Below are 53,517 nucleotides of genomic sequence, written 5' to 3' on the forward strand. Positions count from 1 at the left end.
TAGATATTTCGGATTTTGAAAATACCAAAGTTCTTCTAGTTCCCAGGGCATAACAGTGTCAGCTGGTGTGCTATAAGAACATAAAGAAATTTAGATTTTTAAGAATCCGAAATTATGGAAATTTCATATTTTGAAAATTCTAAACTTCATATAGGCACTCTAAATTCTGGAAATTTCAGACTTTTTAAATTTCATATCTCAAATATTTGAAAATTTACAAATTCCTGCCTTATTAAATTTCAGATATTGAAAATCTAAAATATGGGTAGTTTGGCCATTCAAAAGAACATAAAAAATAGATATGAATGTAATAACATAATTTTTTTGGGTAACTATTAAATAACTGTAAAATTCACGAATATTCATCGAAGTTTCTCTATAAAACTTTTACTATACAGTGTGATGGCGGTGGTGACAGTGATTGTTTGATGGTGGTGGTGTAGCATGACACCAGTAGTAGCGGCAATGGAGGTGGCGCAACGGTTGCGGAAGTGGTTGTAGGTAGGCATTGGTGGTGGTGGCTACGGCTAGGCAGTGATGGTGGTGGTGACAATGGGTGTGGCTCAGTGGCCTAGCGGTGGTGTTGGGGTGGGTGGTGGAACAGTAGCGACTAGTTGGTAGTTGTGTGAAGTAATAATGGTGCGATAATGGTGGTGGTAGTAATACAAAGCAACATAATTCAACTTTTTAATAAACAACTTGGAGTAATGTTGTAAAATCTTAAATTCAAGGGTCCACTTAAAAAAAAAAAATTATTTCATGCAGGATGGACGGTATTTCTACATATGCGGTCCAGAAAGTGTAAAGCATTCATCTTAAAGATGAATGAAAGTAGTTGCTCCATCTAAAAACAATGGAAACTAACGGTCCAAATGCTTTCTTACTAGAATTATTATTTATAGTTTTTAAAATTTATTTATTTTTAATATTCATGATATCCATGTTAGATATTACATATCTTTAAAAATTAAATCTGAAAATCCATCTCAAAATATATTTATTTAGAGGCCCGCATTTCTACATATGTGGGCTTGGCCACATAGAAACTGGGTCCATTAAAAAATACATAAATAGTTAAGAAAAGGCAACATAAATATTCAATTATAACAAGTTAAATTTTTCTGATAAATTTTTTGATAAATAACTATAATGTCAAACAAGATGACATGACCCTCATCTTTTAAAGTGGGAAAGAGTTTATATAAGGTTGTAACTTTAAACTCTATAATTAAGGTATATTTTAAAAATTCATTCAAAAAATCCTTAAATGTTGAAAAACCCTCTAATTAATTATATCGACATTGAGATGTATGAATATGGAAAAAAAAATCGAGTCCAAAAATAGTGCATCGTGCAACACATTATCTAGATCGTCCATTTTCAAGATATTCATGTGTTGATAGATCTACTTGATGTAAACTATTTTTGAGGTTTAAAATTTTTTAATTAAAAATTAAAATATATTTTCAAACCATCTTGAGAAATTTTGACATCAAAACTATACCTTATTATAAATTAAGGAGGTGCACCTTACTTTGGTCATTTAAGGTTACAACCTTATTCAACCATACCCTTTAAAGAGTGCTATATGAGTTAGGGATTGTATGCCATCCCCTCACCATCCAATGTATATCTCAAGTTAGATGCCAAGAAAAAGACACACAAAATAGGTGGCGGCAAAAAATTAGAAGAATAATACTTTTGAAATTTAAATTTCTTTTTTCTATATTCAAGATCATCATGGAGTTGAACATGAATCAATTAACATAAAACGCCACATGGATTGGATGCCATGTGGCATGCAAGAAATGCATTAACAGCTTTAGTGGAGTAATATTTATAAATCTCTCCAAAATATTGTGTATATTATATAATAATAATTATTATTATCATGTGTGTAACAAGTTAATGGAAACGTTTTCGCCCGTGTATACTATTTTGGTAAAACCATTACTTAAGATATATTAAAGAACTACAATTTTGAGGAACTAACATCTCAGCTTACAATTACGGATGCACCTACAAAATCCACCAGTAAAAGTTGTTTTAATGTTGAAAAATCCTCTAATTGATCATCACGACATCGAGATGTATGACTATAAAAAAAATTGGAATTTTGAGTCCCCGAAATGATGCATCTTACAACACATTATCTAGGCCGTCCATTTTCAAGAGTGTCATATGTTTATAGATCTACTTGATTTTAATCATTTTTGGAATTTAAAATTTTATAATTAGATTTGAAATTAGATTTTGAGATAATCATAATAATATTTTACATCAAAATTATATGTTATGATGAAATTTGAAAGTGCGCCTTAAATTAATTATTTAAGGTTGTAACCTTATGGAAACCACACCCTTTAAATTAAATGGCTATATAATCTTTTGATCCTATAAAATTCATATTATGAACAAGATATTCCATTAATTTTATAAATTATTTGAAAGAAGTAAATTATAGAATATAAATTTGAATTGAACTATGAAGCATCAAATCTATTTTAAAGGTATATCAATATTTTATTTAAAGGTGAAAATTTTCATAACAGGCTATATTTTTTGAAAAAATCATAACGATCATAATTTCATTTTATGAGGACATTTTTAAAATATCAACTTCTTAAAATATTCAATTGATGAATCTAATTTAATTCCATTAATTACAAGGTAAAATTTATAATAGAGCAATTTATTTAATTAAATAATTAGAATCATCGGAAATGAATGTTAATGTCCTTTTATTTTAGCATTCTTTAAAGGAAAAAGTTTATATAAGATTGCAATCTTAAAATGTAGAAGTAAATATGCACCTAAAAAATCTATTAGAAAAGGTTGTTTTAATATTGAAAAACCCCGTAATTGATCATTGAGATGTATAAATATGGAAAAAAAAAAAAAATTGAGTCCCAAAAATAGTGCATATTGCAACACATTATCTAGATTGTCCATTTTCAAGATTTTCATACGTTTATAGATCTACTTGATTTTAACCATTTTTTAAGTTTAAAATTTTATAATTAGAGATGAAAATAGATTTTAAGATAATCCTAAGAACTTTTTACACCAAAATTACATGTTATGATAAATTTTGGAGGTGCGCCTTAATTGCATTGTTTAAGGTTGCAACCTTATGGAAACTAAGCGAAAAGTTTATATAGAACCGAGCTTCTAAACAATCAAATTTGAACCTACCTCAAAACTTTCACTAGAAGAGGTTGTTTTGATGCCCAAATATCTTCAAATCAATCATCTCGACATCAAGATGCATGGACATCAGAAAAAAAAATAGATTTCAAGTTTCGAAAATAGTGTATTTTGTAACATGTTTTTGGACCGTCAATTTTTAAGGTTTTCAAGTTTTCATAGATCTGTCGATCTGTACTATTTTTTGAAGATTTAAAATTTATAAAAATATATTTTATGGATATTACAAAGATTTACAATATTAAAACCACATTTTTCGACACTATTTGAAGGTAGGCTCTAATTTGATTGTTTAGAGCCTAGGCTCTATACAAACCGCACCTTTTAAAAAATGTCCATTCAATTTTTCTATTTTTATCCATAGTTCCCTTTCTTAAATGCATCAAAATTGTATATATAAGAGAGAGATACTTTATCTTTTTTTTTAAAAAAAAAAAGATAAAGATAAATACTTGACAGATAGGGTATTTCTTAGATACATTTAAGAGAGATTGAGATCATTTTTTTAAAAGAAAAAGAGACGCGTGCCTCTTGAATGTATTTAAGAGAGAGAGAAATAGACTATTTAGCTATTGAATGCATCAATAAGAGAGAGAGATGTATTATAATTATTTTTTGAGATAAAGAGATAGATTGCATAAAGAGCGTACGAATTTTCTAAAGATAAACACCTGAGAGAAAGAGAGATTGTGTGCCTCTTAAATACATCTAAAAGAAAGAGAGACATTCTCTGTGAACATAAAAGGGAGAGGAAAGAAGCAAAACAAAGAAAGAGGGAGGGGGGAGAGAAATAGTCTAAAACAAAAGAGGTTCATTAGAAAATCCCAACGACACGAGCTATAAAAGTGAGATGAATAGAAAATATCAATCACATTGAAGGAGATTGAAAATAAGATTGAAAAGAGAAAATTGAGACAATCAGATATTTTTTAATATTAATTTATCATTTACAATTTTCTTATTATAAGATGCAGTAGTTTTATGGAAGAACTACAACTTGGGATTTGTCTTTTATTAGGGATTCCGACTATAGATATTATTTTATTAGATGTAGTCTTTTTGTGATTATTAAGTAATTTTTTTCTCATTTACATATTGTTTATTTATACCTTAAGAAGTAGTTTTTTAATGGAAAATAATCAACAGCAGGATGTTCAATTTAAGGTTTTTATATGGGATAGGGGTTCTTAAAGCTTTTAAACCACATCATAATCTTATGAAAATTACAACTTATGAGATATTTATAATATAGAAAGTATACAATGAGACTATTTACGTTTGGTATAAGGTGGTCACAATTAATCTTGACCATTGGATTCAAAACTTGGGTGGCTACATTTATTGCATTAATTAAGCTCAAAGTTCCAAAGAAATTTTCTCAAACTTTGTGACAACATCCAAGCTATCAAATTTCACATATAATGGTTATAAGTAGTTGTGACCTATTTGTACTAAAGGTAAATGGTCTCATTATATACAATCCCTTACAATATTTAGGTTTAAATCTTAATTATCTAGTTGCAACGAAAAAATAGGTTTATATAGGAATTTAGCATTTATTTTGAAATATAATTTTTAAAATAGGCTTTTCTCTTAAATTAGAGTAGGGTATGTTTTTGAAATTAACAAATTTTACTAGAAATTATGGTTTTTGGCTTTTCACTCTCACACTCACTCACTATCTCTATGTGAATGTTTTTATACATACGTGTCGAAATTAATAGGTTTTACTTTTCGACTCTTAATTTCATTATGACTTATTACTTATTGTGCTATCTAATGTGGATTTTCTCCAAAGTTTTGAAATAACGTTTTGGAAGGTAATCACTAAATTAAGAATAAGTTATTTAATGGAAGATAATCATCCAATTAATAGAGCTGTCCAATTTAAGGTTTTAAGATAGAAGCTTTACTGAAGCTTTAAAATGAAATCACAATCTTGCAAAAATTGCAGTTTATAAGAGATTTATAATATTTAGGTTTATCTTGGAATTTAGCATTTATTGTAGAAAAAGATTTTAGACATAGACTTTTCTCTTAAATTAGAGTTTTTGAGTTTGAGGTATATTTTTTAAATAACAATAGGAAAAATATACAAAGAGACTATTCACATTTAATACAAGGTGGTTACAATCACTCTTGGCCCTAACATTTCAAATCAGGAGATATTGAGTGTGTTATTGAATACAGTCAAAGTTAAAAAAAAAGATTTCTTAAACTTTGTGACATATCCCAAGCTATCCAATTTGATATCTAATACCAGATGAGATTTATGAACTTCTCGTAACAAAGGTAAATGGTCTCGTAGTATACAATATCATAATAATAATGCATTCTGCTTATAAAATACATGCACAATCCACTTGCATTTTGCTAGTCTCTTAAAAATTTAAATTCAAGAAGATCATTTTATTAGCCTCTCTTTTTGAAGCGATGAGAAGTATCCACATTTCTCATAGTTCTATTTGAAGCCAATTCATTAATTGGACAACAAACTCGTTAATGAAATATTGCTAGATTCTATTATCCTAATGCCTTTGGTATTGCTCTGTCTTTAGAACTATAAAGAATAGAGAATGGATAGAAATCACCTTAACTAAGTAAATAGTAATAGTTTGTGTAGTGATTTTTTTATAATAATTAAATGAGTAATTTGTAACTCTAATGATTAAATCCTATGACCAATTGTAACTCCTTGGTTTGAGTTTGAAATACATCGAAAAACAATAGAACGAGCAAGAATAAAAATAGAATAAAATAAAATAGATAAAAATAGAATAAAACATAAGTCTTGTAGACGTAGCTTTTTTTTTTTTTTGTCTCGATTATTACTCACTCCGAAAAAAAGGAACAATAGTCGGGGAATTGGGAATATTTGATAAGAACAAAAAAAGTGAGGTTGAGTACTCATAGAAAGCCATTCTTATTTAATTGAGTTTTTAAAAAAGAGTGGGAATACAATGGAACCATTCACTTTTGATATAAGGTCACAATCAATTACAACTATCTACCGAGTGTGTAAACAAAGTTCGATAAAATTCCTGTCTTTGATACAACGAGGTCATAATCATTTACATCCATCCGATGTAAAATCTTATAGCTTGAATGTGTTACAAAATTTTTAAAAAAATTATTTTAAAAGATTGAGCTTGGTCAATTGAATAAATATAACTATTGATTAATTATGACCAAGTTGCACAAGTCTCCTTTTATACTTTTCATTAAAAAACATATTACAGCAAGTACCCACTGGTGCAAATCATTGTTTTTTATTTTAACCATCAATAATAAGTTGATAAGTAGAAGGCATATTCGTGTACAAAAGGGTTTTCCGAAGTTTTGCCCTAACTGCCGTAGTGTATCGCTGCAAAGGTTTAAGCTGAGGTTTATCAGAAATGGTTCTCAACCTATCGTGCTCATGCCCTCAACACTCTCTCTCTGTTAGTAATCCACCTCTCTCTCTCTCTCTCTCTCTCTCTCTCTCTCTCTCTCTTCAATGGTATTAGGTTGTTAGGCCTCATGATACTTTTCATTTGCAGAGATGGTGGGGGAGACCAAAATTAGCTTCAAATTCTTTAGTCACAGCTCTGGGTGCTAAGCATTCAGTGACGCTCACTAGGTTTTGCATAAGAGCAGGACCCAAGAGGATATCTTTTGGCAATGACTGCAGAAGAGCCTTGCAGGCTGGAGTTGATAAGCTCGCTGATGCTGTCGCTGTAACCTTAGGACCCAGAGGTCCGCAAATATAGTCTCTCTCTATATCTCTCTTATTTGTTCATCTCTCCTCAATTTAGTGATAATTTCATTGTATAAATATAATACTTTCTCTCTCCTATTCACTTAGTTTTTATTGCCTCATATTGAATATGGTAAATTTCCATCAGTCTTTTTCATTCAGCCATTAATGCATGATTGCAACTTGTGAGGCCTTATTTGGTGGATGATGCATTTGTACACCTCCATTAGAGGAGGATTCGTTCCTTAATTTTTGCTTATGGCACCAGCAAAAGTGCATTACAGTTGTGTACACAGCAAGGCAGCAAATACAAAACCATCTTTTCTATTTCACTTTCCCCGTCGTAATTAACAAAAGTGGATTTCTTGATATTGTGATTGTGCATTTTGTTTAGCCATATCCATATGTATTGAGTATGGGCTGCACAAAGTGCTTAGCTGTTGAGTTTCAATGTCCTATAATCACTGTAAGTTTGGTTCCCTGTCTGATTGGTGCGTGATGACGGTGTTTTCTTGTACATATAAGAAAGAGCTTATAAAATGTGCTTGAACAATTGCTTTGTGAAGCTGATCACATGTTCTCCTAACAGTTGCAATTCAGTTTTCTTACCCCTTTTTTCATAGAGAAATGCATGTAAACGGTTTCTTCACTATGGCTAGTTTTTGAGCTGGTTGCTTTGTAGGGAGCTGCTCTTTTGGTTGATTTATTTGTGTTTTTCTCTAAGGAACTCATGTGTGGAGAGTCTCACAGCTCTTTCACTATGCTGCTCTGTTTTGAATTGATCATGGATTACCTATTGAAACTTGGCATGATATAGGTAAAAGGTAAAACTGAATGACATTGTCAAAGCTCCTGTTTGTAGTATGGATCCTAACTACCAAGAGGTGCTCTTACGATACTTTCCACTGTGGAACTCTATTATGAAGAGATGGTTATAGGGGCTTCTCTTTTGCATGGTATGAGGTTGGATTGCCCTTTTGAAAATGGAGTCCTATGTTTGTGAGGAGGATCCACTAATCAAGGCTACACTGGCTACTTCAATACCTAAAACCATTTTTTTTATTATTGAATATATTAGAGGGTGCAAATATTCTCCTTGATATGATCTATTCTTGTGCCTAGCTACTCAATTTTTCCACTTATCATAAATAAATAAATAAATAAATAGAAAACTATTCCACTTAGCTAACTATAAAAACAAAAAAAACAAAAAAATCTTTTTGTTGATTGTGCAGTTTGGGTCATCCGTGAATCATGAATTTGGATTGAGGGAGATTCTCAAGGCGAATTGATATGGATTCATCACCATTGTTATGATTGAAATATTTTTTAATATTCTTACTACACCGAGCAGTGTTCAAAAACTCAACTTAGCCAAGGTACTAGGCCTTTGGCCGCATTGAGTGACCCGGGCGAGTCTGAATGGACTTACTCAAGTCCATTACAGGGCAAAAAAGACTTAGAATTTTTTAAAAAATATAATGAAGGTAGTAAAAGTAAAATAAAACTAAAAGCAACCTTAAAAAAAGTACAAATAAGATTAAAACAAGTATACAAAAAATGATAAAGAAAAAGCTGATTTAAGGATGGGAAGATTTTAAATTAAAAAAATCCAAAAAGAATGGAAACTATAGAAATGGGGATTATGGAAAAACCATTCACCAATGATTTCTAAAAACATCTTAATCATATAAAATCTTTCCCTTAAACTTTAAAGGGTGGGGGCCTTAAACTTTTCGTAACCTGTCCCAAGTCCGGGTAAAGAAGGTGGGTTGCGTTAGGTAGGCAACCAACGTAAAACTTTGCCACATCTTTATCATGAATCTTGAACTTATGGAGAAGAATCGAGGAACATGATTCATGTAGCTGACCCCAAATAATTGGGATGAGGCTTGGGTGATGATAAAGATGATGATCTAAATCATATAAAAAAATTATGCACCGTTAAATATATTTTTTACAATTTTTTATTGTTTTAAATTTTTTATGTGAAATGAAGTGTAAACACAGATTGGGGCTACCCGAGTCCAAGTGGACTCCGTTGAGTCACAGAACACTGCTATTGAGTTGCAGCTACACGTGGAAGGAGCAAATAGAATCATATAACTAAGGGGTACTGCTCTAAAAAGTAACCAAGTATACATATATGGTCAATATATACAATGGCAGGTCCTGCTTTAGAGACACAAGGGCAGGGAATCCAGAACCCCAAATGTCATAATGAACTAACTCAAAAACACTTTGACTTTCCAATGTCAATAATATGTTAGGCAAGAGAAATTGTTTTGTCAACTTGTAACTCTTTGAAACTCAATCGCCATCTTGACAACAACAAGATAAAGGGACTAACTCTATTAAACCTAAACAAGGTAGCTAAAATAAGCCATTGAGAGATTGGGTACCCCAAATGTCAAAGGCACTGGTCCCAATGATGATTGGTTTATTGTAGTTTTTACATTATGGAGCAATTTTACGTCTAATTTAAGCCAATCAAAGCATCAACCTTGTTCAGAAACCATATCAATTTCCCATTGTCAAGGAACCATTCATTCTTTCAGCTTTTGAAAATTTGGATATGAGGGAATTGGTTCAACAATCAAATGATTCTTAAATTAAAAACCAAATATCACTTGAATGAAATCATAGTTAACAAAGTCCAAACTGCAACATAGTCTGTATATTTTGAGAATGTTAACTTGTATTAAGTATATTGATCTTTACAAAAACATTACAAGAGTAGCAAAAAACAAAAAAGCTGGACTGATGCGTCTAGGTTAGGTTGGACTGAGCCCCCTCCTTAGCCAGTGCATCAGCCGAGAAATTTGATTCCCTAAAAATGTGGTTCCAGGAAATGATGAGGTTTTTGGAAATTTGGCCAATCTCCTTGAAAATGTGGTCTAGTCTCCACGGGCAAGACGGGGGATTGGAGGCCCATGATATGACATTTCTTGAATCTCTTTCCACCGAAAGCCTAGATCTCCAAAGAGGGTTAAACTTGCAAAGGCCCTCTAAAAGAGGTAGAGCGTCAGCAAGATCGAGTCGTCTACGCCAATCCAGCGGGAGAAAGAGAAAAGAGTGCTGCCATCGTGTGATCTCAAAATGCCTCCTATACCACAAGGTCCTGCATTGCCTAAGGAGCAACCATCAAAGATTAACTTCGGAATCAATGGAAGATGATTCACTTCGGAAAATTCTGTTGTTCCTTTTGATCCACAGTACCCAAATAATGGCAGCAACAGAAGCTTTCCACAGAATGCAGCCTCTCTTAGAGCATGGTGGGGAAAGGAAAGCCGTGAAGAGCTGAGGGATGGACTGAGGAAGCTCCCAGAACCAACTGAAAAGATGGAGAATAAACTTCCACAATGCACTTGCCACATCGTAGTGGAGAAAAAGGTGATCATTAGATTCTTCAGCTGCTCTGCACATAGTACATCTAATAGGCATAGGTAATCCCTTGTTTTGAATCTGGTCAATGGTTAGGACTCTCTCGTAGAAGGCCACCCAGCAGTGCAGTTGGATTCGAGGAGGGATAAAGGGAATCCAAGCTTTGGAAGCAATAGGGTTGGGAAGGAGAGAAGGGCTAGAGTGCGAGCTAAGAGCACAATAGAAGAAGATATCAAGAACATGCCTGAAGGAGCTGGAGTTCAGATGATCTTGTCTTTGCTAGCTTCTGGGAGGAACACTGAGTGCATTAGTTCCGCCATATTCCCAAATTCTTGGAGTTCCTGGTCTAATAGGGGCCTCCTAAAGATGGGTGTCCAAGAGCTAGAAGATCCTGCCGAGGTAAAGTTCTCAGCCACCAGAGATAGAGGGTCAGACGCCAGAGAAAAGAGATTAGGAGAGATCCTTAAGAGGGCAGTGGCCCTTTTGAGCCAAAATTTAACTTTAATCCCTATCCTTGGCCGAAAGCAAATGTTATGCAGGAAGAGCTCTCTGGTGTGGAGTAAAGACCTCCAGAAACCAGAATGTGGCTGCTAAGCCTGCATCTTGGAGTCCAACTGTTGCTGCCAAAACAGTACTCGTGAATAAGTTCCCTCCAAAGGTGGTTTGGCTGAGTAGCATAACACCACTACCATTTTCCCGAAAGGGTAGCATTATGAACTCGTAACCTGCGGATTCCAAGTCCAAGTCCTCCAAGGGCTTTCGATCTACAAAGCTTGGGCCAAGAGATGAGATGGCATTTATTGTCGTTGTCCCTGGACCAAAAGAAAACTCGTCGCATTAATTTTTCCAATCGGGTTGCGACAGAAGCCGGGATATGAAAAGGGACATTTGATAAATAGGGGTGTTGGCAAGGGTTGCCTTGATAAGGGTGAGCCTACCCGCCTTAGAAAGGAAACACCATTCCAACTCGCAAACCTTCTATTGAATTTGTCCAATAATTGACTCCAAAGGAATTGGCGAGGCATCCCTAAACACAGGAGGAGACCGACGTATGAAGAGGGAAGAGACTCAACCGAGCAACCCCATTTTGCTGCCATGGCTTGGACAAAGGATGGGTCAGTGTTAACACCCATCAATTTAGATTTACCAAAGTTAACCTTGAATCGAGTGGCCAACTGAAAGCATCTCAAGAAAAGAAGAAGAGCATCAACCTGTTGGCAGGTAGCATAACAGAAAACTAAGGTGTCATCTGCATATTGAAGATGCGAGATGATGGGACTAGAGGAGCTGGATTGTAACCCCCTCAAAATCCCAAGATGGTATAGTCTAGAGATGGATTGACTGAAGACTTCGGCAGCAAAGCAAAGGGGAAGGGTGAGAGTGGATCCCCTTGGTTCTGGAGGCAGGTAAGAAGCCCTTCGGTGATCCATTGTTCAAAACTGAAAACATAGAAATGGAAATACAGCCGTACACCCATTTAAAATATTGTGTTTCGGGGACATAGTCTATATATTTAAAATATTGTGTTTCAGGGACTGATTTCTGGAATCTAGACAAAATCTAGGAACCTGCTTTGAATTTCAGAAACAGTTCACTGTTTATACTATTGACAAAAATTGTCTGACCTTTCCTATTCAACACCAAAAGATTTCTCCAATTTTGGAGGGTGTAGTATACTCTAAAACATCCTTTCATGTCACATATGCTATGGAGGACATGTGGCAGTTTTGGTCCTATTTGGATTCTCTACATAATCCTTAAATTTGGATAGAAGTTGAGACTAATGATAGCTGATAGGACAAAGACCATGGTGGATGGAGGTTTTCTCATTTCGAGGGGTGCTCTAAATGCGGCAGCTCCCAAATGTTTTTCTCTCCTTGTTTTTTTCTTCTTTTTTTTTTCTTTTCCCCCTTGGCATTGAATTTCACAAACAAAAAAGGGAAAAACAACGCCCTTTGATCCCTCTCCATTGTAATCCCGTCAATAAATTCGATTTTACCAGATGCATAGTGGACATGAGCTATATGGACCTGGCTGAAAATATTTGGTCCTAGTTGTTTGATTCTGAGGTTCATTCCCCTAAGATTTGTACAATTTTTAATGATTTGGTTATATAGCACTTCTTATGGTAACTTAATTTTGGTATGATGTTAGATATGGCATAAAACTACCATACTAGATTTTGCATGCATTTAGGGACGTTTTAATCCATGCGAAATCTCTTTACAGGAGGGAGATCTGTTGAACGAACCACTATCCCATGTTTGTTTCATGGGAAAGTGGTACCTAGGAAAGCGCAAATTCACTCCACTTTTAAAAATTGGCAGCATTTCATGGGAAAGCAGCTTCATTCCTTGCAAGTTATTTAGTCAGTTTCACGTATATCCCCCTCCTTGAGAAAGATTTCCCACAAACCAAACATGCCTCTAAGGTTATGAAATCCTTTATGGTATCATGGGAAGCATGCATCCGTTTTTTCTTTTTTTGTTTTTTGGTCAAGGTATGCCCTTGTGCTTCTCTGTGCCAGTGTATATTTCCTGTTGACAATTTTTGAGCTATTTATTGTTGAAATGTTTAGGCAATGCTCCGCCAGTCAGCTATAAGGTCATTTTTTTGTTTTACATAAATGGTGGGCCTTGGAATGTTCAGATTTCACAAGAAAAATGGACATTTGGCTTTAAGGCCGTCCATAGTAGTTTGTTAATCTTTGAAATTTATATGGTTTTTGTTTGCAAACTGTCATCTTCATGAGTACACCCTAAAATTTAAATGTATGTGCAAATTTAGTCAGCAATTGTGACTGGAAGTTGTTTTTTAACTTTATTGGAAGGCACGTTGTTTTCTGAGGAACTTTTGAATCTTAATTGAACCTTGTAGAATTGTTAATCAGAGATACTTAAGTATTATTGCATTTCAAGGTACAAGTTGTAATTATGTGATTCCGTAGAATTTTTTCTCTGGTTAACTTTGTTTACTGTCAACATTGTCCTATTTGCATTGTATGCTGCTTGGACAGAACCTTTCTGTTTTTTTTTTTTTTTCTTTTTCCTTTCGAAGTTTGATAGGTTAAAACTTGAAGAGCAAATTCTGCAGCAGGTTGTACATTTTCAGTTTCTCTCACAAAAATGATTAACTCCTATGTGATTCAATAAACTTCCATGCAAATGATTGAAAAGACTTAAAAGTGTGCCTGTTCAAAGATTTATTTAGACTGGTTATATTTTGGAACATTGTTACTTTCCTTTTAATCTGCTTCTTCATTTGGTTGGTGAACCATTTAAGTTATTGATTCTACAGGGCGCAATGTTGTTCTTGATGAGGCTGGAATTCCGAAAGTTATCAATGATGGTGTAACAATTGCCCGTGCTATCGAGCTTCAAGATTCCATTGAAAATATGGGAGCATTGTTGATTCAAGAGGTCATATATGCCACTCACTATTCCAACCTTCAGAGTGCTTGATTCCTTAGTGAAAGTGTAATATAATCCTTTGGACTATGGAATATTTGAATCCATTGATTGACCACCAACAAATGAAATGGTGGATGGTGATGGAGAGAGTGAGATCCAACAATGGTGTCCTATCCTGTTGCATTGGATCCCACTCTCTCTCCATTACCATCCATTTCATTGGATGGTCATGATCCTGATGGATTTTGAGTATGCTATAATCCATTAGATTGTACTGAGCTTCCTTTTCCTTTTACTCAAAGTTTTGAGTCGCAGGTTGCTAGCAAGACAAATGATGCAGCAGGTGATGGAACAACCACTGCCATTATTCTTGGAAGAGAGATGATCAGACTGGGACTTCTGGCTCTTGCTTTGGGGGCAAATCCAGTTGCTTTGAAGAAAGGAATTGATAGGACTGTGCATGAGCTGGTCAAAGTGTTGAGGAGTAAGTGTAGATCTATAAAAGGAAGGGAAGATATAAAAGGTATCCTCCCATATGCCCAAAACAATTCCCTTAAGTTACTCATTTCTGATGCAGCAACTGTTTTAAAGTTGGGTTCCTAATTAGATAAATAATTTGCTCTATTTGCAGCTGTGGCATCGATCTCTGCTGGAAATGATGACGTCATTGGAAACATGATTGCTGAAGCTATCGATAAGATTGGTGCTAATGGAATCATCTCCATTGAATCGTCATCCTCTTTCGAAACCTGTCTTCAAATCGAAGAAGGAATGAAGGTGACCAAAAATCTTCCACTCTAATTGTGGTGAAACTGGGATTTTCCCTTTCTTTTGTGCCATTGAATATCTTATAAACTGTTGTTTCTTATGCAGATTGACAAAGGATACATTTCTCCTCAATTTATTACGAATCAGGAAAAATCTACTGTTGAGTTTGAGGATGCTAGAGTTTTGGTGACTGATCAGAAAATTTCAAATGTTAAGGATATCATTCCACTTTTAGAAAAAACGAGTCAGTTGAGTGTCCCACTACTGATAATTGCTGAGGATATTTCACATGGAGTATTGGCAACATTGATCACAAACAAAGTGCGTGGTGTTCTTAATGTTGCAGTCATCAAGGCACCTGGATTTGGGGAAGGAAAAAAGGCTCTTCTACAAGACATTGCTCTTATGACAGGTGTGGATTGTCTGGATTTCTTCTCACTCTAGTATAAGTTGGTCATTGAAAGTGTAGATCTAGGAATAAGTTCTTGCATCGGCAGGTTGTATCACCATCTCTCTAGCATATACATATAAGAATAGGTTATACAAAACAATGGAAGTCTCCCTTCTTTGTTTGTATTCACTATCAAAATTAATTTGGAGAGTCTGCAGATCATGGATATCTGGCTTTGACTCAAATTAGAGGACTTCTGATAGGATTAAGAAATTCTACAATCTCTAATATGGTTATGTTGACTTTTGCTGTTATCTCATGGTTTACATTCTCAACTCCTGCCACTCTTGTCTGATTGTGACATTTGGTTAACAACCTTAAAACAGGTGCAGATTTTCTTGCTGGTGACTTGGGCATGGCACTTGCAGATGCAACCTCAGATCAACTTGGCATTGCTCAAAAAATTACTATTACAAACAATTCTACAACAATTATTGCCGATCCAATCATGAAAGCGGAAATCCAAGCAAGGGTTGCTCAAATAAAGAAAGATTTAGCTGAGACAGACAGTGCCTACTTGTCGAGAAAGCTCTCTGAGAGAATTGCAAAGCTAAGCGGTGGAGTAGCTGTTATTAAGGTGAGCACATTCAATAAAGTTCCTCCTTTTGTTCCTTCACATGTATGAAATCGTGTGTCTAAAATGGAGTCTGAGATATTTAACATCCTGAAAGTTATCATAAGCCATTTGGGATCACTACGTAATGAAAAGAGATTATGTTGATGACACTTATTTGCTGGTTACTTTTCTGGATAAGTCAGTTTTCATTGCTTGTTTTGTGGCTTTTCTGAACTACATCCAACAATATGTATACGCTTTACTTTTGCCTGTGTTTCCTTTCCTAGATAAAAGACAAAATCATTGTTGCTTGCTGTATGTCTATGTATTATGTGTTTTAATGAAACTGATTTAACGTTTTGCTGTGAATTCTGAAGCAATGCACATGACATTTAGGTAGGGGCTCACACCGAATCCGAATTAGAGGAAAAGAAGCTGAGAATCGAGGATGCAAAGAATGCAACTTTTGCTGCCATAGATGAAGGCATAGCCCCAGGTGGTGGGGCTGTGTATGTTCACTTGTCCAAGCACATTTCTGATATAAAAGATGACATAAAGGATCCTGAAGAGAAACTCGGTGCTGACATAGTCCAAAAGGTCTCTCTCTCTCTCTCTCTCTCTCTCTCTCTATATATATATATATATATATATATATATATCTGCATTATAGAAAATGGAAAGATATTCCATACATCAGTCATCATGGATATGTGTTGCATGTGCATCATTAACGACGGATGGTGATTTACCATAGTCGCTGATGATGGATTCTCCCAGGCATATCACCGGGAATGTATTTTTGTGTCCCAGGGTCTCCCATATATCCACCAGTGGTATTTGATGTATTTTACTGTCAGAAAATCATTCTATGAGATTATTCTTGAATGCGACTATGGGCAAAAAAGTACAGTAGCCCAATAAACTATGGAAAACCTATAGTCCATTGGGTTATCATCGTCCAATAAAATGGACACTGCAGAGTAGGACTCACCAGAACAGGTTTTGACCCCCATGGTCCCACTTTCTGAGTTTCATTGGATGGCGATGGCCTAATGGATCGTTGTTCGTTCATAGTCCATTAGGTTGTGTTACACTTTCCTATAACCGAGGTTTAGAAGCTTCATTACCATTCTAACAGCCTGTTCTTATTACCATGGCTGTTGTATGTAACCATGATTTTAAAAACTCTGCGGGTCAACTTGGAACTCCCATCAGTTGACCCCACTCGCCATCTCGCTTGGTGGACCTTCCCTTTTCCTTGGATCTCAAAATTTGGGTCTATATTTTAGGTATATGAACCTGGACTTGTTTCCTTTCTTAATAAAAGTTTTACTCTACATAAGATATGTTGCTAGAGCAGCGTAGGCCTAGCAAATCGGTTTGGAGTAAGGGGCGATTTAATTCAAGTGGAAGGCTCTAAAAGGGCAAAAGGAGATTTCAAAAGGACATGGACGGAAGCAGTAAGAAGAGATATGGTGACTGATAGTCTGAGTAACATGATTCATGTGGGTGATTCCAAATAGTTTGAATAAAGCTCAGATGATGAGGATAATGATCAGATATTTTACTAACAGTGTTCCTATTGTATAAGAAGTGCATTACCTGTATTTTCCTGCTTTCTTTATTTATGATTTAGAACATTATCTTCAACAACCATTTTATGTTGGTCTTCAAATATCATTAAAATATAATTGAGGATAATGATCAGATATTTTACTAACAGTGTTCCTATTGTATAGGAAGTGCATTACCTGTATTTTCCTGCTTTCTTTATTTATGATTTAGAACATTATCTTCAACAACCATTTTATGTTGGTCTTCAAATATCATTAAAATATAATTGCCATTTTGGCTATATCTATATATATCTCTATATATATAACTGGACTAGAACAGAGTTTTGTCACGTGGCTCCATTTTCGTCTTTAAACTTGTTCCTGAAGGCTACCCTCTCTTCTGTTGTCGATTTCTTTCAAGAGTTTTTCTTTTCCCTAAATTTTTGTCATTTTCTCGTAATTTAGGTAAACATAATATTCTAGAGAACTTAAACTTATGGTTCAAGTAAGAAATTTTTTGACAAAAATGCTTGAAATGTTTCATATAAAAGAAATATTTTCCATCATTCAAATGTCCAAACATCATGTAACTTTTGGTGGTGGTTGGGGGGGGTGGGGTCGCACATTTTTTAAGGTCTATTATCTGTATCTATTAATTTATATAGTACTCAACAATAGAATGATATGCAAAGTCATTTAGACCAGGTGGAGTCCAGGTGATTGAGCTGGGTGGACTAATATGTAGACCAAGCCCAGTTCAAGGGCTGAATTTTTTGAACCATGGTCATAATCGGTATTGCAGTCAAAATTTTCAAACATCACCCATTATTTTGTGATATTTGTAATTACAGCCAAAGCCCATTCACATTATGACAGTGTGAACGTATTTCAGAAGCTTGCCTAAATCTTTTACTGTATTTTGATGAGCAATAATTTTCTTTGCAACTAAATTTCAAAAAAATAATTTTACTTGTAACAAAAGTATGTTGCTCGAGTTTTCAGGCACTTCTTGTACCAGCAGCTTTGATTGCTGAGAATGCAGGCTCTGAAGGATCAATTGTGATAGAGAGGATTTTGGGTAGCGATTGGGAGATGGGTTACAATGCAATGACATACAAATATGAAAATCTTTTCATTGAGGGTGTGATAGACCCTTGTCGAGTTTCACGGTGCGGGCTTCAGAATGCAGCTTCAATTGCTGGAGTGGTTCTTTTGACTCAGGCTGCCCTTTTTGAGAAGATAAAGAGTCCTAAACCTACTGTTCCTCATATCCCTGGGATTTCTCCTTGATGTTTGCTTAGCAGTTGGTCCTTCCAGTTTATCATGAGAAATAATTGCTGGTCAATATGAGAGGTAAAAAGGTGAGAATTATTCAGCTCCTCTTTCTTGGTATTAGTTCTTTGAGTGCTTTTTTTGTGATATACTTGTCTGATCTTCCGTCTGCACTTGTAGCAACTAGATGTTTGCTTTCTGTCAAATTGAATAATATGTGCTCTTTCCCTTTTACCTTCAGGTGGGAACTTAAGTTGCTCTCTGTTACTGTGTTAAAATCGGTTTTATGATGTGGACAGATGCTGACAAATATGGACTGCCTCCTTTCTTGCACATTGGTGATCTCGTGTAATAATCTTCTTAAAGCAATATCCAGTTTTGGTTATACTCGTGGTCAACTTGAGGTTTACCTCACACCAAGCTACTCCACTTTCTGTATGAATTCCCATTTGTATGCACCTTCAGTAACTTGATGCGTATACTAATATCTGGGCTGTATACAACACAGAAAAGGAAGTAAAAAATATAACTTGGTGGTTATCTGTTCTATTTCCCTGGATGAGTGTTTAAAATTGGACGATCTGTGTGCATTGCAGGCTCTCTTGAAACTCACTGTTTAAAATTCGACGGTCTGTGTGCATTGCAGACTCTCTTTCTGAGTGAGTATGCTATGCTGTAGGGGGGAGCAAAATGGCAAAATTTACACTTGATCCCATGTAAAAATGACTTCTTAGGACGGTTTTCATATCTGAGAATCACTAAATGCTTTCTCTCTCTCTCTCTCTTTCTCTCTCTCCTTTTAGGTAAATTGTTTTCCAAGATACTTAGATCTGTACGTCCAAAAGCGGACGGTCAAGTAATCTCGAGGTGCTTGTTTAAGATTTACAATTATTATTATTATTGGCTTTGATGCGATAGTTGGGTTTCCAAAACTATACGCGATACTTGGGTTTCCAAAACTAGTTCTTACTTGGGTTTTGCTTGAGGAAGTAAATGTAAAGTTTGGCATGTGGGAAATCGGTCAATGGGCTTCGAAAGGACTCATTTGAATAGAGATTTGAGGACATTACGCGGCTGTGTTAATTTATTTATCTATTTATTGAGTTATTATTACTATTAACATTATTATCATTTTTAAATTTAATTAATAATAATATTATTGTTTTCAGGAGACCCACAATTTTCGATTACTCTTATAAATAAGAAGACCCCTGATCCACCGCAAGCTTGATACCAGATCATAAACCTAAAATTAGACGTGAATAATGGTATTTTACCTTGCTATATTTGCCACTCTTTAAAGGTGAGGTTTGTATAAGATGACAACCTTATACTATTGAGGTAAGGTAAGGTGTGCCTCAAAAATATGTAAAAAAATGCAGTTTTGGTGCTTGTCAAGGATATTGGGCACGCCACTGAATGAGAACCTTCAAAGCATTGTCAAGATATTGGGCACGCCACTAAATGAGAAAATTTGTGGCCAAATTACTTAAGGATGGTACATGAAGCCGTAATTACCACAAATAAGCAAAGAAGTCCAATGCATACATGAAGGAGAGAACAGTTCAAGTCGTATGAAATGGTAATGGGCATCATATAGGGGAAAAAGGTAAAATATGGGGGAAAAAGAGGTAAAAAGGAAATATTGGAATGATGAAAATAACCCAAGAAAGTAAAAAAAAAAACCAAGTATTGGAGGAATATTTGAAAAAATACATTCCAAAACAATGGTGTTTGAAAACAACAGCTATTTTCACCTTTTTTGACATTATTTTATGTATAAAATTGGAAACCCTATATAACGGGTGTTAAGACGTAGGTGTTAAGACGTTATATAACGCCTGTTTCGACAGAAACAGCAGCAGTCACCATGGATGGGGGAAATTAACATCACAAAACACATTATTTCTGTTAAAACAACTGTTCTGTAAACCATCCAATGCATGATAACCTCCCTGCCCTTTCAGGATCCCCTTCATAATGCACACAGTAAATTAAAGGCCATGGTTTGCATAAGGTCGCAAGCTTAAACAATCAGATTAAGGTGCGCCTCCAAATGTTCTTAGGATAGCTTGAGAATTTATTTTCATCTCTAATTATAAAATTTTAAACTCCAAAAATATGTTAAATCTAATAGATATGTAAACACACGAAAATCTTGAAAATGAAAAGTTGAAATAATATATTGCAAGATACACTATTTTTAGGACCCAAAATCTTTTTTGTTTTTCATTTTATTTATTTATTTATTTATTTATTTGTACATCTTGATATTGAGATAATCAATTAGGGGACTTTCCAAAACCAAAACTAACCTTTTATAATGAATTTTTGAGATGCCGCTTAATTCTATGTTTTATAAATTTTTTCTTAAGTTAAAACATGGGAAGTTTACGTACGTACCGGGTTATTTTACCATTATAACAATATGGCTCAAAGATAGCCGTTATTATCTGAAAGGACGGATCCACGGTTTTTTTTTTGGCCAAGTTTACTCCAAATCTAAATATCAGACCGCTTTATTTACCCCTCCGAAAACTTTGACTTCATTTCTTTCTTTTTTTTAATATTGCTCTCTTATTTCTCTCTTATGCCTTGCATGCCCTCGGTCCTCTCTTTCTTCCTGGTTTAATATCTCTCTCTGCCCTATTCCCATGACCAGCAGATCTTACTCTCTTACGGATTTGGGTTTTTTTTTTTTTTCTCGGAGGAAAACTATATGCTGCTCAAAAAAGGGGTAATTTTCTTAATGTATTCAAATTGCACGTATATGTTATATTAAACCATTTGATTTTTTTTTTTTTTTTTCAACTCGAGACGGTTTGATGGTTCAAATGTTTAACGACTTGGTTCAATTAAAAAAATACAATAGAAGATGGCCTGATGCCTGATGTTTCTGACATTAGACCACAAGGGTTCTTAGACCACATGGTTCAATCGAAAATTCAACAAAAGGTGATCTAATGTTAAAACCATCGGATCATTTAATTTCGATAAAAAAATTACAATAAAATACAATCCGATGGTTCAAACATCAGACCACATCGTTCACTTAAAAAATAAAAAACCATCGGACCACATCATTCACTTAAAAAATAAAAATTAAACAAAATGCAATCCAATGTTAGAAAAACTGTACCGCTTGATTTCCACAAAAAATTACAATATTATACAATCTGATGGTTCTAACATCAGACCGCTTCGTTCACTCAAATTTTTCAAAAAAATATTTGTTGTTTTAACCATCAGACTGCTTTTCTCATAAAAAGTTGCAGCGGATTACGATATGAAGACCAAGGGCAACCTTGACAAAAAATAAAAAGTATTGGGGTAAGCAAGTCGTAAGATTTTTAAAAAATCGGACCGAAGGCAAACTTGACAAAATTAAAAAAAATCAAAGATCCGTTATGCCAAGTAATAACGGGCTATTTTTGGGCCTTACCCGATCTGTTAAATTTCCCTAAAAATATCCTGAGCATTGCACGTTACAGAAATTGGAAGTTTAATTTCCTTATAAAAGGATATATACAACTTTCTAGTCATCCCAGTTCCTTCACAATTTGCCAGCTTTGTGACCCTATCCAGTCGGCTAATTTCTGTTGCATCTTTACAAGCATTTTCGATATACAATGGCTCTTTCCTGTCATCCCTCACATTTTGCCGGCTTTGTTCCCCTATCCAGTCAGCCAAATTTCTGTTGCATCTTTACAAGCATTTTCGATATACAATGGCTCCTTCCTGTCATCCCAGTTTCTCTATCTGCACGTTCAACCCATGGTTATATTTGATACGTTGCACAGGTCAAACTGAAACCAGTGGTCTACCAATGTTACCAGTCTTCTGCGAAACACAGGAACACACAGAAAAAACAAGGTAATAATGATTGACCGTACTTGCATGCATGACATAATTCACATAGAAAATCCACCCCCAATATCAATTTCCCTCGTGTAATGGCCAACAACCACCACCTACACCGTCCAATTGTCATTTATATCAGAAGCATGACCAAGAGAAGTTCCGAACCTTCGAGCCCAAAGCTGATAGTCTTCTTCATTCTCTTTTACCCTGCCAAGGCAGGAAACAAATATTCATCTCTCTCTATATGTGTGTGTGGAATGATTTCATGTCCCTATTTCATATTGGTATAATGAAACTCATATTTTAAAAGACTGGCATTAATATAATCTCAAATTTTGCACACTAATCCATAAAAAAGAAAATTGAATTTGTACCCTAGAAAAGGTCAAAAATTCAAAATAATACCCTTCCAACAATGAATTTATACCATTCATAAGATAGACAATGAGATCTAGGCCTCAAAATCAACTTTTCTTTTTTCAAATTGCTCATCTAATGATGATAAGGCCATATACAAATCTGGGTTAAAAAAAGTTCCCTGTAAGGCCATGGATCAATCGTCCATGTTCATTGGGTTAAAAAGTACACCTTTTTATGGTATGTTTTCAAACTTTCTCTTGAGATTGTTCCTCTAGTGAAAGGAGTATATGTATAAAAACTGAGGTTAAACAAATGCCTCAATTGAAGGCGCGACGGGAGAATTTATAGCACACCCACTAAACAATGGTGATCCAGGGATTAAATAATGGAATAAAGGGACAGTAATCCAGGGATGCCCTCCAGCATCTAAGACAACTCAAAACATGAATTTGAAACTCAAGGGGATGTCTAAGAAGAATACCTTGGACATATGTGAAAATGCCAGCACCAATAAGGTAATATGTTTCCCAGGTTGTTTTTCTTTCTGATTGGTATATCTATTTCGCGGTTCATTGATCTTGAGACATGGCTTCCTCAACACGCCTAATGATTGTGCCAAGACCTTTGCCGTTTTCGATAGCTTTAACAGCAGCCCTATGTGCACCTTTGTGCATCTTCAAAAGTTTGTATGATTGCTGTACAGCCCATCGTGCCTGATTTGACATCTGGTATGTGGACATGATTTCATTTGCAGTTATAACAAATCTACAAAGCTAAAAGCTGACAGATAAGATCTAATTGGGGGAAGAAACGCACCATAAAAAAGAAAGAGGATGGATAATGAGGGTAAGAACCTGTGAGGTGGAGAGAGGAGGTTGGAGGAGCACACAAATGCTCCTGAATAGGTTTTCATCATTTTCGCCACCCTCGGCCTCTCCATAGACAAGTGCTTCAGCTGCAATACCAGCAAAAAGAACCATGCAGTACCTGCACGTTCGCCAGGGCACATCAAGAGAGCCACTATCTTCATAATGCATCATATAGGGCTTTTTCTCTTTTTTAGTGAGGTACTAAAAATGCTTAACATGCCTGTCAAACGCAGTACTGCTAAGTCGGCCATCTGCAAGCTCTTTTTCCAACTTTTCATCCCAGAATTGAGTGCCTGCCTGCATGCGAAGATGGTAAAATAAGAGCTGTTAGAAACCTAACAACAAGGGTTTATGGATCATGGCAGAAGAGAAAGCTGTGCAATTGCATTAGCCAATAAAAGAAAAAGAAGAAAAAAAAATACAAGAGAAATTTCCAGGCAAAAATAGTTTTGGCATTTGGCATAAGACAGCCATATATGAGTGGATCAGTGTTGTATGGCACAAAATGTAAAAAAAAGACTAAGATGTTATTATCTTCCCACAAAGTATGCAAAACAATAAATACTTATTGTATATTAAAATTTCCATTTGTTTCCCTTTCTTCCATTATGTTCAACTAGTTTTTACATGTTGACATGTGTCTATTTGTCTTGGTCTTCCATCTATCTCTGGTCTGGAAAATAATGCTTTGGTCATTTGGCATAAGACAACCATTCGTGTTCGGACCACCATGAGATCTTATTCCACTAGATCGCCCAAATGACCAAAACATTATTATCTTCCTAGAAAGTATGCAAGACAATAAATACTAATCCGATATTGACTGTTCCTCTATATGTTCAAGCTGTATTTTTGGTCATTTTATGTGAGCATATATGCCTTTTTGTCTTTGGTCTGGGTTATTGCGATCTATTACTCATCTCTCTCTTCTGGTGTGCTTGTAAACCCTTACCCTGAATCAGTATTTAGGTTTTAACGTGGTATCAAAGCAGCTATTGGTCCTCTTGTCACTAGTAAGTATCACTGGGTAAAAGAAACAAGACCTGCAACTCAACATCTAGGACTGATGTTGATTTTACAACTGTCATACAGACTGATGACATCACTGTACGGGCAGCTGGCATTGTCGTACAAGAGCAATTGGAAATACAAATTAAAAGCAGAAAACAAAGGTGGAACAACATAGTTAGCTAAGTACATAATCAGGAGGGTTGAGCACTTATATACCTGTCCCTGGATACCCATTTGGACTGCCACCAATGGATCTAAAATGACACCACGGATAGGACAACCCATCAAATATGCTGCACAAATATCAAAGTGACCCATCAGCAGAGCTGTACATATCACACACACATGCATTAAAGAAAAACACACACACACAAGGAGGATCATTAACAAATACATAAATCATGGTCACAATTGAAATTTCTTCAACATATGCCCCATATCTCACATGAGAATAAACATATTTGCTTTTAATAAATTAAGGATATCATTTTATTTAAAATTAAAAAAGTCGAATAGAAGTTTCGGATTATCAAGCTGCTGAGCTGTAGGCTAACTTGCCAAAATGTACCACACAGCAAGATGGAGAGAAAAATAACACAGAGATATCGAATCATTATAAATGTCTTGACAAAATATTGTGTGTTTTAGGAAGTAAATGAAGATGAAAATAAGAGCTAGTGATCTCTAGAAATCAACACGTATTTTCCTCCTGTCAAATTGTTAACTGCTGAAAATTTGATATCACTAAAAGATCATTTCTGTTGCAATCATCAGAAAACTATAACATTACAAGATGAGGTTGAATCTTGATATCCACGTTATCTTAGATTTTTTAAATGAACAATATGGATGCACTAAGTACATGCAATTAGCCAACAGTGACTTATATTTACTATCAGGACATGCAACGGATCTTGTGCTTTTCATAGAGGTAGATGACATTGTTATTACTGGTACTCAAAAGAAGAAATATTTTGTGTCAAAATAAGAAAATATATTGCATTTCTCAAGGTTATTGGAAGGAATGGAAAAATTCTGAACAATATAGATGCACTAAGTACATGCAATTAGCCAACAGTGACTTATTTAGTATTAGGACATGAAACAGATCTTGTGCTTTTCATAGAGGTAGATGACATTGTTATTACTGGTACTCAAAAGAAGAAAATATATTGAATCAAAAGAAGAAAATATTTTGTATTTCTCAACGTTATGGGAAGGAATGGACAAATTCTTCTCTCTTTCATTTCACCTCTATGACGATACATAAAGATACCTCATTATGGCTAATTTACAATAATATGCTTGAAAAATTGTCCTCTGTTTCAGTGCTTTTTTTGCCAGAATTTCTGCTTTTGAGACATATAGAAGACCGGTGTTTAATATTCCCTTGACATACCTCAATTATTTTTTATTTATTAGCATTTCTGTTTTAAATATTATAGACACTCCCTGCTATATAGAATTTGAACCTGAACCCCTTTCTAATACATTATTTTTGTCTCTTGGTCATGGTTTGCTATTCTCTTTGCAGCCTCAAGGTATGGATTTCTTGGATTTTGTACATGTGGGCACACTGCATTAATTGCGTGAACAATGTTTGGCCTTATGAAGGTCGAGTAAGCCTTCCAACAAACTTCTATGTTGAGCAGTATTTGAAATCAATTCCCCTTCATTAGCTAGGAGTTTTAGATTTACTTGAGCTTTTGCAATCCAACATGCCAAATTTCTCAAGCAATGCCATTGCATATTTTTATTGAAGTACAACCAAACCTCCTGAGAATCTATACACTTTTCTGGCAACGAAATATTTTAAGCTCCCAAGGTCCTTCATTTAAAATATGTGCGCAACTTCGTTTCTTTAGTTTCGCAATATCCAACTTGTTGCTCCTAGTAATGACTGCATCATGTACATATAAGAGAATGAGGGTTATACTTCCCTTTGTTAATCAAGAAAAAATTGCTTGCTGCAGTTCACTTATGGCTTTTCTCAATTGACATACAAGGTGAGGGAATTTGTTGTAGATAAAGCCCATAAGTTGTGCAATATAGAGTTCCTCCTTCAATGTTCCATGGACAATTTGGTTGAGCTCCCATACATGTATGACCATCACAGCAACCCTTGTAATTGCAGCTTTGACCACTGGGACTGAAAGTCTCTTCGTATTGTACCACATACTCTTGGTTGTAGCCTTTGGCCACTAGGTGCACTTTCAATATTTCTAGGCTTCCATCATGTTTAGTTTACTTCAAAAATTCATTTGGAACCCACCATATTTTTATTTTGAAGTAAATGAACTAGCTCCCATGTTTCATTTGGACTTGAGGCACAAACTTCTTTCCTCCATAGCTTTTCTCCATCACTGATCTAGTATGGCTTCTCTGAATGACATTGGCTCTTTTATTTTCAATGGCTGCCATACAAACCCCATGCTCAATAGAGATAGCAAAAGAGACATATTGATCCACAAGATAACGTAAGCTTGGGTATCAAATGCATCCTAACCTCCTAGATGGACAGGTGAAGGAGGCACTAGGGCGTAGACATGAGAAAATGCTGTAGTGTTGCCAAAGACAGGTTCTTTGTTTGACATATTGACTCCCTTCCATGTGTCTTCTTTGATATGTAAATCGAATAGAAGAAAGACTAGAAATTTCTTTGGCGGCGCATGATTTGCACTGGGAGAAGCTGTTGACGCATCATGATCAAGCCTCTGGGATGGAGATGTACTTGCCCCATTGGGTTGCTGTGCATAATTTTCACAATAGGAATTGGTGGAAGAGGTTGTGGTGCACTCATCTTTATGTGTTCCCCCCCCTTGCACAGATGCCTATTATCTTTCAAAGATCCTATGAAAGAAAGGAGTGAAGGCCATTATAAGAAGAAGAATAGTATGGATTAGCCTCATTAAAGGTAACATGGCGAGAAGGAATCACTCTCCATGTTGAGGGAATATAGCATCTGTAAGCCTCATGGTTTGGACTCTGACCAATGGATAGTCATTGATATGCTTTGAGCTGAAGTTAATTGCGGAAGGAAGAATTTATATGCATAATATATTTGCAATCAAATACAATCAAGAGTAATCAGCAGTGACTCCATAAAGTTTACAACGCACAGTGGTTCCTAAAAGTACTGATGTAGGGAGGCAATTAATTAGGTAGATTGCCACTAGGAAAGTGCCTCGCCACAAGGAAGGACTATGAGAATCAAGCATCATAGGGAACATAGTCTCCACAATCTGTCAATTGTTCATTCTGTAAACCTATTTTATTATGGGGTGTTCATACACGAAAACTAATGTTGGATTTCATTATTATTCAAGAAATATTGAAAATCATTTGATGTACATTCGCCCCCATGATCAAAACTCACAACTTTAATGTGTTGCGTGAAATAGTTCGTAACAATGGCCTGAAGTAGTTCAAAGAAATCCAAACTACAGATTTATCTTAACAAGAAAGATCCAAGTATATCATGGCGAGGATTTGAAAAAGAAACAAAATAACGATATCCATAGACAGACTTCATAGCTGAAGGGCCCCAAACATCAAAATGTATTGAGTCAAAAGGTTCATAAGCAATATTTTCTTTGTGAACATCACAAAAGAAGAGCAGATGTGCATGCTTGTCCCATTGACAACTAGTACATAATGAATGTAGACCAAGTTTGCTAGATGAAATTAACCCATCATTTACAAGTCTTCATAAGTTCTTCAAACCAAGATGCCTAACTCACCTATAACAGGATTCCAAAGAAGTCTAGTTGCTAAATTACATGCAGTGTCTACTATAAGAGCAAAAGTATGTCATCCTCCAAAACATAAAGTTTGTTATCCTGCACCCTTTTAGCAATCAACTTCCTCATATCTTGGTCCTTAAAAACAAAAGTTCTGGAAAGAATTCCAATTTGCCTTTAAGATCAGATGTAAGTTGGCATACAAAAATTAAATTCTTCTTGATTTTAGGAACCACAAGAACACATATTTGAAATTTCCAAAAGCAAATGATATAAGGATTGTGCCAATTTGAGATATTGGAAGAGATGAGATGACCTATCACCAATTATAACAAGTTTATACCTTTCTAGGGGAACTATATTATTGCAAGAAGACATGTAGCAGCCAAATCCTCGACCCTCCCATTCTCTATAATCAAACATCTATTAAGAAGATCAAAATTTCCGTCTCTATCCATAGCTATTAAATCTCAAGAAGGTTGAAAAGATGGAATCCTCTACAAAGAAGAACTCAAAGCCCAAAATAATATGGGTGCGGTTTGTTTAGAGCCGAGGCTCTAAACAATGAAATTAGAGCCCACCTTTAGATAGTATCAAAAAATATAGTTTCAACATTGGATAGCCTTCAGAATTATATTTTCATCTTTAATTATAAAATTTAAAGCATAAAAAAGTGTAAATCAAGCAGATCTATGAAAAACTTGAAAATCTTGAAAATTGACGGTCGAAAAATGCGTCGCAAGATGCTCTATTTCCAAAACTTGAAATCCATTTTTTTCTAATGTCCATGCATCTTGATGTCGAGATGATCAATTTGGGGATATTTGGGCATCAAAACAACCTCTTCTAGTGAAAGTTTTGGGGTAGGCTCTAATTTGATTGTTTAGAGCCTATATAAACTTTTCCCAAATACTAGTATGTTGAAGAGTCATCTCCAAAAAATCTGGTCTAAGAAGGTTGATGACCTCAAATTTTCCCTCAACCCATCCCATGTCTAGGTAAAAGGGTTGGGTTGGGTTGTGTTAAGTAGACAACCAATGTAAAATTTTGCCAAAACTTATCATGAATCTTGAATATACGATATCTGCTTGTATTAGGGTGTTCCCCATAAGCGACACGCTGTATTGGAACCCAGGTACAGTGAGAAATGAGCAAGGGGTAGCTAGGGCAACCCTCAAAAGTGACGCATTGTACCGGACCCCGGGTACAGTGAGAAATGAGCAAAGCTTAGCCAAGGCATTCCCCGGAAGCGAAGCGCCACTCGGTTGCGATGAAAGATAAACAAGGGTTCCTGCGATATCCTGGACGAACGCTGGTAAACAAGCTAGTCCAAGAGAATAGGATTTGTCTAGCCACATGGAATGTAGGTATGTTTATAGATAAGAGCATGGAGTTAGTGGATACAAAGAGATATAGGAGAATAAACATAGTCTGTCTACAAGAAACTAAATTGAAAGGAGAAAAAACCAAAGAAATAGATGGGTATAAACTTCGGTATACAGGAAAGGATAATAATAGAAATGGCATAGGCATATTAGTCGATAAATATTTAAAAAATAAAGTAGTTAATATCAAAAGAATAAGTGATAGGCTCCTATTAATTAAACTTGTATTAAGAAGAGATAATTAATATAATTAATGCTTATGCACCACAAGTAGGATTAGATGATAGAATTAAGAGACAATTTTGGAAGGACATAGGTGGAATAGTCCAAGACATACCAACTAGAGAGAGACCTTTTTAGGAAGGGACTTAAATGGTCATGTAGGGAAGGATAGTACAGGATATTAACGGAGTACATGGGGGATATAGGTTTGGGAAAAGATATGAGATTGGTGAGGCTATTCTAGATTTCGCTATGACCTATGACCTAGCAATAGCAAACACTTTAAAACGAGATGAACATTTAATAACCTATAAAAGTGGATCACATAAAAGCCAAATAGACTTCTTCCTAGTTAAGAAGGTAGATCAACCATCATGTAAACACTGCAAGGTTATCCCAGAAGAGTGTTTGACTGCCCAACATAGGCTTGTGGTTATTGACATCTGCATAAAGACATGGAAGAGAAGGGGTGAAAGAAATGGATGTCCAAGAACTAGGTGGTGGAATTTAAAAAATGAGAAAATAGACTTATTTAGGGATAAATTAGTTGCAGAAAAAAATGGAGCTCTAAAAATGATGTCAATATAATATGGAATGAGATGGTTGACTGTCTCAAAAAAGTGACAAAAGAAGTTTCAGGAGAATCTACAGGGAAAAGAAATTCCCATAAGGAAACTTGGAGGTAGAGTTATGAGGTTCAAAAGGCCATTAGCGAGAAACGATCATGTTATAAAACTTGGTAGTGTAATAGAAATGATCAAAATTTAGAAGAATATAAAAATATTAAGAAAGACGCTAAACAAATAGTAAATAAAGCTAAACTTAAGACGTGATAATCTATACAACAAACTGGGAACAAGAGAAGGTGAAAAAGATGTCTTCAAATCAGCAAAAATAAGAGAGAAAAAAAAATGTAGGGATATAAACTATATTAAATGCATTACGAGTGAGGATCAAAGGGTCTTGGTGAAGGATTACAAGGTCAACTAAAGGTGGAGAGTTAATTTTCTAAAACTTTTAAATGACGAACACAATGGGAACATAGTTGTAGAAGGAACTATTGGCATAAATGATGGCGGAGGTCATAGATACATTTGTAGGATAAGGATGTCGGAAGTGAAAGAAGCTTTGAAAAGGATGAAGATGGGAAAGGCTTTAGGACCAGATGGTATCCCGATAGAGGTTTATAAGTGCATGTGGGAGATTGGCATTGATTGGCTGACAAAGTTGTTCAACAAGGTGTTAAGAACTACAAAAATGCCAGACAAATGTAGGACAAATATTGCAATACCTATTTTCAAAAACAAAGGAGACATACAGAATTGTGTGAACTATCGAGGGATCAAGCTTATGAGACATACTATGAAGCTCTAGGAGCAAGTGATTGAGCAACGACTAAGACATGAAACAATTGTATCTTAAAACCAATTTGGTTTTATGCTAGGAAGATCAACAACCGAGGATATTTTCCTAATTAGGCAATTGATTGAGAAGTTTAGGGCGAAGGGAAAAGACCTCCATATGGTCTTTATTGATTTAGAGAAAGCTTTTTGATAGAATACCTCAAGATTTGATTTGGCGAGTGCTGAAAAAAAAAAGAGGCTCCAGATACTACATCGACTTGGTGAGAGATATGTTCAATGGAGTGCTAACTAGTGTACGAACAACTAATGGAGAGACGAGTGAGTTTTCAGTGACAATAGATCTACATCAAGGGTCAACATTGAACCCGTATCTCTTTGTTTTAGTTATGGACGACTTAACTAGGCACCTATAAGATGAGGTACCATGGTGTATGTTGTTTGCAGATGACATAGTTTTGATCGATGAGACAAAAACAATGACAACACAAAGAACTTTGGAGGGATGCACTAGAATCCAAAGGTTTTAAAATTAACCGGATTAAGACAAAATATATGGAATGCAAATTTAGTAATAATAGGAGTAGAGACGAGGAAGTAGTTAAGATTGACGGCGAAGAAGTATAAAAAAGACCGTACTTTTCGATACCTTGGGTCGATAATCCAGAAAAATGGAGAGATTGAGGAAGATATCGCACATAGAATTAGAGCTGGGTGGGCGAAGTGGAGATGTGCAACTGGAATTTTATGTGATCGCCACATACCAATAAAGCTGAAGGGCAAGTTCTATAAGACAGTTGTGAGACCAGCTTTGCTTTATGGGCCGGAATGTTGGGCAGACAAAAAACAGTATACCCATAAAATAAGTGTAGCAGAGATGAAGATGTTGAGATGGACGAGTGGCAAGACAAGAAGGGATAGAATTCGAAATGAATCCATTTGGGAAAATTTAGGTGTGGCACTAATTGGAGATGAGATGAGAGAGAGTAGATTTCGATGGGCTGGTCATGTGTGGCACCAACCCAATACAACACTTGTTAGGAGGTACGGGTTATTTCAAGTGGAGGGATTGAAAAGAGCAAGTAGTAGGTGTAAAAGGATGCGATTGGAAGTAGTTTGAAAAGATATGGGGACATATGGCCTCATTGAGGGTATGACATTTAATATAGCAGACTGGTGGACCATGAATCATGTAGCCAACCCAAATAATTGGGAAAAGGCTATGATGATGATGAAGAGTCATCTCCAGAAATCAAAGATTCGACAATATTGATGAGCAAAATTTCATATCAAAATAAAAAATGTAAGAAGATTCCCCAAACCAATATATTTGTATGGGTATCAACAGGGATCACAAGAGCTGGTTTGGGTCCATGGAACCTTGGATGGCCAGAAAGTGTGGAGAATGATCCCTGCTAACAAGAATCTCGATCCCTTGTTGTAAGAATCGTAGTTTATGGATGTAAGGAATCACCAACTATATTACTAAGAACCGAAGATTACCTATATTTTTTTTGAGAACTACAGAAGATTACCTATATTAATGACCTCGATCCTTGTCGAAGTGAATCTGGATTCCATGTTATAAGATTTGCAAGAAGTGAATTAAAGGAATCTCAAACTATAATAATGGGAACCAAATATTTCCAAATCAATGAACCTCTGTCATTGTCGAAGGGAATCTCGATTCCATGTGGTAGGAATCACGAACTCCATTGCCAAGAACGGATATGTTGTTTCTTAGTACTGCGGTTCATCTAGAGTGGCAATTAGGATCTCATCCAGGTTAATCCAATGCAGCCAAATCGAGTTCTTTGATTTGCAATTCCCTCATCTGTATGAGTTCATCATTTCTATGAATGTTTGAAGTGGACTTTGAAGACAACCGTGCTCTCAATCCCATTCCTACAATCCTACCTCACCCATTTCAACTCAAAGGCTAATGGATGAATTAGAGCTCCAAAAAATGGCACCACTATTGGGATTTGCGTAAAATGCCAAAAACCATTTGTTTCTCCTTCCAATGTTAAAGTTCGGGTTTTTTCATCTACATCCCCACTAAACCTTGAGATTGTGTATTGTCCTCGCCCATTACTCTCTTCCTTCCTTGAGAAGTTCAATATCTGAGTTGTATGTATCAACTATTAAGTTATTTTGCAAGATATTCTAGGTCGTAAGGTATTCTAGGTCATATGGGATCTAGAGTTTCTAGACTATAGAATCTAGTTTCTATTGTTCAGAGTCGCCAGACTCAAGTATAGAGTCTCTAGACTTAAAGAGTTCTTGACCAACAAAGAGGCCCAACACCTAGGAACAAAAGATGTGAGTAGGATTTTCCTTACAACCCAAGTTCAATTTGTAGAGCAAAGATTATAGGATAATTAGAATTAATCTATCTATTTTGGATATCTGTTAGAAGAATGATGGGAGGTGATCATAATGTGTAACTTGTAATACACCTATATTATGGATACTGCCAATATGCCTTTCCATCCCCGAAATCCAAATAATGTATTATATAATTATTAAATCCCCTATCTACTACAGCGTATTAGAGGTCCCCTGGCACCAAAATCTAGTCAAGGTCCTAAGATTTTAATACTCATGTCATTTTATGGGAATGACATGGTATGGAAAATCTTATGAATCCTATGCTTACTAATTTAGTACTCAACAAACAACATATAGTAAAAGATAAACATTTCAGTCCCTTTACACAATTAGTTTGTTACTTTGTTATGATATAGAGATTAGTCTAGTAATATAGAGATTAGTCTAGTACTGAACATTCGCATATAAGCGATCTAAAGTAATATATTAATATGATTTTTTTTATCATGTGATTTGTTTATTTATAATAATTAATTAAGCATACTACATATCTATTAAGATTTTGTAGATGATTAAAACAATTTGCTCCTTTTTAATAATTAGTTGTAATAGAATGTAATATCCTATAGTTAATTAGGATGTAACATTCAACAATTAGTTAGTTAATTATACTAGGAGTATTATGATTATATGAATACGATATATACTGTATTTACTATATTATAAATTTACAATTGTGATAATCTAGGCAATAAGTGGATAAATTTGATAGACTTATTGATAAAGTTAGTATCTAGGAGAGAGAAAGATCTCGTAAAATAAATAGAAATTTAATATCATACAAATGTTTTTGATTACTGTTAACAATTGTATTGATTAAAAGGATAGATAAAAGAGATGAAGGTTCATCCAAGAGTACCTTAAAACTGTGACTCTTGGTAAAAAAGAATAGGTCATCTGACCCGATACAAAATGGGGTTATAAGATTATCCCCTTACACAGTAATCTGAAAATGTACAAAACAGATACCAAAAATGAAGGAACGAGTAAAACAAAAAAGGACCCCGTCCGAGAGGAGATCGAGTAGAGTGCGTGCTTAGTGCCCAACCCAAAACGAGCTGCAGTAGGGCCTATTCTTCAGCATGGGCCATGGCTCCGTCCTTGGCTAGCCGATCGACGTCCTCGAGGTATGCACCCATAAGATTGGCGTATCCCTACAAAGATGCTCAATCTCATCATAAATAGGCACGAGATACCAAGGGGGAGACACTGTCTTGGAAGCCCAAGAGATAATGTCTCTAACCTCACCCTCCACTAAAAGAGACTATCCCCAAGACTGACCAAAAACTCTGTATGCCTCTAAGTAGGGCCATAGATTCGACAAACTGCAAATCTTAGATGCCGAGAAGTAAATTAATAATTTGGATGATACCCGATAATGTTTCTCCAAAGGGAAACCTTTTTTTTATCAAGAAGTAAAAATTTAAGCCCACATAGCCTGATTTCTTTTCAGACAGCGAAACATAACATGCTGACATATTTTCCCGACCTTACTAAATTCTTGTACACATCCTCTCCAAGGAATCGTTGTCGGATGATTGTGCATTGGTAAATGTGCAGGACTCAGAAAAGTAAACAACTACGTGTCAACAAACTTTCTTGGAAGTTGAAGGATATTAGAGACGTCGGCAGAATTCGAAGAGCTATCTACAATCTTATACTTTTCTCCACATGTAAACATACTACATACCTCTCTCCCCTTTTGATTGTATAATACGCAGTATAATTGCACCTTTAGTATAAGTGGCGAGACAAACGTCCATCTTTAAGATCGACGAAGAATACTGACAGGTTTCCCAAGTTTCAATGCCAGAGGTAGAAGAAAATTCATAAATAATAGGATTCTTAAATTCATCAAAATAATAATACAATATTTTTTAAGAAATATACACTAATCAAGAAACATTATGCAAAACCTACAGTAGAAGATCACATAATCTTCGGAAATAACAATTCTAAGATATTTGTACTACCCAAGGGATTCACATTAAATAAATTTAAAATGTATATAAATAATAGTCACATTGGAATCCTCTATAATCATCGCTTTCTATACTTAATTTAATTTTGCAAAAAATTTCTTTTCTAAAATTTTTAAGAGTAAGCCGTGCATCAAAGGGCAATGAAGCCATTAACATTTCATGGCCCACCACGACCTTGATCACCATGTGGCCAGGCTAACAACACCTGACGCATGCAATGACCTTGATCACAACATGGCTGGCTGATAACATTGACATGTGAGCAAAAGGAATAAGACGATTCTATTGTATTAAGTGAATCCAAATTTTTAATCGGACCCCGAAATTCTGTACATGGATAGGACCATAGAATTTGCATCATTTGTGGCAAGTGTTAACTTGAAAAGAAAAAGGAATGTTGCTACCTTTTACAAAAAAAGGATTGTATACAATGACGCATCTTGTGTATGTTTTGATTTGACGCAACATCTGTTTTTGGGAGTTCGGTGTTTTTTTAATGTTGTTAAATTGTTTGACCTTGACATCTCTCTTCTTTTTCCTATGTCAACCTATGTGTTTTAGGGGTTGATAGAGCCTATTACCATATATGGAGATGGTGTTTTGTGAATGTTGTAACATGCTTTGACTTTGACATCTCTCTTCTTTTTCTTATACATGGCATGCAAAATTTAAGATGTTTCTTCACGAAGGTTTTAGCGGATGTCAATTCTATTTATGAAATTTAGACATGTCATTACAAATCAAGATAATAGACTGACTTGAATAATATCCATACTCTGTAAGGCATATGGCAAACAAGTCTGATGTCCCAAAGGACATTTTTATAAACGACACTGTCACTCCAATTGAGGACATCGAAGACATCATAACAATCCCATTATGGAGATATGGCACTAGAAACGAGGTAGCAAAGTTCGGTGGTGGTAACAGGATGTGGACTTGCAACTTTAATTGCCAAGCGCCATATACAGGTTCATAGGTATGCCCGGACCCACCTGTTGGGGTTGTCCCCTGGTCAAGGAGCACAAGGCATTTCAAAGTACCCCAATGCATCAGGAGAAGAATGCGAGGCCTTGAAAAAGGAAGAGGCAGAAGTTGTTAGGCTATTCGGGGATATTCCAAAAAGAGGCAAAAGGCTCCTCGGCAGATCCATCTTTGTTCTAGTTGGAAGCGAAGATGACACGTAATGAAATTAAAGGGAAGGGAAAGATTCCTTCGATGTTCAATGCACAAGTGAGGGAGGAACTTGATGCTACAGTGGCCCATTTTTTTTATTCCAATGGCATCCCATTGAATGTAACCAAAAGCACAAGATTTCATGAAATGACACATGCCATTAACCAAGTGCCAAAGGGCCATTTGCCTCTAAAACATGACAAGATTAGGACAACCTTGCTTGATAGGGAGAGAAGTAGGATCGATCCTGCATTAGCTTCTTTGAGGATTGAGTGGAGAACATATGGGGTCTTTGTAGTTTCGTATGGTTGGAGCAATGTTAAGAATGAGTCTTTAGTCAATGTTTGGAGCAATGTTGACAAGGGCTATTTGCTTCTAAAACATGACAAGATTAGGACAACCTTGCTTGATAGGGAGAGAAGTAGGATTGATCTTGCATTAGCTTCTTTGAGGACCGAGTGGAGAACATATGGAGTTTTTGTAGTTTCGAATGGTTGGAGCAATGTTAAGAATGAGTTTTTAGTCAACGTGGGAAAGCAATGTTCCTCAACGGTTATGATTGCTCATCTATTGAAAAAACTAGCCAAAACACTGCTCACATTCTTCTTAAAGCCATAGATTCGATTGGTCCCTATAATGTTGTCCAAGCTGTAACTAACAATGCTACAAACTGTCAGGGGTGCCGGAAACATAATTCAGCGCCATCATCCCCACATTTTTTGGTCTGGATCTTTAGCTCACACATTGAGCCTCTTAATGAAAAACAATTATGTTTTTGATAATGTTAACTGTTCTTAATGAAAGACATTATTGATAAAGATCAGAAGAATGCATCTTTGGCTTTCCTCACACATTATTCCGAGGTGAAGAGAGTAGTGAAATATATAAGAAATCACACAAGGTGTTTGGACATATTCAAGGCCTTTTCGAAGCTTGAGAAACTAAAAATTAAGAAAACAAGATTCGGTTACCACTATATAATGTTGAGACGGCTTTGGAAGTAAGATCTGCCTCGACTACATTGGTGTTGAGTGATGCCTTGGACAGTCTCCAATGAGGCCCATCAGATACCAAACGTGGCAATGTTCGACAAGTGATTACGCATGAGAATATTTGGACTACGAATAAGTTTTTTTTGAGGTTTGCACAGCCAATATAGAAGATGTTGAAGTTTGCAGATACCGATAGAGTTGTGGTGGGAAATGCATACGAGCGCATGGATACAATGCTAGAAGAAATTGATTTGGTGCCGTACATTGAACCTCTATTGTATCAAAGACTCAAAAAGTTGGTAGCCGATAGGTGGAACTGGACTAATCTCCCTTTGCTTTATATGTTGACTCCGAAATATTAATCTCGAGAATGGCTGGCTACTTGAACTCCTACAGGGGATAAGAGGCTTAAGCCCCACCACCCACCATGATAATGAGGTTTCAGCATGTTACCTTGCTACGCTTGATTTGTCATATCTAGATGAGAGTGAGAAAGGGAGGATTCGACAACATATCGGTGATTTTGATAGAAATAAAGGCATTTTTTCCCTTCCAGCATCCGTTTCTAATTGAGGGACAATGTCAGCTGTTTCTTGGTAAGCTGTATATCGCGGTGGGATTCCTGAGTTATATTCTCTAGCAGTCAAAGTGTTATCACAAAGTGTGAATTCTTCGTGTGCAAGAAGATATTGGAGCATATACAGCTATATTCATAGTGTTAAGTGCAATCATCTAAATTCTGATCGCTCTGAATCATTGGACTATGTTCACCACAGTGATTGGTTACTGAGTACATTGCACACAAATTATCAAGAGAAATACATGAACTGGGATTCTCACCCTGAGGATGACCATCTCGAGGATGATGTTGAGTCATTACGGGAGTTAGATGCTCACCTCGACGCTGATGATGATGCCCGGTCCCCTAATCCATCACTAGGACCTCTCCTCCCCCTTGCATCTACCGAGACTGATGATGTGGTAGATGATACTTTGTCACGGCATGTGATCCAACCTTCAACCACTCGGGGATAATTGGCTTCAGTTGTTTCACAAAACTGCAATCCATTCGTAAGGGCAAGGAAACTACAAGATGATATATATCACACCTTAAAGTCTCTCTCTCTCTCTCTCGCAGGAGAGCTATGTTACCATATCATGCTTACTTTATAATCTGAAATGTGTGCGCAAACAACATCAAATAAAGTTGGCTCATTTTATTTCTATATATATATAATTTCTTTTTTTTGGGATGTCACTTGCATCAAGTCTTGACTCTTGAACTGTTTTTTTTAAGCTTTAATTAGATAAATTGCAGAAATCAGCTACTTATTACCCAATGTAAAGAAAGAACTTAACGTGAGAAAGCACTGGGCATGCCAGCAAATCCAATGAAATCGTAATTTGATTTGAGTGATCAAAATTCACGTCCAAAAGAAAACAATTTCTACATTCAAAAGAACAATAATTTATGACAAGGACCGGTGAGGAGGTTATAGATAAGAACAAAGTAACGGACGCTGTCTTCCTTTCTCTCTATTAAGTCTTAAGTCTTGACATCTACCTCTTTATGTCTTCCATTTATTGCGTGTTAAGATCTTATGCACCACGTGTCCCCACTCTACACTGTACACTATATTTTTTTTATTGTTACACTCTACAGTCTACACATTCTATAGTGCAAGGTCAAAGTCAATCGCATGAATGTCTCGTGTTGATCACATGACTGACTTAAATATCTCATAATTGCATGACTCCCACTTCTTTGAGTCCAATATATCATGTTTATCCCCATTCTAAATTTTTTCCCCCTTTTTTTTAAAGTCTTTTTTTTCCCCATTGTTTGAACAATGATAAATGATCAAGATACATATCTTCGAAGTTTGAGACCTGAGATCTAAATGAACTTTCAAGTTTTGTAACTATGCTTATGCATATGAAGTTCGACTATTACAATGAGTGTATGCAACATGCATGACTAAGAAGGACCAAAATCAAGTGGGGTTTCTGAGTTTCGAGTTTCGACTATTCACTCCTTGAGAATCAGGATTCACATTCACGATCCCTCACCTTCATTTAAAGGAGGCCTATCCATGATTCCATCTTGGCTCATGTCGAACAAATGGAAACAATGTTAAATGTAGGACGGAACCATGATTCCAATTGGCAAAAATGTCCCAGATCAGATGTGCGTTGATCGTTTCAATCCTTCAGCGTTCGCAGACTGTAAGAGAAAGGATGAATAATTTTTGGGGATCGCGGTTAAGAATCCTATTTATGCAACTCACGGTTTAACATACTAAAAATGCAGATCCTAATTATGGTAACCACAGTTATAACCTACTTGAAATCAGAATCCTATCCATGTGGGCCGTGATTAAAACCTACTTGTAAACAATGATCTTGTTTATAGGAATCAAGGTTAATATCTACTGGAAACACAGTTTCCATTTTCGGGGACCGCGGTTGAGAACTACAAGATTCAAGGGTCATAAAATGAGAAACTGTGAGGCAAACACCTACTTGAAACAAGGTACCCAACTTGGGCAATCGCAGATTAAAACTAGAGGAAACGAGGGCCATAAAATGAAAACCCGTAAACCAATCAAGATTCCCATATGGAACCATGGGACGAGGTTATGAACCGGAACTGTGGCCTTATCCACATGGTTGCCGCAACTATGCCTGAAATAACTAGAACATTGAGAGGATGGCACTGAACCAGTGGAAGCAATTGCTGGATTATTATGTTTCGGAAGCATCTGACAGATTTCAGGAAAGTTAACAATCCTGTAGAGCTGAACATGAAGCTCTCAAAAAATGATGTTCCGATTCTCCCTTTTCCAACAACTTAAATGAGGCTGGCACACTTTTCTGTTTGACCATCACTACCCAAAATACTAATCGTGCAGTTTGAGTGGTGAGCAAAATATTTCAGGCTCCCAGGACTTCTCATCTCAAATGTGTTGATTGTGTTGTTTGATTTGTTAATTCAATTACAACCCTTGGTGGCATTTTATCATCAACATGAGAATTTGCTTGGTTGCCTATGGAGAGTCAACTGGGCTGCAAATCTGGATACAAGGAGATCTACCACTGGAAATTCGGGGAATAGGTTTATCTGGATTAGGCTTGTACGGAAAAGAATCTAAATTTCTGGCACTCAGTAAATAATAACTTTGAATTTCACAAGAACATCAGAAATTATTGGACTTACCCCCAAATTACAAACTCCAGGTTGAACATAATATGCAAATGGCAAAATATTAAAGAACTTCCGAGCATCTTTCTTGGTTTGGAGCAGCTCCCAGCCACAGCAATGAGGTTTGGCTACAGATATCCAGCAAACAAAAGAAAAGAGAAATCCTAGAGTGAGAGATGACTAATAGGGAGCCTAAACTAGGGGGGTCTTTGAAGATGGAAGGTGGCATAAGCATGGGAAAGGAAACATGGGGTACCTAGTTGGACGCAGTACCGTTCCGAAGAGAAGGTTTTCTCATCATCAAAATGGTTGCAGAGTACGCAGCGCCTGCCTGGAGATTGCGAGGCATAACATGCCGAGAAATTTGAGCTACCGGGCATCTAACATGATGCTATCCTTAGCTGCCAGGACTCTGGAATATAATAGGGATGTTACCATACCTATGCTACGGATGATAAGGACATTTTGGTAGAATTTGCATCAAAATGAAGCTGTTTGCAACTAGAGACCCTAGATTTGGTGGAAATCAATTATGAAACTCGTATCTGCAAAGATTATTTTCCATGAAAAAAGAAGAGAGAAGGTGTGCCCCATTTCAAAAAGCGTGAAACAGGTCCAGCCTTGGGTAAAGAAGCGATGTGATTCACAAAGGTTGGGCAAGGGAACAAATAAATGGAGCACTGGGATTGATGTAAGAAAGCATTGGTGGATTTAGAGGGTATGAGCAAATTTATCAGGTTGGCAGAGTTCTGGCTTTATTTCCTCCAGAACTTTTTCCAGCAAAAGGTGACAATACATTGGGCTCTCAAATTTGAAGCAAATTATAGTAGAATGGCATTTTTTACAAGGCCACTCCATTTTAGAGGGCATTCTACAGTGTATTTAAAATGGAGCTTTATGAGGTAAATAGTAGAATTATGAGGACAACAACAGAGATAATAATGATAACGGAAACAATATTAATCTCTATAAATGTGTGAAGTTGGAAGCAGATTTTGCAATCCATGAGATATATAAATATAAAAAAGAGCATACCAATTAGAAGATGGCCTGCTTCATGAACAAGGACCCGACGCCGGTAAGGTGGCCAAAGAAACGAGATTTGAGCAATGCAACAACCACCTAGAAATATTGAGTCTAGCCAAGCTAGACCCAATACAGCAGCTAGGTTGGGTCTTATATCTATTCCTTTTGACAACAGGAAAGAGACTCCACCAAGAAAAGTAACTAACACGGCCCCAGAGCTTCCAGAAAGTCCCCACTTCTTGGGTGAAAGCTTCGAAGCTACAATGATATAATGTAACATTAAAAATCAAGTCATGTATAAACATATAAAGATAACAAGTTCACAATGAAAAGTAAAACAGAAAATTACCATCCAAGCCAGTTGAGGACTTTAAAATAGTTGGTGTCACATTTCTTGATCCCACAGAAACTGCAAACATAACAGAACATGAGAGGCACAGCCACACCCCAAATTCAAATTCCAATACAATAGGAAACTTTGTCCCTCGACTTGAAGCATTCACAAACTTGATCAATACAAGGAATGCAGCAAGACACCCTAAAAAGTTAAAACTTTTCATTTAAATGGTGATAAAATTATCCATTGAGCAATCTCAATTACAACATAACAAAACAAAAAGGACAATGTTACAATTTAACATAAATAAAGATTTGATAAGGCGCTATCTCAAAAAAGAAAGAAAAGGACCAGAACCTCTAACCCAAGCCCATCCCAAACTCAATAATCCTATATTACATGGCAAAGGGAAACCATAATAGCCCAAAAAATCTCACGCTCTTATGAAAATAAATCTAACAGTGATTCATGCCATCTCCACATCATATACCTTGGCCACCTCACCGTCCAATAGCAGAGGGCTCAAAAGAAACTAGGAGGAGAATCTAAATTCAGTAAACAGTGAGCAGGAATCCACCTCCAGAGAATCACATACCCTCAAGAGACCAAATAGGCTGAGAACACTTAATTCTCAACATGGCATACAGTGGAATGGTTCACAAAGGATCGACCTTAGCTTCGTTACCCACCTAGAAACACCAAAGATAATTTTGATTATGTTCTTATAATGGAAAACCTCATTAAGAGCCAACTCCCAACATTGTTCCTCTGAATACATCTTTATGGAAAATTATAGGAAAAACTCAAAAAAATGGCCAATTATGAGACCATCTTTCTTACTCATCTATTGACTTCACAGAACTCCAATAGTCTTTTATAGGTTTTATTAAGATTTACTTCAGTTAGGAAGAAATATACCCTTTGAAACCTTTTCTTTTTAAGAAGGCAATGACCATTGTTTATCTTCCCCAAAGTGTTTCAATCCCTAAAGAAATATTTTAAAAAACCAAACATTGAAGTTTTCAGAACACCTAAGGATAATATTAGTTTTGCCCTCACAAGTTTGTGGATCTCCATTTTAATAAATTTGCTCCTGCTTTTCAAAATTACCCGATCCATAATATTTTTGCATCCATTGGGTGCAACTCTTGTTTACTTGCCAGTTTGGGGAAGAGGATAAGATGGACAGTACAGCGCTCCTCCAGGACAGATGAAAACCACACTTTTTGCAGGTTTGCAGCAGCCCTTGATAGCCCCTGTTTTCGGCTTAAATCCCTTGAAAACCCTTTGTGGCTCCAAACTGCATGCTACTGCCCACGCGTTGCATACCATCCTGTCCGGGACATATCTGGATGGAAAAACAGGCCGTACGCCTTTGCAAACACCTTACATTCATTTCTATATGTTTTTCACTTGGTGCAAATGCGAAGGCATATCCACAGGCTTACGACTCTCATTATATGCCAATGAACTTTGACTTTACAAAACAGAGAAAGGGGGGAGGAGGGCATGATAGATGCGTTAGAAATAAAATTTCCGGAAAACAAAAGCAGTTGAGCTTTGATTTTTAGGGAACCCTTCCAAAACACCACAAGGATACAACCTATTATTTTTACAGAATTAGGAGCTGACTTACAAGCAAATTTGTCATAATGATGCCAATTCCTTGAGCTAAGGACCAGTTTCTAACGAGGCTGCTAAGATATATATTTCCATTCTTGTGCCGCAAGGGTGATATCTCAGTCATATTATAAGTCTGAAGACGTGAATATTTTGGACCTCGGCCACAAGGGTACAAATCTCACTCCTCGAGTAATACTCAAGCCATTTAGTGTGAGCCTGAGTCATACATCTGTCAACATGGACCTTGAGGTCCAAATCTGACTCATGGTGTAGGCTTTGACACATGAATCATATGCTTGAGGCCTGTGTCTTTGGGCTTTAGGCCTCAAATGTGCGCTTTAATCATTTCTTGAGTAGAAGTATTCAAGCACACCTTGAGGAGGGGTACACACTGCCTTTTATTCAGCAAACAAAAGGTAAGCCACTTTTTTTCTTTTTGAAAACCTGGTGGTGAGGATGCAATTAAGTGGAGCACCACTAACTTCAAAACCAAATTCTTTGTGACAAACCGTTTGCTTCAAGGAATAGACAGCTCTTTTAAGTCTCACATAAATGATTTTTGTTGTGCGCGATAAAAAACAATGTAAAGGAGGATACATAGGACATGAAAGCTGCTATAACTCCAGGACCTTGAGGATAATACTATTCATTATGATAACTTATTTTCTCTTTTTCTCAATAATTTAGGTTTGACATTTAAAGCACCTGCAAAGAACTCTCATAAAAGAGATTTATGCACAGTCGACTGACGAACATTTGACTCAAAACAACTTCAATATCAGGAACCGTAATCCCAAACCAAGAAAATAAGGAGTGATTTATCGATCATAAAAGTACTTAAAAAGATGCATAAATAGTATCCCTTGTAGGGTTCTCGAGATCCCTTCTCTTGCGGGCAAATCGATATAACACAAATCCCTACCTAATGTGGTGAGCACCCCACAACAATGAATCCAACAACCCAAATAAAATACCCCAAGAACAATATTGTGTGCAATATATTTGGGAAAATTATAGAATCAAGAAACAAGTAATATGGAAAATCATTATAACCACAATACAATCAAAAAGTTGAAGACGCACGGATTAACATGGTTCACCCAATAGAAATTTCCTACCATAATCCCACCATCAATCAAATCATTACTTTGTCTTCATCGACTAACACCATCGCCACAATGAAACTCCGATCAAATCCTGCCCAATACAAGAGCCACAATGGTGCTAGGGTTTACACAAGAAACCCCCAATCTCTACCTCCCAAAGCTTTTCTACACCTTTCTTTTCTTTTCTCTTCTTTCCTTATGTTTTCTCTCTCTAAAAATGTCTTTTATAAACCTCCACAAAGGGCCCATTTTCTACGACAAAAATGACATTTAACAAAAAAGAAATACCATAAGGAGTAATATTTACACCATATCCCAATAATCTCCACCTTGATGCAAAATCGCACTTTTGCCTTGCCAAACCATATCTGGTCATTTCTTTTTTGAAGAACCTAGAGAACTTAGCCAATTCCACAAGCTCTCTGGCCTAATAACTGACATGAGCATGCTTTGCTCATCTTCCTTCGTGCTTGTTCTTATGCAAACTCCACATTCTTCAGTACTCTCATTCTTGAGTTCTTGAGGCCACCTTGCCTTCACACATGCTCTAGGTGAATCCACACACCTACAAGCACAACCGGTGCTTGATCTCATATCACCGAGATTCCTTGCATAAGTATCTCACACGAAGCCTTCTTTATGTTCATAACATTAGCAATGCTTGCCCATACTTCTCAAATTTTGAAGTACCCATTTCACTTCATTCCAACATTTTCTTCCTAGGCTAAACACAAGCCAATCAAGAAAACTAAAAAGAAGTGAAATAACAAATCTTATACAAACCATGGCGATAATCAAAATCAACATTAGAGTAGCATGCAACACTCTAGTCACATCGGTCATTCCTTCACCAAATTTTGACCATTGGCCTAAAGGAAATTCATGAGGTGTTTCCAGCTTCACATTCCCTTGCGAGAGTCTCATATCTTCAATTTCTCCACCTTGCCGAATGACTTCATTAAGACCTTACTTTATTTTACCAAAATCTTCAATTGCCAAATCATGTATCTCCTCTTGAGCTTCATCTTTCTCTACAACCAAATTTACTCTTTCACTTATAATTGTGGTCCCTAACAATTTATACAAGTTTCCTTCCCGGACTCTCTTATCATAACTAGAGCCCCCTTTGAAAATTTGAGCACTCCACATTGCCCGGGAAATTTGTAGCCTTCCATATCTAGAGAAGATAGTGAAATGAAGCTCTTCTTCAAATCTAGTACATGCCTCACATTTTCAAATGTCCGAACCATCTCATCATACATCCTTATGAGAATCGAGCCCATACCAATCGTGTTACTCATTGAATTGTTTCCCATTGATGCCAAACCACCTTAACATGGCTCATATGCATCAAACCACGATCTATGTGGGCACATATGAAGTGTGACACCACTATCAAAAACCCATCTTTGATAGTACATGGGATTGCATCCCACCATCAACACCTCATCTTCAACATAACTAGATGTTGATTCTTCAACTTGGTGAGCCTCATTCTTGGCCTCACCTTTCCCTTCCATTCCCAAACCAAAACAGTTTGAGGAATTTTGTCTTTTTCTTTGCCAACACTTTTTTTTTATGTGGCCAAGCTTGCCACAAAACCAACAACCTTTGTCATAAGACCCCCTCGACTTTGATCGGCTACTTGAGGAATCTCTTGATGAACAAACTTGTTCATCCAACAGGCCTCTTGGCACGAGGACATCCATCCTTGAACCCATTGAATTATCCATCAATGCTTTCTTTCGAATTTCATTGGCAAGAAGTTGACTACAAACTGAGCTCAAATCAAGAGAATCTTGTTTGCTGCAACTCGATGTAGTAATGACAAGGTTATCATAGGATTCCAGCAATGTACAAAGTAAGGTGACCGCCTTATCTTCATCTTCCATTCTCACACCTATACTTTCAAGTTGACAAATGATAGTATTGAATTCATTCAAGTGTTCCGACACTTTGGCACCCTCTTTCATTCTCAAGGAATACAATTTTCCTTTTAAGAAAATTCGGTTTGTGTGGGAATTTGTTTGATACAAACTTTCCAATTTTTCCCACAAATCTTTTGTCGTCTTTTCGCCAACAATAGTAAACAATACTTCATTCGCTAAACACAAGCGAATAGTGGCCTGTGCCTTCATATCAAGTTCGTCCCAATCATCATCGGTCATATTTACCAGTTTCTTATCTTTTCTAAGTAGTGTCTTGTGTTGCCTTTGATGTACTGATACATCTTGCATTTTTAATTTCCAAATTTCAAATTTATCTTTCCCATGAAACTTATCCCCCTCAACTTGTGAAATGCCATTTTTCCAAATTACAACACACTTCCCTAGAGCTCTGATACCATTGTTGGGATGTGATGCAAATATCACCCCCTATGGTATTTTTCTTTTGTTAAAAGGCATTTTTGTCATAAAAATAGGTCATTTGTGGAGGTCTATAAAAGACATTTTTAGCGAGAGAAAACATAAGAAAAGAAGAGAAAAAAAAAAGAAAAGTGGAGAGAAGCTTTAGGAGGTAGATATTGGTGGTTTCTTGCGTAAACCCTAGCACCATTGTGGCTCTACTACTGGGGCGAATTTGATCGGGGTTTCTTTGTGGCGACGGTGTTAGTCGATGGAGACAAAGCAATGATTCAATTGATGGTGGGATTATGGTAGGAAATTTCTATTGAGTTTTCTTTCTATGTATAACGCCATATCTACAAAACTCTAAACTTGTAAATTTCTTCTTTGAGATAGTGAATGCATCCTTGCCCTCTTGCCTTTGGATGTAGCTGATTTTGGGTGAACCACATTAATCCGTGCGTCTTCAACTTTTTGCTTGTGTTGTGGTTATAATAATTTCCCATATTACTTGTTTCTTGATTATATAATTTTCCCAAATATAATGCACACACAATATTGTTCTTGGGGTATTTTATTTGGGTTGTTGGATTCATTATTGTGGGGTGCTCACCACATCAGGTAGGGATTTATGTTATCCCGATTTGCTCGAAAAAGAGGGGTTCTCGAGAACCCTACAATTGGTATCAAAGCACAAGGTGTGTACGGGGCTAAAGCTTACATTAAGAAAAAGATGAATGGTAGAGTTTGATGGATACATGATTTGAGGTAGAGAAATATGAAAACAAAGTGTTTGTGAAAATCCCACAATGGAAGCAAGTGAGAAGAAATCAAGAAATCTATTCAATGAAGGTTGCCAAGGCAATTATGATGATTTTGCTATTAAAGTGGAGATTGTTGGGTTTGGTGATAGCCAAATCACCATATGTATATTTTCTTATAAAAATTAGGGCATTATTGTAAAAAGAAAATGGACTGTATAGAGAAATAAGAAAGTGATATCTATAAAATAGAGTTAATAAAGACATAATACCTCCGAGAGAGCGGTATTCCCATGAGTTTTGGTTGGTTAAAGTTCCACTTCTAGAGAGAAAAAGTTTCTCCGTTGCTCTTGAAGTTATCTTTCAGGTAGCGGTATTGCGGTGAAAAAGAAGATATTGATTGACGGTCTTGCTCAATCGGGAGAGTGAGTTTAGAAGGGAAGATCGGTGATAGTCTTTTACCGATGTTTACAGATAATACCTATCTTTTGGGTTACAAGAGATAGGTATTATCTCTCGTAACCCAAAACTGTTTCATTGAGATAGTGGATTTCTACTTGCCGAAGCCGTGGATGTAGCCCTATGAGGTGAACCACGTAACTCGTGTGTTGTGGTGGTGTGCTTTTTATGTTTGTTTTATTTCTTGCACTTGATTTATAGTTGTATTCATCCACTTCATATTTAACCAATCATGTACATGATCTTGGTTGGGACCCCGATATTTGGGATTCCCGGTTCCGCAAGCTAGGGGTTCTCAAGAACCCTACAATCCTTCCACGTCCGGACTAAGATCTAGGCCTCAATGGTAACTCCTGATTCATCCACAATAAGCATGCCCAAACATAGAAATATTTGAAGAGTAACACAGCATCAACAGCAGAACAACTCACATTAAAAGATCTAAGAAAGTTGATCATATTACAAAAAATTAACATAGAAGCCAAGCTTTTATGGGTATCACCACATCAAACAATGCTCAAAGCAAAGCAGTAGTAACTCACAATGCAGTTGGAATATATAATCAGTAGCTCTCTAAACCTGTCTCAAAGCATAAATTGCTCCCATAAAAGGTTCATTCACCACTGATGCACTTGATTAGCATAAAAAATCCCGGACAATGTAAAGACCAATGCAAATTCTTTCTCTATCTATCTTTAACTTAGAAGTATTAAAAAAAATTTGTCAACGCAAAATCGAAAAATCAGATGGAAAAGAAAAAATTCTCAATAGGCACATACCCATTTACAAAACCAAAAAAAATAAAGAGCAAGCAATCAAGCTACTTCAGTGCAAGAGTATTATGATCGAAAATTTTAAAGAGAGAGAAGAATAATATCCCAACTGAAAAAAAAAAAAAAAAAAAATTGCAGAGAAAACATACCCCTGTTCTTATATTTCCCGAAATTGGGCAAGAAGCCCCTCAATTGAAGAAATTCATAAGCACTCCCCACCATCTTCATATCATCTGCATTTAAGCAAGCATCGAGCACTTCCCAATCTCTCACTAGCCCACCTCCAGTTGTTATTTGAACATCTGAAGGAAGGGGCTCAAGAGATTCCAGAAACTTCAGGGCTCGACCGAGGTCCCTTTCTCTCACTGCTTCTTCATATTCCTGCCATTCCTTCAAAGCTTTCATTGCTCTTTTGCTTTGAGTTTTTTTCTCTGAAATTGGGTCTTGGCTGCAGAAGGTGCCATTAAAATGGAGGGAGGTGGATGAGGATGCTCTTCTTATGAAACAGAAATGGTGAGATGGGGCTGGTGACGGAGAGAGAAAGAGAGTAGAGAGAGAGTGGGTGCTGAGAGAGTGCACCATTAGAACGCGAAGACGATGACAGTCCGCTCAGAGAGAGAGAGAGGAGGCCATTCAACTTCAAATCCAAAAAGCAAAACCCTTTTAATACCAAATCACACCTCCAAGGATATTTACGTGGAAATGTAGATGTCCGACCGGTGCCTAAGAAATCGGATAGACTCGCCGAACGATCAGCCGCCCATTCCAGTTGACCGAGTGTTAAAAAAACGCCAAGTCGAATCGAACTCGTCCGGTTCGGGAATCGCCATGGACGGATCGAATCGGTGAAAAAAACAAGAATCGTCCGGTTTTAGAGAGAATCGGACGATTCTGCACAGTGACTCGCCGATTCACTGTACGGAATCGGCGAGTCGTTTTTTTTTTTTTTTTGTAATCCATGATAGATTTTTTTGTAATACTTGATCAATTTTTTTGTAATCCATGATCGAATTGTTTTTTTTTTTTTTTTGTAATCCATGATCGAATTTTTTGTTGTTTTTTTTTTTTTGTAACCTATGATAGAATTTTTTGTAATCCATGATCGAATTTTTTGTAATCCATGATCGAAATGTTTGTTTTTTTTTTCTTGTAATCCATGATCGAATTTTTTGTTTTTTTGTTTTTTTTGTAACCCATGATAGAATTTTTTGTAATCCATGATCGAATGTTTTGTAATCCATGATTGAAATGTTTGTTTTTTTTTTGTAATCCATGATCAAAATGTTTGTTTTTTTTTTTGTAATCTATGATCGAATTTTTTGTTTTTTGTTTTTTTTGTAACCCATGATAGAGTTTTTTGTAATCCATGATTGAATTTTTTGTAATCCATGATCGAATTGTTTTTTTCTTTTTTTATAATCCACGATCGAATTTTTTGTTTTTTTTTGTTTGTTTTTTTTTGTAATCCATGATCAAATTTTATGTAATCCATGATCGAATTTTATGTAATCCATGATCGAATTTTTTGTAATCCATGATAGAATTTTTTGTAATCCATGATCGAATTTTTTGTAATCCATGATCGAAATGTTTGTTTTTTTTTCTTGTAATCCATGATCGAATTTTTTGATTTTTTTTTTTTTTTGTAACCCATGATAGAATTTTTTGTAATCCATGATTGAATTTTTTGTAATCCAAGATCGAATTATTTTTTTCTTTTTTTGTAATCCACGATGGATTTTTTTGTTTTTTTATGTTTTTTTTTTTTTGTAATCCATGATCGAATTTTATGTAATCCATGATCGAATTTTTTGTAATCTATGATCGAATTTTTTTTTGTAATCCATGATAGAATTTTTTGAAAATTTGTGGTTTTTTTTTTTTAATCCATGATTGATTTTTTTGAAAATTTGTTAATTTTTGTTTTTAATCCATATTATTCAAAGAGAAAATGAGAGAGATGATGATTCTGAGGCCACCCTATCCCAGCCATATTATTCACATAGGATGAACAAACTTTGGGGATTTTGGATTGGGAACACAACAAAACACTAACACTCAGGGATTTGGGAATAGTCAGACGCCTGCTAATATCGATAATTCGTTTTTAAATCGAATCAATGAATTGTTAAACGAATTCAATCAATGGCACCAGCGTGACCAAGAAGAACAATAACGTCGTCTATCATTTTATTTTTAGATCATATGTTACTAATTTTATGCTTTATTGTAATTCATGTATGTTGATATACTTATTCCATGATAATTCTATGTTTATCCTTTTGTGTGATGTAAATTAAATGCTGAATGGTGGTTCATGCAGGGAAAGAACATATCATTATTCATATATTCATTCAAAAACATGAAAATTCTTAATGGAGTACCCTCATTTCTTATTGAATTCCTAAAAAACAATATTTATAATGAATTTTAATAATTTTTTCTATTTTTTTTAAGCTTTATTCTGACCGATTCACCCGATTCCCGATTTGGATCGTTGATTCGCCGATCCGAATCGATTTTTTGGGTGCCCAATCCAGGTCACCGATCCGTTTTTTAAACCATTGCATTTGACCTAATGAACCCGCCGACTATGTACGTTCTCTCGGTTCGCGCACATCAAGATAATAAAAAAAAATTGTGAAATATTTTTAAAAAAAATTTTGAATTTTTAAAATTAAAATGATTTGATTTATGAACAAAAAGTTACTATATATGGCACATATTTTGGTGATTATCAAAAGAATATGAATACTGAAAATTTAGTTCCAGTTTGAGTGGAACACAATCATTCCACAATATAAAATGAAGTAAATTTTAATATTGTATAAGAAAAATATTTATAGTTAAAAATTTAAAATACTAAATATTTATATTTAACCAAAAACATAATTAAAAAATTTGTATTGAATAAATTTTTTGAATAATAAAAAAACCAAAAAATAGCCATAAAATGAAAATCACAAGAGGAAAAAGAAAAATATAAAAAATAAATAAATCAAGATTTTAACAATGAGGCACAAATAAAAAATAAAGAACAAAAATAGCATTTTGGAAAGAAAATGGCAGGAAATTAAACAAAAATCTAATTCTGTGCTTTTTCATTTTTATTCAATAAATTGTTATGACTTTTGTAGGTCAATGTGATAGAAGCATTTTTGGTACAAAATTGAATGATTTTCAAGAAAAAACTAGAGAGAAATCAAAGACTTTTTATTTCAAGTTCAAACAACCCTACAAATTTGGAATCTTGATTTCTCTTGTTTTCATTTCCATCCAACAAATTAATGTGGGATTACAATATAATTTGGAACCAGTTTCAAGTTTTTGGTTAAGAATCAAGAGAGAAATCGAAAGAGCGCGGATCAAAGTCTATACTTCAAGAAACACGGTTTTTTTTTTTAAAAAAAAAGAGAAACCCTTGTTAAAATATCAAATCAATCTAATGAAATAGTTTTGAGTAAAAAATAGGGGGGTTAAAAGATTGACTTAGGAGAAAAACTGGCATTAGACTGATTATTGATATAAACAAAAAAAAAAAACTCAAAAAAGCCAAAAACCCCCTTTTTTTTGCATAAATAAAATGGTACAGGGGCTTGCTCAAGTCCTCACGAGAATTGCCCTTGTAACCCGCGGTTGAAAGTCGATTGGAAGTTTTTGTTTTTAACACCATTCACAAGAAGTAAAACTTTTGAAGTAGTAGTCGTGTTGTAGGAAAAAATACATAATAAGAACATTTATGAATGTACTAAGGAATTGGTTTGATAGGTTTAAAACTGGGGCAAGCTCTATGTTTTCCTTTCAGTTCTATCATCTCCTTATCCAACTGTCCACATTCTGAATGGAGGGTTAAGATTGTCCCAATCGTAATATCACGTCTCTGCATTATTTTATTTTTAATTTTTTTTCTATAAACCAATGGTTTAAAAAACGGATCGGTGACCCGGATCGGGCTTCCAAAAAACCGATCAGGATCGGCGAATCGGTGATCCGGATCGGGAATCGGGTGAATCGGTCAGAATAAAGCTTAAAAAAAATTCGAAAAAATTATTAAAATTCATTATAAATATTGTTTTTTAGGAATTCAATAAAAAATGAGGGTACTCCATTAAGAATTTTCATGTTTTTGAATGAATATACGAATATTGATATGTTCTTTCCCTGCATGAACCGCCATTCAGCATTTAATTTACAG

The 53,517-nt window shown here is 35.8% G+C and overlaps 2 protein-coding genes and 1 long non-coding RNA gene across 16 annotated transcripts; 2 read left to right on the forward strand and 1 right to left on the reverse strand.

Moving 5' to 3' along the window:
• Positions 1–6,557: 6,557 nt before the first annotated feature.
• Positions 6,558–18,887, forward strand: LOC18448080 (ruBisCO large subunit-binding protein subunit alpha). 4 transcript variants are annotated; one of them, XM_020675959.2, is made up of 10 exons: positions 6,558–6,647; positions 6,747–6,942; positions 13,625–13,746; positions 14,053–14,260; positions 14,369–14,514; positions 14,611–14,917; positions 15,283–15,533; positions 15,890–16,109; positions 18,071–18,429; positions 18,582–18,887. In XM_020675959.2, exons 1-8 carry the CDS (start codon positions 6,603–6,605, stop codon positions 15,899–15,901), a joined length of 1,287 nt encoding a protein of 428 aa, XP_020531618.1. In that variant the 5' UTR covers positions 6,558–6,602; the 3' UTR covers positions 15,902–16,109; positions 18,071–18,429; positions 18,582–18,887. The 4 variants fall into 4 exon arrangements, with proteins under 4 accessions (XP_020531618.1, XP_088714212.1, XP_011628474.1 ...); XM_088858086.1 differs by having other exon boundaries at positions 18,640–18,887; XM_011630172.3 differs by having other exon boundaries at positions 15,909–16,109.
• Positions 18,888–21,748: 2,861 nt separating this feature from the next.
• LOC18448081 (ATP-dependent zinc metalloprotease) lies at positions 21,749–50,003 on the reverse strand. 10 transcript variants are annotated; one of them, XM_088858088.1, is made up of 10 exons: positions 49,472–50,003; positions 42,268–42,327; positions 41,928–42,176; positions 38,588–38,729; positions 24,658–24,734; positions 23,651–23,727; positions 23,416–23,548; positions 23,043–23,286; positions 22,367–22,408; positions 21,749–22,099 (listed from the first exon to the last, which is right to left on the reverse strand). In XM_088858088.1, exons 1-6 carry the CDS (start codon positions 49,902–49,904, stop codon positions 23,705–23,707), a joined length of 984 nt encoding a protein of 327 aa, XP_088714214.1. In that variant the 5' UTR covers positions 49,905–50,003; the 3' UTR covers positions 21,749–22,099; positions 22,367–22,408; positions 23,043–23,286; positions 23,416–23,548; positions 23,651–23,704. The 10 variants fall into 10 exon arrangements, with proteins under 10 accessions (XP_088714214.1, XP_088714213.1, XP_020531603.1 ...); XM_088858087.1 differs by having other exon boundaries at positions 21,749–22,180; XM_020675944.2 differs by lacking the exon at positions 38,588–38,729.
• LOC148783114 (uncharacterized) lies at positions 25,974–37,323 on the forward strand. Of its 2 annotated transcripts, none has more exons than XR_016049202.1 (2): positions 25,974–26,055; positions 35,101–37,323. It is a non-coding gene; the product is annotated as an uncharacterized LOC148783114 (long non-coding RNA). The 2 variants fall into 2 exon arrangements; XR_016049203.1 differs by having other exon boundaries at positions 26,031–26,060.
• Positions 50,004–53,517: the final 3,514 nt, after the last annotated feature.

The sequence above is a fragment of the Amborella trichopoda genome, chromosome 2 (genome assembly GCF_054954075.1).
Source record: "Amborella trichopoda isolate Santa Cruz 75 chromosome 2, AtrichopodaSantaCruz75HAP2 v2.0, whole genome shotgun sequence".
Lineage (NCBI taxonomy): Eukaryota > Viridiplantae > Streptophyta > Magnoliopsida > Amborellales > Amborellaceae > Amborella > Amborella trichopoda.

Coding starts and splice junctions, on each gene's coding strand:
- LOC18448080 (XM_011630172.3), top strand. CDS start 6,603: ATGGTTCTCAACCTATCGTGCTCATGCCCTCAACACTCTCTCTCT. Junction 14,261..14,368: donor AGGAAGGGAAGATATAAAAG/GTATCCTCCCAT, acceptor CTCTATTTGCAG/CTGTGGCATCGATCTCTGCT. Junction 14,918..15,282: donor AGACATTGCTCTTATGACAG/GTGTGGATTGTC, acceptor ACCTTAAAACAG/GTGCAGATTTTCTTGCTGGT.
- LOC18448081 (XM_020675944.2), bottom strand. CDS start 49,904: ATGGTGCACTCTCTCAGCACCCACTCTCTCTCTACTCTCTTTCTCTCT. Junction 42,328..49,471: donor CGGGAAATATAAGAACAGGG/GTATGTTTTCTC, acceptor TTATGTTTGCAG/TTTCTGTGGGATCAAGAAAT. Junction 24,735..41,927: donor AGCAGGCCATCTTCTAATTG/GTATGCTCTTTT, acceptor ATATTTGTGCAG/CATATTTGATGGGTTGTCCT.